At 40.1% G+C, this 59,086-nt stretch overlaps 1 protein-coding gene across 2 annotated transcripts; it reads right to left on the bottom strand.

Moving 5' to 3' along the window:
* Positions 1 to 19,262: 19,262 nt before the first annotated feature.
* Positions 19,263 to 58,820, bottom strand: LOC121321908 (hexokinase HKDC1-like). 2 transcript variants are annotated; one of them, XM_041261291.1, is made up of 18 exons: positions 58,551 to 58,820; positions 51,042 to 51,204; positions 46,999 to 47,147; positions 46,799 to 46,918; positions 45,990 to 46,085; positions 45,625 to 45,724; positions 42,894 to 43,077; positions 40,908 to 41,063; positions 37,920 to 38,153; positions 37,385 to 37,689; positions 36,461 to 36,609; positions 35,814 to 35,933; positions 32,804 to 32,899; positions 32,626 to 32,725; positions 29,979 to 30,162; positions 28,523 to 28,678; positions 21,185 to 21,418; positions 19,263 to 20,374 (listed from the first exon to the last, which is right to left on the bottom strand). In XM_041261291.1, the coding sequence occupies exons 1-18, from the start codon at positions 58,611 to 58,613 to the stop codon at positions 20,236 to 20,238; spliced, it is 2,748 nt and encodes a 915-aa protein (XP_041117225.1). In that variant the 5' UTR covers positions 58,614 to 58,820; the 3' UTR covers positions 19,263 to 20,235. The 2 variants fall into 2 exon arrangements, with proteins under 2 accessions (XP_041117225.1, XP_041117226.1); XM_041261292.1 differs by lacking the exons at positions 19,263 to 20,374; positions 21,185 to 21,418 and having other exon boundaries at positions 28,578 to 28,678; positions 29,989 to 30,162.
* Positions 58,821 to 59,086: the final 266 nt, after the last annotated feature.

Genomic DNA, 59,086 nt, shown 5'->3' with positions numbered 1-59,086 from the left:
ACACCAGTTTGCCGGTGGCACGTCTGGGCAGGACCGCCAACGATGGTCCTCCTTCCCACACCAGGAACACCAGGGGAAGAGGCTGGCCGGGTCCTCCAGCGGTGGCTGCAGCAGCTTACATTTCTTCAGCTGCTGCTTGTCCTGCCTTTTCCACTGTCTGCTCTTCTTTCCCATTTTTTTTTTCTCAAAAAAAAATAAAAAAATAAATACTGCTCTGAGCCTCTAGGTGGCGCTATCCCACTTCTGACACCAAATGTGGCAGGCTGGCGAGTGGATAGAGGCCCAGAGACAGACTGCAGTTCAAAAAAATAACTATTTTATTATAAATAAACAAAAATAAAGTGCACAAGGGCAAAATAACAGATACTCAAACACAAATAAAGCAAAAACAAAACTCACAAAAATAAAGTTTCCAGGCTGGGCAATGCCTTCACTGGATTTAGAAAATTCAAAAAACCACAAAACAAACACCAACCTGCTTCCTCAGCTCCCTTCTCCCAAATGAGAAGCTGAGGCCTCCTTTTATATCAGGTGGCTGGGCGCTGATTGATCGTTAATCAACCTAATCAACTAATCAACCCCAGCCACCTGAACATAATAAACCCAGGCAGGCAGGGGAAGTTAACCCCATCCCTGCCAATTTAAAAGGGCAGAGCTTTGCTCTGCCACATTCCCTTTTAAATTATGTATTTGTTGCTAATATATATTACAGCGATATTCTCATTCCCTTAACTAGCGTCACTGTTGAATATATCCAATCTACTTATTAATATAAATTGTATAACAAAATTAAATTATTTATTTTTTGTTAGGCTAATATATCTGATCTACAGCGATATTCACATTCTCTTATCTAGCGTCATATTGTCAAAGACATCCGATCTACTCATTTATATAAACTATACTTACAAAATTTATTTTTAATTATTTATTGTTTGTTAATATGTCAGATCAACTTATTTCTTCGGCTCAATCCACTTATTTCCCAGCCTAAACTCATAGACATTAGAAACAATGGCACCTCCCCTTTAAATTCTAGAGCTTGATCAACTTATTTCCCGATCAACTTATTTCTTAGGACACCAGCCTTAAGGCCATGATACACTGGCAACTTTTTAGGACAATCACTGCCACAACTGTTGCAAGCAACAGTTGCCTTGATTTTTTGTATTAAAAAGTGTCAGTTTGCTATTATCTGAACAAAATTGATAGCTGCGCCCCTTAGAGGGCAATTTATATGGCAACACCCAATCAGCGCACAGAAAGGTCATGTGATTTCACTGGTTACCAGCCAGAAAATAAAAATGGTGGTTGCATCATCGCAAGTTGTATGGATAAGTAATACAGAAAACCTTCTCATCGACTTGTTATATTATTAATTACTGTGTTTTATTTTTTTAACGTAAATTATATTATATAAAATATGAGTGGAACAACATTTCAATATTAATGTGTAATCCATCCGTTGTTGCTTTACTTACTTCATGTAAATGAATAATAGTATACATCGTGAGAAACAGCACAAATAAATGAAACATGTTTTCTTGTGGGTTTAATAACATTTTTTATTATTTATTTATGTGTACATTTGCATTTATTTATTTGTTTTTCTATGGGACCAGAGACATATGAATTATAGAAGAAGAGACAAACGGCTGAAAAAAATTGAGTGAGGTTTGTGATCAGCTCTCTGATGAGTAGCCCGGTGTTATATTTAACGTGCACCTATACAAAGTCCCGTGTTTACATAATTATGCATGACACATGTTCATAAAGTAAAAATAAACTACTATTATTTGTTATTATTATCTTTTGTTAAAAAAAACCTGTGCACAAGCTTCCAGCAAGAGTACAAAAAAGATATTGCTGGAAGGAAGTCTGGAGCTGGTTCAGAAGACAGTTATACGTCTAAATGGAGATATTACGAGAAGCGTTTATTCCTCCGTGATTCTGGAGAACCATGCTGCAGCACATATAACCTGGCATCAGACGTGGTTTTAAGTTATTTAAGGCAACCAGAAAAAACAAGTCAACACTATGGCTTTTTAAAATATATAGAAGAATGCCTACCAACAGAGAAAGTCCCAGCTGTTAAAAGAAAAATAATTGATATTTTACATGGCAGAAGAAGAATATTTTTTAGTACTAAAGGGCCCAAATATTTTATGTATTAAGTTAACATTAAACATTAGTGTTTTACTCATTTTAATATAAACAAGCTAAAATAAACAATGTAACATAAACAAACAGAAAATAAAATCTATGCACATGCTGCACATTATCTAAATTGAAATGGCACTATTTTGCCAGCTGACTGCTCCACTGGTCATGAAGTATGTTTTATATAAATTTCTGGTTTCTTTGGCCAAAGCAGAGGAATGTCGGCTGTGCATTGGTGAAAGACAAACCAGGCCTTCAGGCTCCTCCCTCCAAGATGCATTGGCCATTTCCCCTGTTCCTGTGTCTTCATGATCAAGTAGACCACCTTTCCTAGCTTTAGCAGCCTGTAATATAATTTTTTCTTAGAAGAAAAAATATTCATAAACAAACCTACTTAAAAAGAGGGTATTTTAGATGTGGATAGATGTAGTATAATTGTCATTATTATTTAATGAAGGGTTTATTATTTATAAACCCGTCTATATGAAGGCACAGTGGATAGACGGTCATCGGTTTGCACCCAGGCTCCGCCCTGTTACATAAGCAGAAATTAAACTTGATCTAAGTAAAAAGTAATTATATGGTTTAATTTAAGGTTAAACATGCTTTCTTCTTCATACAATGTACTTGTTATATAAACTGTACTCCATGACCACAGAGTGCTGTGTTTATTTCATTTAGAAACAGGTCCGGATTAACTCAGTCAAATTAGCCACGGATACGAAATTGCACGCAAACTTGAAGAACTTCATCACTCACTAATGTTTCAACCGAGGCAGTGTATCTCACTTTTGTCCACACAAAATCAAAGTGGCTAACCTGGAACTTACTGTTTCGCTCACTTTTGCGTGGTGACACGAGCACATTCCAGACAGGTCAGGCAGTTTGAATTTGCTTGAATTCAAGTGGCAAAGAGGGGTATTAGAAATATTTTTACAAATTGGCGCTGAAAGCCCCATACCACTGAAAACATTATCCCCGACTGGAGAAAGGGAATTGTCTTTAAAAACACCTCCGATCAACAGTAAAGCAAGGAGAGCTCATTGCCTTTGCTGTATTGACGATTGAGAAAGAAGTAAGCCACGTTAAACTGCATTTGAAGGTTGCCACTGTCCATTAAGGCCAGTCAGTAAAAAAAGTCACATTTTAACACTAAAATGTAAATAAATAAAACATGCAAAGGCAACCCCGGGTTCTGTTGTATTGAACATTTCAATAAATGGCACAGAGCAAGTCGACAATGGCACACGTTTTGACGTTGTTTGATTTTTATTTGATAATTACTGTTTACTGATCGTTATTGTTATTAGCAGCGTTTTTGTTTTAAATTGTTAAAAAAAAAAAGTTTTTATCTCTATATTGAACATGGGTATGTACTACACAGGAGTATAAAGGGTTAAGGAAATAAACAGTTTAGGTCATTTATTTGTGTATTATTCATCATATGTTAACATTTTTTAGCAATTATAGCAGGTTTGAAAACATTATTATTATTATTATTATTATTATTATTATTTATTATTATTATTATTATTATTATTATTATTATTATTAAAATCTGGTACCTGATAAGTGGTTTCATTTTTACATCTGGCATTGAAATGGTTAAGTAGAAGACTCAAACTGACAATGCGTGAGCTTGGATTCCTGCTTAGTAAGTATGATAAATGGATGATAATGATTTCAAATAAGAGTAGTTACAAAATATGTGAGTACGGTTATCTATAAGAGTAAAATAATATACAAGATACAGTAAGTAGTTAGGCGCTGTAGTTGAATGCAGCAAGGTATGGAGCAGTTCAGTGCAAGTATAAGCTGATGCAAGTATTGGTAGAATTGGGTGCCATATAGTTCAGTATGGTTGAGAGTTGCAATCTTTACAGATGCTGTCTGAACAGGTGAGGAGGCAGTGGAAGGTGGTCAGGGACTGAGCAGTCCTGCTATCTGTGGGTAGGTTGATCCACCATTGAGTGGCAAACGTGGAGAAGGAGTGGGTTCTGGAGGCGGGGAAACAGAGGGGGGTACTGCTAGTCTGTCAGAGGTGGAGGAGCAGAGGGGGCAAGAAGGGGTGTAGGGAGGGAGAAATGATAGTCTGGAGATAGGAGGGAGCAGAAAGGTCAAGACAGCGATAGGTGAATACAAAAGTTTTGAATTAGATGTGAGCAGCTATAGGGAGCCAGTGCAGACAGCAGAGCAATGGTGTAGTGTAGGAATACAAGGAAGGGAAAAGGAGAAGGAACGGAGGAGTGTAGAGGAGGTAAGCCAGTCTTCTAGTGCAGGCGGAGCGGAGAGGCTGAGTGGGGGTGTAGGGAGAGAAGAGGGTCGGGAGGTAGCTGGGTGTAGTCTGCTTAAGGCATTGATAGATACAAGAGTCTTGAACTGAGTGCTCGGGAGCAAGTGGAGTAGCGTGGGAGAAGCGAGGCAGAGAGAACACCAGGTGAGCAGTAGAGTTTTGGATGAGCTGTAGTGGATGGGTAGCAGAGGTAGGAAGGCCGGCCAGGACGTAGTTGCAGTAGTCAAGGTATGACATTACCAGGGCCTGAACTAGGAGCTATGTGGAGTAGTCGGTGAGGAAGAGGCAAATTCTGTATATGTTGCTGGGGAAGAAGCAACAGGAGCATGCCAGAGTGGAGATGTGCTTAGACTAGGAGAGAGAGGGATCAAGGGTGGCACCAATTTTCTTGGTGGATGGGGAGGGAGAGAGGGTGGCAGATTCAAGCGGAATAAAGATGGCGATCAGCAGTGGGGGAGGAAGAGGGGAGAGTAAAGGAGGTCTGATTTGGATAGGTTGAGTTTAAGATGATGCGAGTGCATCCAGGAGGAGATGGCAGAGAGACAGGTAGAGATAGTCGAACACCAACCAACACTTTGGGGAAAGTGTACAGGAGCCGTTGGGAGGGAATGTGTGCAGACAGCGTATGAGGGATGCCTCACTACCACCAACTAGTGTTGGTAGTCCACGTGTGCACCCTCAAGGACCCTTGTGCCTAATGAAGGGATAGAGGGATCTACCACATTGATGTGGTAGAACCTGGTTAATGTATGCAGAGTATCCCAGCAAGCCGCAGTACAAATATCAGTCAATGATGCACCTCGAAAGTGCATCCATGACGTTCCCACCTCTTTAGTAGAATGCGTTGCTACCCTCCCGTTGGGGGTAGGCCAGCTTCGTTATAAGCAGTCGATACTGCGTCGACAATCCAGTGGGCCAGTCATTTCGAGAGGGCTTGCCCTAGGGTCCTTTCACCATAGCAAATGAAGAGCTGGTCAGACTGACGCAGCGCCTTTGTCCTATCCATATACTCTTTCAATGCCCTTACCGGGCAGAGAGAATTCGATTTCCTATCCTCTGAATTAAAGGAAGGGGGATGGAAAGCCTTTAATTCCATTGACTAGTTAAAGTGGAAAGCAGTAATCACCTTGGGTAGGAACACAAGGTTCGTGTGTAATGATCGCCTGCAGCTCACTGACCCTCTTAGCAGAGGTGATGGCCAATAAAAAGGCTGACTTCATAGACAAATATTTCAGCTCTATGGAATGTACAGGCTCAAACGGGTCTTTAGTAAAAGCCTCCAGTACCACGTTTAAACTTCACCCGGGGAGGGCGTCCCTTCTAGAGGGACGCGATCGGGAGCTCCCTTTAGAAACTGGGTCTCCAGAATATAGGTTCCTGGGGTAATTGAGTCTATAGGGACGTGGCATGCAGATATAGATGGCAAGTACACTTTAAGGTAAACAGCCAGGAGGGACAATAAATGCTTCTGTGCCCAGATCAGCAGCTGAAAGGCTACGCAGTGTAACCCGCGTGGATCAGTTAATGCACCGGAGTTCCACCCCCTTTCTGGCTGGCCGACTTCCCTTGCATCCTGGGAAAGAATGGTCATCCAAGGTACTCTGTTCTCGCTACTTAACACCCTCACAGATCGAGAGGGAGATTTACCACCAAGAATCACTGTATTTCTGTCACATATCCCACTGCTCAGAATGGAGCCAAAGGAACACTCAGCTGAATCTACCTTTCCCATTACTCCCCACTCCCGGGAAAAGTAATCTGCATTTTGGTATTCTTTCCCCGCACGGTGTACCTTGTGTTACATGAAGGGCTGCAATGCCAGATACCACCGAATTATCCCAGCATTGCTGTTCTTCATTGTGCTTAACCACTTGAGTGGGGCGTAGTCTGTGACAAGATCAAATGAATGTCCCAGCAGTTAGTATCGTAAAGAGTGGGGGTAACACATTTAATTGCCAAACACTCCTTTTCGACCATGGGATAAAGTGGCGGTAATAACCGGCTAATCCCAGTAGCGACCTCACCTCAGTCTTGGTTTTGAGGATCGACCAAAGCCTGGATTTTGGAAACAGCCCTTCTGGTGTTGAAAATGCGGTTTTCTCTCTAGAACCTCAGGTCAAGGGGCTCTGCCAGTATCCCTTTGTCAGGTCCAATGCAGAGATAAACTTTGCCTTTCCCAGTCTATTTAGAAGTTCACCGACCCGAGGCATAGGGTACGCATCAAACTTGGCAATAGCGTTTACATTCAGTAGCTTAAATCATCTTCTACCTCGCCTGGGGCTATAAATAAGGCCTCCATTGCCTGCATGGGCTTTAATAAATTTACATGAAACAGCAATCGGGCTGTTTAATTTCATAATTCACCCTTCTATAGCCCGAAGCACTTAATGTGTGCCCTACCATTTAGCACATAATTTCGATTCTGAGGAGGGAAGCAGCAGCATTACCTTGTCTCCAGGTTGAAAGGTTCGAATTGGTGCATTTTTATTGTAGTGCTGCTGATGCCGGTGCTGAGCCGATTTGAGGTTGTCCTGGGCCAAACGACCGACCAAGTCCAGACAATCTCTTAATAGGAGCACATGCTTCACTACATTTTTGGACAATACTTTATGCTCCTCCCACCCCTCTCTCAATAAATCGAGGACGCCGAGAGGCTGTCGGCCGTACGAGAGTTCGAAGGGGGAGAACATTGTTGAGCTCTGCGGCACCTCTCTTACTGCAAAAATGAGGTAGGGAAGAAGCGATGCCCAATGTTTTTGCTCTTGAGTTGCAAAACATCTCAGCATCTGCTTTAAGGTCTGATTAAATTGCTCCACCAAACCATCCTTCTGTGGATGATTAACAGATGTCTCGATGGGACGTATTTTCAATATTTTATACGCTTGATGTAATGTTTTAGACAAAAAGTTGGTTCCATGATCAGTCAAAATCTTCTTGGGGATCCCTACTCTAGCCATAATCTGCACTAACTCTGTGGTTATTGCAGCAGCACTAGTGGACCTCAATAAAACTGCCTCTGGGTATCACGTTGCTTAATCTACAACCACTAATATATGCATATACCCGGAATTAGAAGGTAGCAAAGGGCCCACTATGTCCATTGCAATGCGTTCAAAGGGGGTGGAAATAATCAGCAGTGGAACCAAAGGGGCGGGGCGCACTCGACCTGGCACTACTCGCTGGCAGTCTGGGCATGTGGCTACATATTTTGACACATAAGTATGAAGTCCTACCCAACAGAATCGAGCCAATATCAGTTTCCTTGTTTTGTCAGTTCCGAGGTGCCTTGCAAAAGAGATATCATGCAGCAGTCTTGAGCTGATAAGACGGGGAAACCGATAATTGTTTTGCAGGCTGTCCTGTGCCTGAGGCTAGGTTTACCCTATGCAGTAATTGCCACAGTATGTCCGCACTTGAGTACCACATGTCCGGTATATTGAGAGGGGCAGGAGTAGCATCTGCACTAGAAGGCCCAGTAACCTTGCCCTCACACTGTGTTCCGACTCCCTTTGATTGGTGTTTGTTACCATCCGAGCATCGTCGCACCAAACCCCAGCCTTGTTTCAGTGATGCTCCCTCCCATTTTCCAGTCCTTCTCGCTTCATTTGTTTTTCTACAACAGAAGACAAGAGAAAACATTTCAGCTTGAAAAGGGAACACATCACCGATTTGTTCCTTTTTTCTGCCACTTTTATGTGTGTGGCTGAGACTGCCATTATTTGCATTAATTTTGTACATTTTGTCCAGTCTCGGCCCAGAATAACTGGGTGTGGTAACCTTTCCGCCACTCCTACTACCAGGTGACGTTTCCACTCGTTTACCTATTTCAAGTGCCAATGGCTCAGGGAGTGGGGCATCCAGTAGTATGCCATCCAAATAGGCAGTCAGGATACTCGCTGTATTCACCAAGCAAGTCACCTGTGCTTCAGCTGCATACACCCATATGAGCCCTCTTGCTTCTTGCCAGATAATCCCAGGAGAAGCGCACCTTCTCCATAAAATCTGGGAATGCTGGGAAGGGCTGAGGGCGAGGAGCCTCAGCCTGCGTCCTGAACACAGATCGTCGTGGATCAGCTGCTGTCACCCAAGGCACCTGCAAAAAGTTTGCAGCATGTTCCATCAGGGCTGGTATGAAAATGGAGGCACGTTAGCTTCCGAGGCAATTTCGGAGCTAGGCTCTGCCTCAGTAGAGAGAGCGGGTTCCTCTCTTTCCTCCATTTCAGTGGTGAAGGAGTCCTCATTCCAAGAGTCCGCTATAGAGAGCACATCCTCTTCCTCTGCCATCCGTGCTTACAATTCCAGCTCATCCTGAAGTCCCTTAGGGGAGATAGGGGCGGGTATTGGGGTCAACACTGGTGGAGCCATGGTCGGAGCATCAGCAGTATGCTGCTGCACCAATAGCTCCAGGACCTGGGCCATCTGTGCCTTCAGGTCCATCTGTGCCTCGCCTGTTTCGATCGTTTGACCCTGCTAGAGGGTGGCGGCTGAGCCTGCGTGCAGAGGATACTCGGAGAGAGGCTCTGTGACAGTTGGAGGAGGGGGGTAACTGGGCCTCCTAGGGCCTCAGATGGCTCGGTCATAGGGATGAACATTCGATCCCCATGGCTTTGTTAAGTCTTCTGCGAAGCACCCAGGGCTGTAGAGCTATACAGATGTCACAGAATGTCTCATCCCCTAGGGCTGAAATGGCGTGCTGGACACCCAAGCACCTGGGGCATGTTCTCCTTGCAGGACGTACAAGCATGATACCAAGACATTCTAGCTGGAGTATATTATGAACATTAATATAATTCTGAATTTACATTTATATAGTTTATATACTTATTTATCTATCTTATTGAAATGTTTAAACCGAATAATTCAGGAAGCATTTTTTAAAATGTGAAAGGCAGGAAACAGTGGAGTTGCTCCAGAAACCTCAGCACTGGCTCCATGCTCCTGAGCACTCCAGTGACCCAGCACTCTTGGTCTTTGTTCCACCTCCACCCTAAATTGCATACTGAACCATATTAAACTTCTTCTAGGTCAGTTCATTATTTAACAAAACCTAGAGGACTTAAAATCTAAAATACCACATTCAGACATTATATACTTTATAAAATGCACTTTCAATATTTGACTTATATTTTTACCTCAGATTTATCCTTTTTGAGTGCATGTGATAGGGTGCCCTCCTCTTCTGCATATTTATATATTATTATCATCATTATTATTATTGTTATATTATTATTATTATATTATATTATTGTATTTGTGTGTGGGCGGATGAAAGCTGTCCGTCATTTTATTTATTATTTGAGACCGGCGATAAGCCTTATGGAGCCTTAATAAAGTAATTTATTAATAAATAATCAAGGCTGCAGCCACAAATATAAAAAGACCCACTCCGGGCTCATTAAGGGAGAGAGAGAGCTTAGAGGAGTAAGAGCATGAGCAAGAGCAAATGCTACCCAGAAGCAAAGGTATTCTTTGTAATAGAAAATCATTTGTTAGTGTTTATTTTTGTTTTGTGTGCTTTGTTCAACATTCCCGGCTTACAAGGCATGTCATATGCAGACAGGCTAAAAGAATTGAATCTGTTCAGTCTTGAACAAAGAGGACTACGTGGCGACCTAATTCAAGCATTCAAAATTCTAAAAGGTATTGACAGTGTCGACCCAAGGGACTTTTTCAGCCTGAAAAAAGAAACAAGGACCAGGGGTCACAAATGGAGATTAGACAAAGGAGCATTCAGAACAGAAAATAGGAGGCACTTTTTTACACAGAGAATTGTGAGGGTCTGGAATCAACTCCCCAGTAATGTTGTTGAAGCTGACACCCTGGGATCTTTCAAGAAGCTGCTTGATGAGATTTTGGGATCAATGAGCTACTAACAACCAAACGAGCAAGATGGGCCGAATGGCCTCCTCTCGTTTGTAAACGTTCTTATGTTCTTATGTTCTTATGTTTATTTTGTTGTTAATAAATATACTGCTAAGTCAGTTTAGCCCCGTACCTTTAGTTTTGCACTTCATCCTGGTCAGTGATGTCACCACCCACACGCACCAATCAAGCCCACCTGATCACAGTGCATAATCAGTTTGCATCAATTTTGCAAAAAAACATGTCAGTGGCTTTTTGTGTTGACTGCAGTTTCACAGTACAGATGGAAACGTAACATTGAATTCTCTAGCTGAACCAGGGCCTAGAGGTGAAGAGTGATTCTAGGATGTAAGAACATTATTCACTGTCCTCTATTTAAGCAAAAACTGCAGAAATGCCATCAGCGTCTCAGTGGTTTAAATTATTGGTAATGACAATTAATGACATTGTTGCTTTAGCTTGTGAGTTTACCCAGACCCTCAGCCCTTCAAAGAGACAGGCTTTCACACGGACTCACATGTTATAATTTTCCATCCCAAACTAGCAGAGCCACACCAGCAGTGAAACACACCCCCAAGAACACTTTACCAACAATGTTCTTATCTCTTATTAGCACTATAGGAATTTGGGATATACATGTTTTCAAACTGTTTCTTCCCTTTATCTTATCACTTTCTGTACGGTAGGTCACACTGCCCTAAAGTAAGATTACAAAGATTGTTGCATAAAATCTGTTACATTATGCGTTAGTATTTCATTTTGAGTCTATAACTTTTAAACACTCACTCAGGATTCTAAAAACTAAAAGAAAAATAAGCCAAGTATAGTACATATTTCAGCTATTTTTTTTTTTTTTTACTAGACAAATAACTAAAAAAGTGTGTTTACATATCAACACTTAGCAGAAATATTGCATTTCAACTATGGGCTAATTTGTGATTATATTAGCTATGTCAGTAAGAATCATACTCTGCCGTGGATGTACATTTTAATTCAGTCTGAGTAGCTGTCAGTATGAAGTTGATGACCATGATAGAAATCAAGTATGTGTATGAAATAGAAATGAAAACTGGATAAGTGTTATTTAAGACATAGACTAGATATTAGGTAAACAAATGTAAGGTGTATAGTTATATAAAAATATAAAAAATTGTCCTGTGGGTTTTTAAATCTACTGTTAGTGCTGCCCTGACCTTGTAGCTATGTAAATTTGCTGAGCCGAGGTGCCTGCATGTATAAGAGTCATGATAAGAAACAGCTTTTTTTTTTTTTCATGATTCCCACAGAGTAGTTGTGATGCAGATGTCCCTTGTTTATGCATGAGTTGTCACTTCTTAGAAAAGCTGATTTTGATCAATAGGTATGGACCACAGTCAACACAGCTAAAGTTGGTTCTAATACACAAACTTCTGCTAGGAGTGGCGCATTGTGCCTTTGGTGTCGCATCTCAGAACATCTGCTGGCATACCTCCAGTAAAGGGGGGGCAACTCTGTTCATTGGTGAAAGGAGTAGCTCCACACCCAGTAGGCAGTAATTTGCTGAGCATATTAATTCTTGGAAAAGTTTCTTTGTTGCTCAAGATTCTATCTATCGAGACTTGTAGGTTTTATCTGCAGCTTTGTTTGCTCAAGATTTCACCTGCTGAGAAATGTTTTTCTACGACAGAAGACAAACTCCGCCATGGACGGTCCCAAGCCGGCTGAGAAAGGAGGAGGGTTGGTCTCCCGCCAAGGGGCTGTAAAACCTGGCAAGAAACCAAATGGAAAACGGATCAAATTCATGTGCTCATGCTACCGCATCCGGGGAAACCGATGCGCCAGCATTGGGGACCCAGGGTGCTGGTGAGAAATGGACTAATGGCCGAAGTATCAAAGCGATCAAGCCGAAAACGGAAATTCAACTCGCTCCGTGGAATGTACTGACAGGACATCACGTTGGGCAGAAAGAGATCATTGCCCGGGAACTTACGAATTGCAAAATTTTGATTGTTGCATTATCTGAACTTCGACTCGCTGGCTCCGAGACTACGACCATCCGTGTGCCAGACAGCGACGAAATGATGACATTATACTATTCCGGTGACGATAAGAGACAAGGTGTTGTTGGGTTCATGGTCGACAGCAGGACGACACGAAGCGTGATAGCCTTCCAACTATTCTCAAACCGTCTGGCAACCCTGACCATCGACAGCACAGTCAGGACGCATATAGTCTCCATCTATGCGCCCACTGACGTCAGCCCTGATGACATGAAGGATGACTTCTACACCCAGCTACAAGAAGCGCTGGGTACGATCCCTGGACTTGATCTAGTTATCCTTGCAGGTGACTTCAATGCCCATGTTGGTACGGACAGGGCCGGATGGGAAGGGACGTTGGGCAGGTTTGGTGTGGGAACAAACAACGACAATGGTCTACGCCTACTGTCCTTTGCCGCATTCAACAATCTGATTATTGGAAACAGCCACTTCCAACATCCACGCAAACACCAGCTTACATGGTGCCATCCATCCTGCGAGGACACGGCTGTCTTGGATTATTTTCTGATCAGCTCCCACTTTCAATCATCGCTAAAGGACGTCCGTGCAATGAGGGGACCTGACTGCGGATCTGACCACTATCTTGTCCATGCCAAGCTGCAACTGTGACTCCAATGGGCGAAGCGCAAGGCACCACCACCAGCCAAGCCGAATTGGATGCGTCTTATGGACTCAGCAACCAAGCGAGAATTCCAAAGCGCCCTCTCCAACAAATTCGCAGCGCTAGCTCAGTTGGATGATCTGGATGACGAAGAACAGCAGATATCACAAGCGATCCTAAAAAGTGTAGCTCCTCTCTGCCCACCAAACTGCCTTCGGACGCAGCCGTGGATTTCGGACGAATGCCTGAACCTGATGGACAAGCGAAAGCGAGCCAAACACGTAGATCTTGAGCGATACCGGCACCTGAACCGAGAAGTTCAGCAGATGATGAAGACAGAACGAGAAGCCTACTGGAATAACGTAGCAGCTGATCTCGAAGAAGCTGCATCCAGGCACGAGTACCGGACTCTGTATCAAACGTTCAAGAGACTGAGTGGAAAGACCAAGTCGACCAATGACAACATCAAGAAAGCGGGTGGAAGCTTTCTGAGGTCTCCCAAAGAACTCCTGCAACGGTGGAAAGAATTTTTCCAAGAACTATACAATCACGATCCACCTCAAGGATCACCGGCAGAGCCATCGTCTATCGACCCACCAGCGAATCCATTCCTTGATGACGAACCTACAGTTGACAAAGTGAAAACCACCGTCAGATCACTGAAGAACGGAAAGGCACCCGGAGTCGATCAGGTCATTGCAGAGGCGATCAAGGCGGGAGGAGATGTCCTGTTGCACCGACTTCACGCACTCTTGTCACTCATCTGGCAATCCGAACGAATACCATCTGCTTGGAAAAAAGCCATGATAGTGCCAATACTGAAGAAAGGCGACAATCGGGAGTGCAAAAACTACCGTGGCATCAGCCTCCTGTCCATTACCGGCAAAGCTTTTATGAGCATCATCCAATCCAGGCTGCAAAAACATCGTGAACAGACCAGTCGAGAAGAACAGGCGGGATTTAGGCCAAACCGTGGATGCTGTGATCAAATCTTTGCCATTCGCCAACTGATGGAAGAAAGGATTAGATGTGGGAAGCGCACCATCATCGTCTTTATAGACTTCAAGTCTGCGTTCGACTGTGTCCGCTGGCCAGCCCTATGGAGGGCATTGGAGACCGAGCATGTCCCCGACAAAATCATTCAACTCCTGAAAATGTCATAAGACGGCTCAACCAGTTGCGTGTGGATACGGAATGAACTATCAGAGGAGTTTCCCATCCAAACCGGAGTCCGCCAAGGGGATGTCGCCTCTCCTCTGCTCTTCAACACTGTGATTGACGCTGTCATGAGAAAAGCATTCGAGGGAAGGCGTGGAGTTCAGTGCGACGAGAACTCCTACGTGACCGATCTGATGTTCGCCGACGACAGCGCGATCTTCACCGATACTGACGCCAAAGCTGCTGACATTCTTTATAGCATCGCCCGCATCGCCAAGCCGTATGACCGCAAAATCAACGCAGACAAGACCAAAGTTTTGACAACAGATGGGTCGCCGGCCAGTATCCACCTCGACGGAGCCCAGATCGAACAGGTTCAGGAATTCAAGTACCTGGGATCTGTGGTGCAGGAGAAGAAAGTGGAGTCCTTAACCAATGTCCACGGCAGAATCGGCCAAGCAACCGCGGCATTCGTTTCGCTCAAGTGGTGCCTATGGAAAAGGGCCAACATCTCCGTTAAGACCAGAATACGCCTTTTCCGGATGCTGATCCTGCCAATTCTCCTATACGGGTCAGAAACATGGACTCTACTGAAGCAAGACCTAAACAATCTCGAGACCTTCCAAATGCGATGTCTGCAGCAGATCCTTTGTATCTCCCTCTGCGACCGCATCCAAAATGAAACCATCCGAATAAGATGCGACCACCAGCCAACGGTCGTGGAAGCGGTCCAACTAAGAAGACTGGCATGGTTCGGGCACATCTGCAGAATGAGCATCACCAGGACACCGTACCAGCTTCTCTGGTGAAAACGTCCAACAGAGTGGAAAGTTCAAAGACCAGCGCCCAAGAAGACATGGTCAAAACAAATCGAAGATTTGAAAAACCGGCGATCCACCCTCTGTGATGCCAAGGCCATTGCCATGGATCGAAAAGCATGGAAAAGCATTCTGAGCGAAGTCCAAAATCCAGCAGCACCCACAGCAGTGTATGGGCTCCGGAGGAAACCCCATCCTATCGTTGGCTAGGGATCAAAGAAGAAGAAAGAAGACCTGCTGAGACCTGTAACTGTGCTTACAGTATTGCTTTGAATGCAACCTGTCCTGTCTTTTGATTTGCTTTGTTCCTGAATAAAACTATTCTGATTAAAGATTTCCTAAAGAAGACTGACTTATTATTTTGAAGAAGAAAACAAATCTATAATTACAGAGGTGTTAGTATAATAGTAAATTACAGTGCTCCCTCGCTATAACCCGTGTCTCGGGAGACACACAATATGAGCGTTGTAACCGAAGAGTGTTATAAACGGGGGAGGGGGTGGGGGGCTCTGTGGGACACATACCAACACACATCTGTCCAAAATACAAAATAAAATAACTCCCTCTCTATAATGCACATACAGTGAAGCAAAAATGTAACTTTCTGTGAATTAACCATGCATAAAGCATCATGTAATCAATGCTATATTTTTACAAAAAAAAAAAAAAAGGCAACATTCCCACTCGTGGATCATTTTAATGAGCAGTTTTTAAATTATAAATAGCCTGGCTAAACGGCCGGTCGGGACTTCAGTTCAAAGTGACAGAGTAAACCAAGTGCGAGAAGGAGAGCAAGTCAGGAGAGGGGAAGAGGGAATGGGCCCCAGGTTCGGTTCCTGGAAGCGAAGCAAAGCTGAAGCGTCTCATCTCCCGGAGAAAGCCGCAGCTCCTCTCGCAGCAAAAAATAAATATATTATGAAAGATAACCATGTAATAGGCCTAATATTTATTTAGTCATAAAACAAATGCTGAATAAGATGTCTGTGTTATAAAGTGCCCTTTTCTTCAGTTCAGATACTGTATCAAAAAAAGGGAGGGCAGGAAATGGAAGTTAGACTGGGAAGTTGTTTATAGCTTGAACAACACTGGTACTGTATTTGCTGTAGAAATATTGCATGAATCACTAGTATAGGGAATTGGGGGACATTCGCTATATCTGAGGCGCGTTATAAAGACTAATTTACACAAAATTACAAATCTTACAGATCCCACATATAAACTCATCATACAGGGATGATTAATTAAGGCTACTATGGGGGCTTTTTCTTTGATTACCTTGCAGGAACTGACAGAGCTAGTTCGACATATGAGCTACTACATGCTCTCTAGATCCTATTCCTACAAACTATTAAAAGATGTTCTTGGTGTTATTAATACCCACATTTTAAAAACTGTAAATGGTTCACTTTCCTCTGATATAGTTTCCTCAGCTCTTAAGGTAGCTGTGGTAAAGCCTATGCTTAAGAAACACAATTTGGACCCTAAAGTCCAAAATAACTATAGGCCAATCTCTAACATACCATTCTTAGATAAGGTTCTAGAGTTGTTGCAATTCAATTACAAAAATGTTTAACTCTTAACTCTATCCCACTGAATCGTCTTGAAAGCACAGCAGGACTGTCTGGTCTTGCCCTATCCTGGCTCAAATCTTATGTTTCTGATATGTTTCAGTTTGTGTCTATTGGGTGGGTAAAATGAACAATATCGGAAGTTGTCTGTGGTGTTCCACATGGCTCCATTCTAGGTCTTTTGCTGTTTTCGTTATATATGTTATCGTTAGGTGACATTATCCGCAGACATGGAGTGAACGTCCATTGCTATGCTGATGATACCCAGCTGTATCTTCTGCCTGGGTGTTATTAGCTAGTTGACTTATAGACATCAAGTATTGGATATCACAGAGTTTCTAATATTAAATTCAGATAAAACAGAGGTTATGCTAGTGGGAATCTTTGATCCTTATTTATCATTTGAGACTAATATTAGGGAAGTTAAAGTATCTTTTTACCATTTGAGAAATATAGACAAACTTATTTCCATATTTGATGTCAAGAGACTAATGCATGCCTTTGTTTAATCTAGAATTGATTATTGTATGCACTTTTTTCTGGTGTCCTAAAACGTGTGTATCCTGTGTGCAGCTTGTTCAGAATACCGCTGCTAGAATTCTGACTAAAACCAGGAAAAGTAAACATATTACCCATTTTGACCTCTTTATACCGGCTCCCTCTGCAGTATAAAATACAATTTTAAGATTTTGCTGTTAACTTACAAGGCCCTGAATGGATTAGCACCTAGTCGTTTGCAGGAGTTACTACCCCTGTATCTTCCAAACTACACTGAGATCACAGGATGTGGGGCTGCTGCTTATTCCTAGGGTCAAAAACAGCAACATGGTAGGTAAGGCTTTTTCGTGTAGAGCTCCTAAATTATGAAATGCTCTGCTTTTGCTTGTCACTGAAGCTGGTACTGTTACAGTTTTCAAGTCAAAATGCACTTTTATAAAATGGATTTCTTATTTTAGTGGGTTGTAATATAACTATAAAATTGCTGCCTTTGTATTACTTGTATATTGTTATATAAATTGTATATCTGGCAGTTGTATGTGTGACATGTTATACAAATGTATTGTGGTGTGTTCTTTTTTCTGCTATATGTACTGTGCTTTTGCAATATATATATATATATATATATATATATATATATATATATATATATATATATATATATATATATGTGTGTGTGTGTGTGTGTGTGTGTGTGTGTGTATATATATATATATATATATATATATATATATATATATATATATATATAAATTATATAATATATATCATATATATTATAGAAATAACACATAAAAGCAAAAAATTATTTATGTGCTGTAGAAATGTAACACATAAAAAGCAAAATAAATTAGGTAATTCCACTCAGCTAACATTGTGTAATTTATGTTTTTGTCAGTGTTTACAAAAACTACTTGCTCATGGAACATCTACAGCACAATTGACTTGGTCATAGGATCAGAGGCCACCCACTGACCTTCAGTTCTCCTGAGCTGTTATGGGGATTGCTGTGGTGAGAGAATGTCCAATTGTGGAGAAAAATGGTGTTAAAACAACTGGACATATTGGAACCACTGTATCAGTAGCTCTTAGCACGATTGTTGCCCTATACCTGAGCAACTATTACCCTTAGTAGAAACCATAGCATTGCCTTTGCAGATCTTTGGTAGGCATAGTCTAAAGCCGATCACTGCCTGTCCTTAGAAAAAATGCAGAAGCAGGAATTATGTATGAGAGCAGCAGATGTACATCTAAGAACCTTAACGAACCCTTTTCTGAAAAGCGCCACTGGGCTACTTTTCAATACATTCCACTGTAGGGGTTTTGCAGGGGAGAATTGGAAGAAAAGCTGGATTATCAACCATTAAGCAGGCTGAGCTGGAAATTGCTTTTTTACACTGCACAGGCAGTTCAAACAAATCAGAATCTTTGTTATAACTATTCAAAGCACAGGAACTGAATAAATAAAACATCACACAACACTGCCCGTTACAGATGAGTAACTACCCATTACGGGTTAATCAACAACAGCAAGGAAAATGAACCTGTACTAAACAAGGTACTGCACAAGAATTAAAACCGTGTCATTGAGTTTAGCCCTCTCTCCCCCACATTCACTTAATGTTTCGGCCATGTCTGGAGGGTGGCTGTTCAATTCGAAGGCAGAGGCAGGGCTACAGTCCAGTGGCAAATTGTATCAATCCATCATGTTGTAAAGCTCCTAACTACTGGTGAATCAATAATCAACATCATTTTGATGGTTGCCCTGACTCCTGATTGAGCTACTGTGGTGAAGCAGATAGATCCCTCAGTACCCCATGACTGGCTTGGCTTTCCACGTGATTGCTGATGGGATGATTATATCCAGGATATTCAGTGAGCAAGGGGTATGGGTGAGGCCAAAACTGGTAATTAAAAGCATCACCGTCTGTCCTGCTGCATTTCACCTGCCCAAGTTGTTAGGGGGCAGTATATTTATATGGAACATTTGTTTGTCTAGGTGAATGATTTTGTAGAAATTAATTGCAGTGGCAGCAGCTACCCTCACAGGGAAGTTCAATATTACCTGAAAGTAAAACATGCAAACATGCATGCAGCCTAGAATTCAACCAGATGCAATGTATTTAAAATTGGCACATGGAACACCTACATTGTGAATGGCAATGTATGACAGGTAAAATGCAGAATCCTTTAATCTAGAAGCTTACATCTTAATACAATAATTAGATTTGTACAAGCACTACATATTGGTAAAATTGTCTGCGGAAATAAAGATTTGTCTTAGTCTATACTGTCATTACTTTGTAATTATAAAACACTCAATGCTATTTAGTAAACATCTTTGACGAACCTTTCAACAAGTAATCTTTCCTGAAGTCTTCATTGTGAAACGTTTGTGAAAGAGGTGTTCCATTACAGGCATGTTTAAGAGATAACCATAACTGCTGTTTTGCCTCATTAGTTTGCTTATGGCTCAATCCCGAAACTGAAAATTAGCCCAATTTACTGTTTTAAGGAATGATTTGTTCAGGCCTGTTTTTTCAAGCCCATTTTTATTAATTAAATCAAGTTTGCAGTTACCAAAACTGTTTAGGAAAAGGGTTATACAGTACATGTGTTGTTATTTTTAAAAACATTGCTTGACCAAATTTTAAATACTCAGTTGGCAGTTTAATATTTTTCTATTAAAAAAGTTACAGTAAATTACAACATGATTAAACTGATGCTGCATGAACCAAACTTGTCTATGCATTTAAAAAGATGTACTGTACCATATACATTTCAGGACAATCTATTTACTTACATGTTTAACATTCTATATGTATGTTATGTAAAATAAAATCAGTTTCTGAGGGGACATTAACCATGGTTTGCAATGTTCTTAACCATACCTATGTGCCCTTCACAATGCTTACCTATGCTGTATTACCCTTTGCTATGATTTTATTTCTAACACTTTTATAAAGGCAGTTTCAGCTACACACCCATAGAGGTTACTACTTTCAAAACCACCTCACAAATTCAACATTTAACGAAGACCCAGGTACCATGTAATCACGGTAAATGGTGAAAAAAAACAAAATGACAGAAAACACACAAAACTGGGATACTAAATAGGTAAACAATGAAATACTTTGAAAATCTAGGTCATATAAAGTACCATCACTATTATCTCATTCTGACAGTGATTGTTAGCCTCATGAGGGCTGTATTAAACTAGTAGAAAGTGACGTTGACACTACGTTTGGCTGTGTAAGCTCTGAGCCACAGCTGTGATGAGGGCAGCCCCTTTCCCATTCCCGTCTTCAGAAAGCATGAAAGTGACGTCACACTGGGGGGCCAAGTCTTTCACTGTCTCCTTCAGTACCTTCGAGAAACTAGGAAAAGACAGGAGTCATAAGCCAGCTGTCTACGGTCATTTCTACTGAGCAATATTACACATTGCCTCATCAACTAATAGTCCAGGTTTTTATCAAAAGGTTACTTAAAGCTACACGATTGCCATTGCCTTGCTGATTCAAGTGGCAGTCCACCAAATAAATATCCACTTTTAAATCAAAATAATTAATTTGCCTCATTTTACTAAATTCACCTTTACCTGCTGATGTTAAAGGTAAAATAAATAGGGGGCGTAAAATGTTATAATTCTTGCACCTGCATATTTGGTTTCCAATTCTTGTTTTGTTTCCGTCATTACATCGTTGACATGTTTTGTTTGAGCTCAGAATGATTCATATAAATATTTTCTCTACTAAAGATCATTAAACATGACTTTAGTTAGTTCCCCATTAATTGGTTTTGCATTTGGCTTTTTTGAGAACAGCCTAGAACAGTCTAAATTTGTTGCATGATGTAACCCTAACTCTAAACCTAACCCTCACCCTTTTCAGTTGTGTACTTAAAGATATTGTGCAAAAAGATTTACATGTTAAGTACATTGTAACTGTGCATAAAACATTGTAATTGTGTGTAAATACACATGAATTTACTATCTACAATGTAAATACACAGTAATTGGAGACACTTCATCTAAAGTGTTACTGAAAATTCATTTCATGTCTGTCACCTCTAAAGGTCTGAATCTAGCTACAGTTTTGTTGTCCTCGGTAGATATTAACCACCTGAAGAGCCACAGGAGGTTGTACATGAAAGGAAGGGCAGACATGCAGGCCTCATCGCATACTCACTGTGGGTGCAGCTTGTAGAGAGTCCCGTCCACCCCGACGGTGATGTCCAGCTGCTCCAGTCCTCGGTTCTCCCGGATCTTGTCGACGACGGCAGCCATGCCGGCCCCGCAGATCTGAGCGGCTCTCCGCGAGATCACGCCGCACACCTCCTTCACAATGATACTGTCGTCACACGTGCTGTCCAGACCCAGCTGCTGCAGGATGCCTCGCACCTGGAGCAGGGCCAGACGATCACTTGGTTGAAAATGGGAAACAATTAGTGGCAATTCTTGAAATAAACACAGGTCCATGTATATGTAGTATTCTGTTTATATAACAAGTGCAACGTAAAGAAAAGAAAGTATGTTAAAACTAAATTAAACAGCTAAATTAAGATAATTTTTCTTTTAGATTAAACACTGTTGGCCCGATCTTCGATCTTCGCGCAATCCCCTCGCTAAATTTGTGCCTCGCAAAAAAATAGTGCTTTGGCACAAAATGAGAGATATTCCAAAACGGCACAAAGCAGTTGCGAGACTTTGGAATATAGCAGTTTTTTGAGCAATTCGCAAATCTGTTTGTGCCTCACGAAACCGTCCACACATTAACTACCAATATAGCAACTACACACAACAGCCAAGCGAGAATGCAGAATGATGGAAAGTCATCATTAGTAATGCGACAAGCTGCTATCACTGGTGTTGACACAGTATGTACCGATATGACAGCAGACGAGACCACACAATATATCGTGCACACATACATATGGACCATTCAAATACACAACTGGCTCCATAGCTAGGCGCCGAGTGTTCAAATTAACGTACTGATAACGGTACTGTTATATTGAATATGGACAGTATTATATCACAACAAAATACTATATAGGTTTCTTTAAAGGCCAGTTGATCCGACACAGCTGTATGTTTTTGAAGTTAAATAATAAAAAAGCTTTGGATACTTTCTTTTTTTCTGAAGAATGATTTTTTTTATTTTTTTATATATAAGTCGTGCCGTGACAAAGTCTACTGTGGTAGCACACTTTCTTATTTGTAAATGTAACAAGGTCATTCACCTGCAAAGTAAACATCAATCAAGCATTTTTATATACACAATACACAGAAATGCGTTATGTTATTCATTCTACTCACCCATTTGAACATCATGATTAAGCCCAGTTTGTAAGGTTTTGAGTGTCGCTGGAATGGATTTTTTTCGTTATGCCATTCTTTTTGGTAAGTGTAGCAGGGCAGGAGCCCTGCACATAAAAAGTGGATTTTGTGTGTATATATTGTAAATAAGTGTGTAAATTGTTGTAATTAATTTAATGAAGTACCTGATGCTCCTGGGATAGGTTGCCTGCTGTGTTCGATTGCCAGCTATGGATAATCAGCAGATAGGGGTGTTCCAGCACGGCGGCGGGTATAAAGAGGTCCTGTTTGTTCACCTCTGGGCTGCTGCAAGGCCTGCCGTTTTCACGGCACCTTTGATTTATAGTTTGTTGTACTGTGGTTTATTTTGCATTTTTTGTACAGCTTGATGTACTAGTCTTCTGTGCGTTACCATCACTGGTAACGTCACATGACCACCTTTATTTTACTTTCGTTTTCTGTTTGTTTGTGAATAAAACCTGCACGCCTGTGATGGTGTTTCAACTTCAACCCGTCTTGATCTCCTGCCTGTCACTCAGCAGCGAATGCACACACCCAGAAGCAAGACCATGTTACACATGGTGGCAGCTAGGGATTCGCTGCGTTTAGCCGAGGCAAGGCGGGACATCAGGAGGAGATTGTGATTCCAGGAGGGAGGACCCCTGGGGAAAGAGCTGATGCCCCAAACCCCTGAAATTTTTTTGGGGGGACAAGGGCAAGCCCGCAGGTGACGCTCAGCAGTCACTGGAGGCGTTGCTGAGGGAGCCACAGAGGGGAGCCAACCGAGACGTGGGTGAAAAGCCACAGAGGGAGGAACTAAAGCCCTGAAAGCCAGAAGGGGAGGAGCTACTGTCCTCCAAGGCAAAAGTAGGAAGAGCTACTGTCCTCAAAGGCCAGAATAGGAGTGGCTGCCTGCCTGTCTGAAGAGCCAGAGGAGGCGCTACAGTCCAAGAAGGAGTAGCTGCTGTCCCGAGGGCCAAGGAAGGAGGAGCTACCGTCCTGACAGCCAGAGGAGGAGGAGCTGCTGTCCAACAGCCTGAGGAGAAGGTGCTGCTGTCCCCAACAGTGAGGAAAGAGAGAAGCGATGGGTTTATATGGTGGAGGAGTCAAGGAGACCAGATCAACCACAGCCCCGACCTCCACCCCTGTGGTCCATTCCGGCACCTAAGGGTCAGCTCCCTCGGCCCATGCTCCCAGACACCCCACCGTCGTGTCTGGACCTCTCATCACTGGGCCTGGGTCCCAGGTCGCGGCACCACCAGGCATGGTCGTTCACCCAGACTCCTGTTTCGCACCCCCTGGTGAACCAGACGTCACTACACTGTTGCAGGGGCTCTCGCTTCTGCCTGCAGCTGCAGCCACCCGGTGACCAGCCTGTGCTCTGGTCGACTTACCCACGCCTCCTGGGTCCTCTGTCACCGGTCCTCGGTCCCTTTTTAAGGGGGCACCAGAATGGAAAGAGCAGCCCATAAAAGACCCACCGTACCCTCCTGCCCAGCTGTAGCTCCCACCCACACAGAGGAGTCAGTCAGGGGGGGAGGTGGCAGGTGGTGGCCATCTGTGCTTTGCACAAGGGGGGAGGTATGTAGCAGGGCAGGAGCCCTGCACATGAAGAGTGGGTTTTGTGTGTATATATTGTAAATGAGTGTGTAAATTGTTGTAATGAATTTAATGAAGTACCTGATGCTCCTGGGATAGCCTGCCTGCTGTGTGTGATTGCCAGCTATGGATAATCAGCAGATGGGGGTGTTCCAGCACGGCGTCGGGTATAAAGAGGTCCTGTTTGTTCACCTTGGGGCTGCTGCAAGGCCTGCCGTTTTCAAGGCACCTTTGATTTATAGTTTGTTGTACTGTGGTTTATTTTGCACTTTTTGTACAGCTTGATGTACTAGTCTTCTGTGCGTTACCATCACTGGTAACGTCACATGACCACCTTTATTTTACTTTCGTTTTCTGTTTGTTTGTGAATAAAACCTGCACGCCTGTGATGGCGTTTCAACTTCAACCCGTCTTGATCTCCTGCCTGTCACTCAGCAGCGAATGCACACACCCAGAAGCAAGACCATGTTACACATGGTGGCAGCAAGGGATTCGCTGCGTTTCGCCGAGGCAAGGTGGGACATCAGGAGGAGATTGTGATTCCAGGAGGGAGGATCCCTGGGGAAAGAGCTGATGCCCCAAACCCCTGAAATTTTTTGGGGGGGACAAGGGCAAGCCCGCAGGTGATGCTCAGCAGCCACTGGAGGCGTTGCTGAGGGAGCCACAGAGGGGAGCCAACCGAGACGTGGGTGAAAAGCCACAGAGGGAGGAGCTAGAGCCCTGAAAGCCAGAAGGGGAGGAGCTACTGTCCTCCAAGGCAAAAGTAGGAGGAGCTACTGTCCTCAAAGGCCAGAATAGGAGTGGCTGCCTGCCTGTCTGAAGAGCCAGAGGAGGCGCTACAGTCCAAGAAGGAGTAGCTGCTGTCCCGAGGGCCAAGGAAGGAGGAGCTACCGTCCTGACAGCCAGAGAAGGAGGAGCTGCTGTCCAACAGCCTGAGGAGGAGGTGCTGCTGTCCAACAGCCTGAGGAGGAGGTGCTGCTGTCCCCGACAGTGAGGAAAGAGAGAAGCGATGGGTTTATATGGTGGAGGAGTCAAGGAGACCAGATCAACCACAGCCCCGACCTCCACCCCTGTGGTCCATTCCGGCACCTAAGGGTCAGCTCCCTCGGCCCGTGCTCCCAGACACCCCACCGTCGTGTCTGGACCTCTCATCACTGGGCCTGGGCCCAGGTTGCGGCACCACCAGGCATGGTCGTTCACCCAGACTCCTGTTTCGCACCCCCTGGTGAACCAGACGTCACTACACTGTCGCAGGGGCTCTCGCCTCTGCCTGCAGCTGCAGCCACCCGGTGACCAGCCTGTGCTCTGGTCGCCCTACCCACGCCTCCTGGGTCCCCTGTCACCAGTCCTCAGTCCCTTTTTAAGGGGGCACCAGAATGGAAAGAGCAGCCCATAAAAGACCCACCGTACCCTCCTGCCCAGCTGTAACTTCCACAGTCAGTCAGGGGGGGAGGTGGCAGGTGGTGGCCATCTGTGCTTTGCACAAGGGGGGAGGTATGTAGCAGGGCAGGAGCCCTGCACATGAAGAGTGGGTTTTGTGTGTATATATTGTAAATAAGTGTGTAAATTGTTGTAATGAATTTAATGAAGTACCTGATGCTCCTGGGATAGCCTGCCTGCTGTGTGTGATTGCCAGCTGTGGATAATCAACAGATAGGGGTGTTCCAGCACGGCGTCGGGTATAAAGAGGTCCTGTTTGTTCACCTTGGGGCTGCTGCAAGGCCTGCCGTTTTCAAGGCACCTTTGATTTATAGTTTGTTGTACTGTGGTTTATTTTGCACTTTTTGTACAGCTTGATGTACTACTCCTCTGTGCATTACCATCGCTGGTAACGTCACATGACCACCTTTATTTTACTTTCGTTTTCTGTTTGTTTGTGAATAAAACCTGCGCGCCTGTGCCGGCATTTCAACAACACCACGTCTGTCTCTCTGTATGCTTGAACAGTGGCTACCCACACGCGTGACATGAGTAAGACCCTGTCACAGTAAGAATAATAATTCATTCTAAATACGCCCCTAAAATGTCAATTGTAGCCTACTATGATTTCTCAATAAATGAACAGTCTCTGTACAATTAGCAACATCGACGTTCAGCAGACTGGACAGCTGCATAAAAACGGCCAGAAATTACAGAACAGAACTGTTTGTCCCACCTCAGCTAACTTATGATTGGACTGCTGCAGAGAAAATACAGGTCTTTGATTGGTTGATCGTATCACCGGTCTGACTTTAGGAAAACATTATCATGCCTTTCACAGCAAGAGTCAGTGTTTGGCTCTCCAAACTGCAGCTGCCCACCCCTCACCGGTAATGCACAGCAACCTATGGAATAGCCAAATAAAGCAATGGGTCACAAGATGGGTGTGTGACGTATTTATACAATTAATTTACAGATGTGTGGCAACTCACAGCAAAGATAACAGGTAGGACCCCCCTCCCCTCTCATCCTTCTCTCAATCTACATTTCCATACTTTGATGGTACACGTTGGATGCCGATATGCCTGTGGAGCAGTGAAGAACACATATAACTCTATATGTAAAAACTCTACCGCTGTCCATCATATCAATACAGTGATAAAACACATAACTGATCTGCCCATTTGGTGTGTGCGGATTGCAGGGGAGGGGTTCTGTACTATTGTACGTTTGTACTATTGTACCCAACTCCAGAGTGGACTGTTACTCCGACACTATTTGAGCCAGGGTGCGCAGTTATTGGATCTAGCGCATTGCAATTATCGCGCAGATATTGGTATATTCAGACAAATTAGGGCTTTCGCCCAATTCAAATTTGATTGCGCTATGTGCACATTAAATGTCCACCTATAATAGATTTGTATCTCATGTTTCTATTTACCAATGCATTACCATATGTTAATAGGACCGTATTAAAGGAACAGAAGGAAGGCAGTGTCCTAGACAGAGGTGAGTGCATGTTTCCACACTCGTCTGTTGGACATGGGAATACGCTATAAACATCACTATGATATGCACATGTTATATATGTTACGGAAACAAAAAAAAGAGACTTATTGCTTGTATGTTTTTGCAGCAAATTGACTATGGTGATGCAGTACACAGGTTTGCATCACCATCAACTTTAGGTAAACTGGACTCGCTGTATCGTGCAGCATTGAGGTACAATACAAATACAAGATTTAATACTCATCATTGTATATTATATGATTTGGTAGGCTGGACTTCTTTGGCTTTACGCAGGTTGAAGCACTGGTATATTCTGGTATATAAGGCTATTCAATGTAAATTATATGAATATACTTATTTAAATGAATACCTTATAGCTTCCCGTAGTAATCGTGGGCTCAGATATCATTCTTTTTTGCATTTTAAAATCCCAAATGTGTGTACTGAGGCTGTTAAAGGATCCTTTGCTTATTATGCCCCATGGTCCTGGAATGAGTTCCAGTCCAAACTAAAGCTGCAGACCCAGATATCTTTATTGCAATTTAAGAGTAAACTGCATGATTTCGTGACTGAGTGTTGTAATTGTTTTAAATAGTTGACTACTTTTGTGTATTTTGATTATTGTTTTAAATGTGATTTGCCTGTGTCTTAATTTTACTTTACTGTGTACTTGTTCTTGTTGTCCGATTGACTTGCTGCTACCTGCTTGGCTAGGTCTCACTCGTGAAAGAGGTTTTAATCTCAATGTGATTACAAGGATAATAAAATAAATTATATAGCCAATGCTACAAATTAGTAGGCTGTAGCATGCATCGGGTAGGGGTCAGGACTGTTAAGTGACAAAACACAACAATATTGATACATTCGTAGGGTTGTGGCTCTATTGTATAGCGGAACGGTGGTGTAGCCGCTGTGCTGGAGGTACCGAGTTCAATCTCTGCCTATGCAATACATTTTCATTTTTTTTTTTTTTTTTTTTTTTTTTTTTTTTATATGTTTTATATATATACACACACACACACACACACACACACACACACACACATATCCTGGTATTGACTGTTGATCTACTAAAAAACTTAGGAAGACAAAAACCCTGTGCGGTGCACAAACCTTTTGAATATCTGGCCTTGTGTCTCGCACATGCATTCTGTGGTTGTATTTGAATGAATGCAAGATAGATTCCATACCGAAAAAAATAAAATAAAACTAAAATCAGGAGCGAAAACAAAACAAAATGTTAACGCTCAAACTCTCTACCCTTGTTTAAATATAGAGGGTGTTCCATAGCATCTGCATAGGTGTTACAATTGGTTGTCTCTTTAGTTCTTTCAGGTGTCAAAAGCTTTAACCAAAGAGAAACAAACTCAGATCACTTTGATTTGTGGTCCAGATTGTCAACTGAGTGTGGCTGCCTGATTTAATAGAGAACATCCTAATCAGCATTATATATGAGATGTCCTATAATGTCTCATTTATGGAACACTTACTGTATATATAAAATGAGAAAGATTGAATTCTTACAGTAATTTTCCTGTGGTGTGATCTACATGGGTAGTAGGTTACATGCCTTCTTGTAACTCATTTCCATGAAGACTTTGATCAAGTCCAGTAATCCAAACAATAACAATAAGGCAGATTGTGAGAAGCTAGCCTGGAATGCCACACACCACAAATTTACCTCTCAATCTGGGACAGGAACTTGGTTTTGAATATTCCCGTGGTCCGGAGTCTCTCTGAGATCTGCCCTCTGAACAGCAGCCCACGTTTGGTGAGGTCAATGAGGATTTGACGGACTATCTCCCCCAAGTACATGCCACTGGTCATCTTCTCGTACCTGGTTACACAGAAGAGAGGGGATCTAATAGCTGAATGTCAGGATCGAGGCACTTTCACTTGAAGGGTATTGAAATTTCTCAGGGAGCATGACTGCACTGTGCCTAACTAATTATTGATTTCATAATCAAACATTTTTAAAAAAATAATTGCATGTACTATTCAGTTTATATAAGGGGATGACGAAAAATAGAATGTCCTGCAATGCGCAAGCTCATACTGTTTGCATAAATAGGGTGTCCCTCGTGACTGTCAACCTTTGAATCTGTAACGGGAGTGTATCACACAACACTGTCTGTTATAGTCTTCCCCCTTTAACACCGGCAATCAGCTGCAGCAGCCTCTGCCTTCTTACAGTTTGACTTGACACAACAAGGACACTAAACCATCAAGAGAGGCATCAACTAACAGCACAAAGGGTCTGTCAAAATCAGGGTGGGCCAAGATGACAAAATCCAGCTTCTCCAGTCTTCTGGGGTTAATCGTTTGTACAGTATGTTACATTTTTTGTTCTTGGGTCCAGAAAGTAATGGATACATTGTTTTAGCCTTGAGAGCAAATCCATCAATAAATTGGCTTTAATAACTAAATAGCCCAAACACAAACCAGATTTTTTTTTCAGTCTTGCTGTCTTCAGACAGTCCTGATGTTGCAGACAGTGTGTCCTTCTACCCCACTGATGACCTGTTCGATGAAGAAAGTGCCTCTTTTTGGGCACTTTGTGACCTATTATGTGCTGTAGAGAGCCTGTTTCAAAACTACACCTTCTTACTGCATAGCCAGATGGAATGTAAAATCCTAGCTCAGGTTTACAGCAGCTATATTAATTTAGGAGTGTAGTAAACAAATCGCTTGAATTTAAAAAAAAAAAAAAAATTATTGAACCTGCATAACCAACTCCCTAACTAGAATGACTGAACTGTCCTGCCCATGGGATATTGCGCCCTCTAGTGACACATCTTTTGTTAGCACCTATTGTTACACAAGGACTCCCATTCAAATAACAATCCCTACTTATAGTCAATTCTAAAACTGGATGATAGTATAAAATATCTTAATCCCTCAGATAATTTCCCACAAGTATGCCGAATTTCATAAAGATCTGTCCTCACTATATCGTTTGCCTCAGTAACAAAGAGAACAAAATTCTAAGCACTTTTTTATCCACATGTACCATTTTGTTTAATGTAACTTTGCTATAGTGACTACTGTGACTCCCAATCAATATACATTATGCTAGCTAGGTATTAATATGTTACATATCATTAAAGTGAATGACAGAAAAACAAGTTCTTCTTTACCTTTGTTTACCTTGGTTTAGGGACCCTTCATCAACTTCTCTGTCAAACTTGGTTCTAATGAATTCAATGCAGTCATTGTCCCCGAATCCCCCCCACTCGGTGTTCACACACATTCTCCCTTCCTCTCCCTCCACTGTCTCTATGTTCCGCATCTCCTCCATGTAGCACACGTTACTCCCAGTCCCTGCAGCAGGGAAACACATGGATCACCTTGTTAAAACTTCACACAACCCTGGGGAAAAACTTAATTTAGAGAAGCATCAATAAGCAAAAGCAGAGTTATTAAAGTGCACTAGTTAATAAACAGTTAAGAGACACACAATAGGGAATTGTAACCAGACACAGTACTAGTATTATTCTAAAACCTAATAACCTGTTTTACATGTTTTAAATATTTTTTGCAGAAGGAAACTTCCAGTATATGTCTTAATAAACATTTTCAACATGCATATGGAATAAGAGCATTGTAATAGCAGTTTAATTGGTATATTAAAAAAAAAAAAAAAAGATTGTGTTGTTGGCCAAACTGTGTGTGTGTGGGGAGGGCAGTAGAACCTTTAAGACCTCTGAAGCTATACTGCAATCTGCAACATGACGCAAGTCATCTGTATTTATCAAGTTTTTGTGTAATTGCTGTTTGTAAATTAATTCACCAACTTCCCATGCTTCCCTAGTGACTTTATTTTATGCAGATTTAAAACCACCAATTATGTTTCTCGTATTGGACACTCGTTAGGTGACTTCCATCATCACCACAAATTGGTGATCGATTTGTACCGGCCCACAATCCTAACTGGGACTGACAGAGTCCCCATTGAAATCATGGAAATGTATGATTCTGATTTGAAATCACTATCAAGGCTGTCTCAGTGGCAAATAGAAGTGTGGCATAAGACCAACGAACCCATTTCCCTAAGGCCCTTCAGAGATGAAAGGCAGGAAAGGCTAGCTGTTAACGTTCTACTTATTAATTCCACTGATGTCGCAATTCTGTTGCCCCCTTTCATTACTAAATACTGTACACTAAAAAATACAGTGGTGGTATATAGTGGCTTTAAGGGTAATAAAGTATTTCATATGTACTCTTTTTTTATCTTAGTAGAATTAGCAAAAATAATTCTAACAATTCTAACAGCTTAGAACTTAATGTTAGGCTAAGAAAAAAAAAAAAAAAAAAAAGTACAGGCCCTAATATTAAAATTGCCAGGGCCAGATTAACGCAAACTAGGTACCTGCCTAGGGTCCAAAGTCATGAGGGGGGGGCCCAAAACAATTTTTTTTTTTAAGCAGATATGGAATTGCGCGCAAACTGGAAGAACTTCACTTACTGACATTTCGCCAAGGCCACATATCAGTGTATTCACATGAAATTAAACTGGCTGACCCAGAACTTACTGTTTTGCTCACTTTTGCGCAAAACAAGTAAATTCCAGGTCAGTCAGTTTGAGTTTGCAGCATGGGCAGCAATTATAAATACAAGAAACAAGAAGAAGAAGAATGCAAGCGGCAAAGGGGGGGCATTAGAAACATTTTTACAAATCAGTGCTGGAAGCCTCGAACCGCTGAAAACCCTGAACTGCTGAAAACCCCGACCCTGCAGAAAGAGCATTCTCTTTAGTGAAGCATGTGAACAAACCCCTCCGATCAACAGTAAATTAAGGACAGCTCACTGCTGTTGCTGTACTGGAGATGGAGAAAGAAGTAAGGCACGTTAAACTGCATTTGAAGGTTGCCACTGTCCATTAAGGCCAGTCAGTAAAAAAAAAAAAAAGTCACATTTTAACACTAAAACGTAAGTAAATACAAAATGTCTGTAATTTTGAATCAAAATAAATATGGTATATTTTGTATTGTATATAATAAATAAATAAATAAATAAACAAAAAGCATTGTAGGATGACGTTTAAATAATACTGTAATTCTAGCAAGAAGAAGAAGAAGAAGAAGAAGAAGAAGAAGAAGAAGAAGAAGAAGAAGAAGAAGAAGAAGAAGAAGAACCACCTTCTGGCAGCACTGACTGGGGAGTAGCATATACAAGTTGTATGTGAGATGCATGCGTTACCTATTAAATGTTACCTCAAGCTCAATGAACAACTACAACGTGAATTTGCATCATTTTTGTTTAAAAAAATCTATATTTTACTGGCGTTCCGGTATTTAAGATGTAGGACTACTGGTGAGTATATATTTATATTAAACATTTTCCTTCATATAAAGCTAAAGATTTTATTTTTATTTTTTTTTTCAAAAAAGACAGTGTTAATCACGGGTATGTCAAACTGTATAACTGAGCAAGTGTAGTAATAAAATATGTCTTCAAAAAAATAGTCTGCCGAGGCTATCGTTAGATTAGACTGTAGAAAGCGTTAAATAACTCCTAGTTATCGACAGTGTTTTGCTGTCGTTCACTCTTATAAATAGCAGGTTGACGCCCAGGACCAATAAAAACTTTATGTTAATGAGGTCATCGTTAACCTTTCTCTCAGTTCGTTATAAACATGCCCTCATAGACGACGCATCTGAATTATCTCTTATGTAAAGCAACTGCCGGTAAATAGATGGCTATGGAAGAAATCCGATCATGTGCTCCTGTTTTCTCATTTCGACAGGCGTTAACCCTTTAAGAATAGACCCCAGAGTGTCTTACCCACGATCAGTCCGATTTCACAGTTGGGGTCCTCATAAGCGCAGGTCATCATCGTTCCGACTGTGTCGTTCACCACGGCAACAATATCTAGATCAAAATCCTGAGGGGAGACATGGCTCAGTTACTCAGGCACAATGAGGAGAAACATGATCGTAATGCCAAATGAATGAGCACTTACATTTCTCCTTTTCATGGCTTCCCTAAGCATGTCAACTACATCCTGCCCCTCGCAGTTTGTGGCTTTGAAACCTTTGGTCCAGCTAACGAGAGAGCCCTAAAGCAAGATAAAAAAAAAATCAACAGCTTGTATTTGTGTTAATGTTAACGAGAACTGCATTTTTTTGCAATTACAGTATTCTTATTTCAATTACTAAAATGCTCTTCAGTTCTTGTTGCCTCCAAGGACGCATGTAATTTATACAGTGCCCACCAGAGAATGGGAGCATTGCTTGATTCCCGCTCCGCTCCCCCTCTCCAGACAAAATAGGCACCCTCCACTCCGCTCACATGGCATTAACCTTGTTACGGATTGCAGATGAAAAGATGTAATGTACATTCACAAAGGAATACTATTTAATCTCCCTTATTATAATCGCATAGCTTGACCTAAGTAAAAAAAAAAAAAAATCCCTATGATCAGCAAAGAAAAAAAGCCTACATAAACGCTTTCTCATTGTTATTGAAAATGAAAATAAAGTAGAACATAGGAAATATCATCTTACAATTAACAGGTTTTTAACAGGTTCCTACGATATAGTGTACGGTGTCACCTATTTAAAATTTTGCATTTGATTCTGTGACACGATGACTCATTTGGTGGCACAAACAGGACTGGTGAATGAATGCGCTGTTGCAGGGTTTAATAATAATAAATAAAAAGGTTGTACAAAACAATGAACAAACAAAATGGCACGTTGACCAAAATAAATAGACAAACAAAAAGTGGACGAACCTCAAACAAGTATCATGCGGCAAACAAGTATCGAGTAGCAATTGCTTTATTTCTATTATTATCTCTCTCTCTCTCTACTGCGAACACTCTGAGTGAGTGATTCGTGCCTATGTATATACAGTATATTAATTGCTAATTAATCATTCACTTGAACCCTGGCATGTGAACTAATTAAACACATTTTATATATACTAATTTGTGGACACGGGTGTATGACATAACATAGACGTGCACTGCACGTGAACATTGTACAATCCCTGTGCCTAAATACACACTATACACACACATATATATATATATATATATATATATATATATATATATATATATATATATATATATATATATATTATAAATCACTTGTGATACATAGCCCACATTATACCCCGTGCACCAATACATGCACACCAACAATAACACAAAATAACACAAAAAATACGCACCGGGGCGGGACACCCCACCACAGATATGTATCAAATTAGCTTTATACTGAGCTTGTTTCTATCTGAATATCTCATAGGGAGCATAAAGCATCCCACAAACACATGAGTGATTCTCAATGGGAATAACAGACCACCCTGTAGGAATGAACTATCCATAAAAGTGCAGAAAATATAAACCATGTTCACAGTGCTGTGTTGGGGCATAAGAACAATACAAGCTATGTGTGACAGAGCGCGAATGAATCCGAATCAACAATCTCCTTCTTGACCTGTGAGGGCACAGTACAACAGGAACTGCATGCCCCGTACTGAATGGTTGGGCAGTTCATTCCAGGGGCAGTCGGAAGCCGGCCATTCATGAACGGTACCAGGAGTCCTTGCCCTAGTACGGTTAGTGAAGTTTCAGTCATGAATTGGAGGAGACGTGATTGAACTAGCTATCGGAGGGGGCGGGGCAGAGGGTACTTTAGGGGGACGTGACGCTGTGATCAGTTCTTTTTGTTGTGGTTGATGGGAGAAAATGAGGACTGTTCGGAACCTGAGTTAAGTGTTTGTTTTGTTTGCAAATGTGTGTGTTTTGTCTTTCCCAGACTGATTAAGCATAGATCTGGGAGCTGCAGCCTTGGGCCAGTGATTCACCCAGACTTCACCTCACCTGCACTTAACCAGCATCACTGTTCCAGCACCGCACCTACACTAACAGCACTGTCCGGAGACGTGTCTGTGTCTGTGTTGTGTCTGTGTTTGTGTATTTATTATTTCGGGACTGCAACCCCTCGTTTTGGCGCTGGTGATACCCATTGTTGGGTACAGCCAGCTTTATTATTTAAAACCAGTCAAGGAAAATTCAGGAAATTAAAAGAACTTGAACTGTGAACTCTGTGTCTGTCCTTGTCTGGAGCACCTGCATCACCCTTTCACTACTCACTGCAACCCACACGTTCACACTATGCAATACCCACAGACATATGGATACACTGATGACGTTTCTCACATTTTTATCAGGGAGAATGTATTTTTCCGTCCATAATGAATTATAAAGTGCAATGCCAATCACATTGAATATAAAAGAAAAAATAAGCACTTTTTTTTTTTTTTAAAAGCAATTCTTAACTCTGCAAAACCTAAATGTGCCTAATTTTGGTTTGAAACTGGAAAATTAATGTTTATGCTCAGGTATGATAAAATACTGTAAAGTGAGTGCATCTGTATTGATCACCTTTTTAAAAAAAAACTTTTGTGCAAATTCCAAGGCCAAACATGTATTTAAGAAAAATAAAACCGTGTTCCATTCTTCTCAGTGCTGTGAAAGAGTGGGCCAGAAATATCTGCTCCACGTTCTGCTCCATGCTCCACTCTCAGAAGACTGGGGGTCCCCACTCAGACCCCTAACTTACTAAATACCCGGGTATACCTGAATAGATAATCGTCTCTTTAAAAATATTCAAGAGATTTTAATGAGCAGTTTTTCCCTCAAGTGCAGTAGTATTCCAAATATGATTCACTTACTATCATGCAGATTAGCTGGGTTTGACATTTTCTCTTCATTTTACCGTGGGCTCCCAAGGACAACACTACATGGAATGTCGTACCAAAATGATTGAAGGCATTGATAGGAAAAATGGTTAATAAATCCCCACCCTAGTCTTGCTGTAAATCATTTGTTGTTTCCACAATAATGAGAAAGCCCTCCCACAACTTTAGCAGCATCTGAAATATTAATGATTTACTAACAATGCATTAGTCACCACTACAGAAACACACCATTGATGAGTAGAATGAGACACACATACCTTATCAATTCCAGCCTGCCTGCACGGGAAGGAGAAGATGAATCCGAGGGGCAGGCGGGTGTTCTTCATACCCATGTAATCCAGGAAGTCAGAGATGCAGTGAACGATGTGATCGAAAAGCTGGTGAAGACAAAGGCATTGTGGGTCTAGTTTAGAACTGTACATCCGTCACTTTAGTTTACTTATACTAAAAGCTAGCCGTTCACTAAACTTTTAAATAAAACACATCCATAACTATTAAGCACTTTACAGTGCTGAATTAAAAAATGCTCAAATAAATAAATACATATATTCTTTATGAATGCATTAAGTTTATTTTGAAAACATGGCAAACCATGTTAAACTGGTAACTGCATTGGAAAATTGCAAAAGTACTGTGCAAATTTACTGTGGTAAACATGTTATAACGGAAAGCTTATACTAAAGGCTGGAATAACTATTTCATCAACAATGGTCTTTTACAAATTGCTAGACACACATAAATTAGAAACAAGCCACCACCACCTTCATCATTTTGTTTCTGCTAGATTATTCTGAAGAACATCGATTCCAATCATCTCAATTGGATGAGTGAATTTTAAGATGCTGCTAAACATGTAACATATGGGAAGTGGAGCGCTGTGAATACAGTCGGAGACAGGACTCACCTCTTCACCAGTTCCCTGCATGATTTCCAAAGGGATGGCGAAAATCTTGTCGTACATTCGGATGGATTTGCGCAGACCACTGTAGATTTTGACCAGAAGTACTCGGAAATTGGTACCCCCCAGGTCCAAAGCAAGAAACTTTCCTCTTTCTACAATAAATAATGCAAGTTTTGTTAGTGATACAGATATATAACCCAAAATATTCAAATGAACATTGTCATAAACTCTCACAAAGTGAGAGTTTTTGCCTTTTATTACATTTTAAAATCAATTTTTATCAGTCGGAATGTATTTTGTTTCTCTATTGACTTCTGTTATATATGTCTTGTGTCCCAGACAACTTTAAACAAAAAACTACCTGAGTTAAAAGACCACCTCACAATTAAGGCCACTTTGTAGTTTCTTACTGATGGCAAAATAAACCACCGTCAATATTAAGACCACTATCAGCAGTCCTAATACATATCAAGCCAATAAATCCTATGAAAACATAGATGTACGATGATGTAACTCATTTAAACATTTGATTTAGATTATAAAAACCATACATATTACAAACTAAAACAGTAAATTAATAATTTGAATGGAAGAAAACTAACATTTTAACATCTTACTGTAATTTTTCAGACATATATTTTGACTATGTGCCTTTAGTAGTAAGGCCAACCCCTTTTTAAGTCCACATTTTGTTGTTCCCTTGTCTGACTTGTGTAAAAGTATACAGTTCTAGAAGCTGGTACCCTAGCGATGGCTCATTGTATTGCAATTGAGAAATTGATGATTTTGTAAAAAATTATAAAGAAATTCTGGGGTCCGAAGCAGCGTTTCAACTGCGACCCCTCTGTCTCTATGTGTTCTACAAGCGAATCCTAAAGTATTCTTTTACAGTGCTGTATAATACAGTAGATACTATAGGAGCTCTACCTGTCCCATCTGGTGGCCCGCAGACGTACGATGGCAACATCTTGACGCTTGCGCTGTGATGCGTGTCCTTCTTCAGCCCACGCTCCAGTTCAACTCTCATCTTGTCCTTCACATCCTGCAGGTGCTGGGGGGACAGTCTGAATGGAGCAAGGGTCTCATCGATCTGCTTGCGCTGAGACACCAGCCGATACGCCACCGCCGTTACCATGGCAGCACCCTTCCCACTTCCACTCTCTGAGAGCAGGAACCGCACGTGGCAGTCCGGTACCAGACACTTCACCACCTTGTGTAAACGCTTAGCATACCTAAACACAAGCAGGAAAAACAGATTCAGTATAGTGGGCTATAGCTAATCTGAACCGTGGTAATACAAGCAGATCCAAACTATGTTATTATAATGCATATAACATAACGGAGGCTCAGAGTCAGTCTGCATCTGATGATTAAAGGCACACATAACAAAATATAATCTGTCAAGTCTAATTCATGGTTCGACTGAACATTTTATTTTTGGCTTAAATAACACTGAACCTACTGTGGATGAGTTCTGTAGACTGTTCCATCCATACCGACAGTAGTCCTGAGGCACTTGAGTTTTTTATTCTCTCGCAGACGATTAAGAATTGCGGCTAAAGCTGCAGCACACAGATTGGCTGAGCGGAATGAGACGACAGTGCAGACATGCTGGACGGCAATGCAGTCATCCTCTGAAGGGCTGAGTCCCAGATCAGTTAGGATTGCCTTAGCGTTACTCAGACCCTCCTTATATCTGAAAGAGCAGAGAATTGGATACCAGCTAGACTGAAAAAAAACAGCTTTCAGACTTGGATCTCTTATGTTTCAAATTTGACTCATGATAGAGTCAGTTTTGGAACATAAAATCTACAAACAAGAGGAGACCATTTGGTCTATCAATGCTCATCAAGTTCCTAGTAGCAGATTGATCTCAGAACTCAAGTTGGGCCTTAACGGATTCAGCATCAACAGCATGTAACCCATTCCATATCGTCACCACCCTCTGTGTAACAAAGTATCTACTGTCCTCTGTCTTCTGTCCTAAGTCCACTTCATTTCTAACTGTGTCCCCTGGTCCTGTTTTATGCAATGCATTCTTAGTATTGGTTGGGATTAGCATTGGCTGGGTTTACAGACAGGTGAAAATTGACTCTACAGTCGTGACTGTGTGACGTTGTCACGCAAATACATCGTGAAACAGCAAAAGAACGTCCTTTAGTCAGCGTGACTTTAAGGGCAAGGTCAATCGCTTTCTCACGATAGAAATAGCTGTAAAAACCCATGTAAACCAGAGCAGGAATCGTGCTTGTGTCTCACAAGATTTCAGCAGTCAAGATCCCATTTAACTGGTGGAATCTCATGTTATTCCTTAGCAAAGCTGTACCAGACCCCCCCCACACACACACACACACACACACACACACACACACACGAAAGAACGCAAAAACACTGCAAATGTAAACCGTAAGTCGTATAGCCTATTAATGTTTGTATAAATGCATGTTGTTAAGCACAACTAACTGAAGTTTAACCCCATATTATTATTATTATTATTATTATTATTATTATTATTATTATTATTATTATTATTATTATTATTATTTATTAGTAGTATTAGTATTATTAGTATTAGTAGTCGTAGTAGTCATAGTTGTAGTCATATTTTGTTTCTATAATTCATTTAACATGTTCCAGGAACAACAGAGCTCCACCTCTTCTTCCACTGCACAGAACTGGAATGAATTGTTAGCATCAATTAGCATATTGTGCAACAAGTAATATAGGATATAGTTAACAAAAAACATAAATGTACCGTATCACTTTAAATAAATACTTTATACTTAAATTGAATTTTTATAATATTACAAGACATCCACGTTTCATTGTAATGTGTGCGTGGGTGTGTGTTACGTGGATTCTGCGCCTGGCGCTTCTACTGCAGACCAGCAGTGACTGGCTTCTCGGGACAGTGACTGTACTTTTATGTGTGTGTGTGTGTGTGCGTGTGTTGGAAAGGCAACGAGACATAAACAAGTAATGTGTAATAATTCAAAATGTGTGCAACAATAAGTTAAGTATTTTCTCTTGTTAATTATTTTAAATCTTCATGGCAACACACGATGCTCTCCTCACAATATTCAGAGTCTTTCTTTTCCTAACTACTAGACAGACATAGATATTTAAATATCCCCTCCCCCAAATTACTATACATTGAATAATCTGCATTGGTACAGCCGACATTTTTTTCCTAAATCATAACAGCACAACAACGCATTTCCTGAAAAGTACAGCAAAAACATTGTGAGGAAAGCTGTCATAACTGTCTTGCCCTCTTTCTCGGCACTTTTTGCAAGAAACAAGTAAGTGCTATATTTACAAATTTCAGCACGCTTCCATGACTCCAGTAGCTAGCAGGATAAAAACAGTGTAAGAGATTTTTTTTTTTAAAAAAAGGCATTTCCTTTTATATAAATTGATTTAACAGTACATTACCAAATATCCTTTTTTTCATCAATAATTTTTATTGACAAGCATAGTGAACAGCATTTCATAATGTTACTAAATTCATTTATTAGCTTTTTGGGACAGCTTAAATTTACAGTATAATTGTAAATCTCGAAAAACTACTCACTTCTAAATCTTTTGTAGTCATTTTTGTATTACTTTAGCATAAATACATGTTCATTTGGATTCATATGTTGTTTTTTTCTGACTTTATGTGAACAAAAAGACACAAAAGCTCCAGTTTTCTCATTGGAAATAGTGATATTTCAAAATATCACTGTCCTGGTCACAAAAGCAAAGTTTGTGGGGAATAATAGCCATTTTCTATACTTTTGAGGCATAAGCAATTAGGAAATAACACTTACTACCCAGGAACAAAAATTGTCTTACATAGTGTAATCAGGGGTTCACCTGTTCTCTCTTGCCTTTCATGCTCTGATATCTGCTATTAGTCAGAGCCATATGCACCCTCTCTACCCATATGAAAAATGCATTGCTGTAAAAAATGTACTGACGGTACGCATTTGCGTCTTAAAAACAATATTGAAGTCCGCTTTTTATTTTATTTTTTTTGTATTGGTGCCCATGCCTACCTGCATACCAGTTATGTGAATCCCTGTAAATAATGATCTCAGGATACACAACAAAGAATGACAGAGAACACAGCTTTTTAGGACATTACACAGGAATAACAAAATGTAGATAAAAGGGCCTTTTTTCAGTTTTTACAGAAAAAGTCCTGGGTTTTACAAAAGCCAATATTATTTTTTTAACATCTTACATTAGGTAGAAACGTTTAAGTTTGGAAATTGGCCAGTGTGGCAGTGTGCCCCGTCCATGTGTGTGTTATGTGTTATATGTTGCGTGTGGTGTGCACAAGCAGCGCATTCATCATTTCACTCGCAGTACTGTGTGTTCTTCCAGGTCTGACGTCACCACTTCAAACCATCCATGACAGCCAGTTAATAATAAAACAAAATGCTTGAAGTTGGAATGCTCTTACTTTTCTATTTCAGCCACGTATTGGGTCTGGAACTTGCCCTTGATGCACAGTGCGTCTGACATCCTGCCCTGAAACAGCAGACCTTTCCTGGCCATCTTCACCAGAATGATTCTTACCAGCTCCCCCATGTACATTCCACTAATCAGCTTCTCAAACCTGTTCAAAGTCAAGAACAATTACTGTATAAAAGTGTATCTACAATGTATGCCTCTTGTGTTTCTCGAGAGCTTACAAATGTGCTTAAAATAATATCTAACAAAAGAGAAGAATAACCACATTATAAAACTCTGACTATCACTAAAATTGTTTAAACATTATGGGCCATATTTTCAAAGTGTTTACTCCAGTCTTCAATTCACTTGTTAGTTTTTGACAGACATAAATTTTACAAAACTAGAACCAGAGATCCAAGTTATATCTTCCAATTTATATATTTCAGGTTATATATTTCAAGTTCTTTTTAGCACACTCAAGGTGTTTTGTTTATCATTTTGTAACATTAACATTTATTTTACACATAAAAAGAGATAATTAAAAAATAGGGGTGCACATATATAAAGGAAAAAAACATTTTGCAGCATTTTGAAGCTGGACTTGATTACTGTGCCACATTGTTTAGTAGTATATTCAAGTTTGACTGAATTTTGTGACTGGACATTTTCATGACATCATTTTGTTTTTGATTAAGTGAACAATTTAAGTTGGGCTGCATTTTTAAGCAGAGCATTCTTAAAATAAGAATTTAATAAACGTTGTTGTAGTTGACATTGTGTAGGCATTTTTTTTTTTTTTTTTACTGACAATGTACAGTATAGGTCAAAGTTATAATATGCAATGTTTGACAGCCAGTGGCTATAAAAAATATCACATTATATGTTTTTTTCTCTACAGAAGTGTTTTTATTAGTACAAATAAAGTGTTTTTTGTGTGAATATTTTCTAAAACAAATGTATAAATTGCTGACAAGCACATAATATAATACTATGTTATTCTTTGTATTCATTTTCTGAAGTAAATGAAACAAGTAAACATTACCTGTTCATTTTTGTCATAAATACAACAAGTAAACGATATCTGTTAATTGTTTAACATTTATAGTTATAAAACAGTTTAAATATAGGCCCTATGTCTCGTTCTAGTAGTTTACCTGCATTGTCTATTTATTATCGATATCCGATCGGTATTGGCCGATATGGGTAGATAACCATCGGCTGTCTGTATCGACCAAGAAAATCTTATCGGTGCACCCCTATTAAAGAATTGAGGAAAGCCTTTAAAAACATGACCCTATATATTTGGATTACTCTAAAAAAAAAAAAAGCTATGGATTTTACCACTGGGATGTCTCAGCACTTTTGAGGGTCCTGTCAATAAACATTTTTATCCAAATCCCACCATCACTAAGAACCCATTGCAGTTGCTAGTTAACAGTAAAGTATAACGGCTTTCTACAAAACGAAGTAAATACATTCATTTACACACATAGCATACTTAACTAGGTTAGCTGATTCCAGGCTATTAAGTCTTGTTTTCGCTGCCTGGCTCTACATGCTTTGGCTGCCCATGGCTAGCCGCTGAAATAATTTCAGTGCTTTTTCCAAACCTGGTAAACCTCATAAAATCTTGTCATGCGTCAAAGGTCACTGAGGTATTGTGGGATCGTATGAAAATGGAAGGGAATCTGGTTAAGACGGAGAGTACAGCCAAACTAACAGTTTTGTTGTGTTTATCATGAATAAACAACAAAATTCTTTGCTTTTGGTGAATAAAATAAAGCTTAATGAAAAACAATAAAGAAAATGTCATATGTGTGCTTTACCTATATGAAAGGAAATCAGCGTCGATTTGCCTGACCAGATAGCCATGCTCAGAAGACCAGTGGAAACACCCTGTTTGGTTGCCGTTCGCAACCTTAGCCGGGCGCACCAGACAGTGGAAATGGAGCATTAGAGGTGATATTTTTCTAATTCCTAGTTGCGTACGTACAGTTGTTTCCCAGGGTTGATGGATCCCAAGTCAATATCTCTGTCGAACTCGGTGCGGATGTCTTCCAGCGAGCCATCGTCCCCGAATGATCCCCACTCAGTGTTGATGCACATCCTCCCCTCGTCCCCTTCCACCAGATCAATGTGTCTCATCTCCTCCATGTAACACGCATTGGTACCCGTACCTGAGGAGAATGTAGTCACAATCTGAGAGAATTTACCAGCAAAACTACTGGGTAACGCTTTATTTTGCATGTTTTTTGTTCAAGTTAAATGTTAATTACAAACAATATCAATGATTTGGTCTAGTTTCTTGTCGTTCTACAATGTATCAGAAAATGGTTAGGGTTAGAGTTAGGCTTAGGGATAGGGTTAGGATTAGGGTTAAACAATGCAAAAATGTACACATTAAGTACATTGTATCTGTGCATAATAACATTGTAATTATGTGTAAGTACACATTTATTTACTATGTGCTAATAAATACACAGTAATTAAAGACACTTAATGTAAAATATAAAATATAATCTTTTTTTGTGTAAAAAATGCTTGATGTTATTGTAAATTTGCTATATGAAATATATATGGTTTAGTTTAGTGCACAGTGGGAGCGTTTTATATGACATTAGAATGCCTTCCGTTATATTTTTATACTAGTGTAACAGGGAGTGATCTGTGATGCTCAGACTGATTCTGACCTATCGGTAAGATGAGTTTAAACGCTCGAAAACCTAGAATGCAGACAACAAGCCTGGCACTTTTACACTGTGCTTAAGACGCTTGCAGCCTTTGCTGTTACACTAGCAGAGTGATACCAGAATTCACATTCAATAGGCATGAATTATCTGCACTAAAAAGTTTGCTACAGATATATATATATATATATATATATATATATATATATATATATATATATATATATATATATATATATATATATACACACACACACACACACACACACACACACACACACACACAGTGGTTTGCAGAAGTATTCACCCCCCCTGCAAAGTTTTTACATTTCACTGGCACCTGAGCGTACTCCACAACGCTTTCAAATTAGACTTTACATGTAGAATCTACACAAACTACTCCACATTGATAAAGTTAAAAAATGCATATAGAATATAAATAAGTAAGATTTAGCAAAAAAAATGAATAATCTCAGTATCATAAGTATTCAACTTATGTTACAACCTAAATCAGCTCAGGTAGAAATGATTTGTCTGAAAGGTCACACAATTAGTGAAATGGTTTCAGCCTGTGTGTACTCAAAGTGGTTTAACTTGTAGATTATTTCGGTATATAAAGACTTTCAAGATGCAACTCGCACAGTGATCCAACAAAGTAACCATGAAGACCAAGGAGCTTTCAAAACAAGTCAGGGATAAAGTGGTAGAGAGGCACAGAGCAGGAGAAGGGTACAAGAAATTTTCAAAAGGCTCTGATTATCCCTCTTAGCACTGTGAAGTCCATCATTAAGAAGTGGAAGATGCATCATACCACCCAGACACTACCCAGATCAAGTCACCCTCCCAAACTGAGCAGCCGGGCAAGCAGGAAACTGGTTTGGGATGTCACTCTGAAGCCAACAGTAACCTTGACAGAACTGCAAAGTTCTGTGTCTGAGATGGAGTCAGTGCACATACCAACAGTAAGAGGGTCCCCATACAAAGCTGGCCTGTCTGGATAGTTGGAAAGAAAGAAGCTATTACTCAAAAACCTCATCTTAACGCATGTATGGAGTTTGTGAAAAGCTTATAGATGATACTGAAGACATGTGGAAAAAGGTTTGTGGTTAGACGAGACAAAAATTGAACTTTTCGGTCTAAATTCCAACGTTACGTCTGACGCAAGCCCAACACTGCACATCACCCAGTCAACACCATCCCAACTGTCAAGCATGGTGGTGGCAGCATCATGTTATGGGGATGCTTCTCTTCATCAGGGACTGAGGAGCTTGTCAGGATAGAGGGGAGAATGGATGGTGCAAAGTACAGGCAAATCCTTGAGGAAAACCTGTTTGAGTCAGACAAGACTCTGAAACTGGGGAGGAAATTCACATTTTAGCAGGACAATGACCCGAAGCATAAAGCCAAAGCCCCACTGGAGTGGTTGAACAAGAAGATAATTCATGTTCTTAAGTGGCCCAGTCAAAGTCCTGACTTGAATCAAATTGAAAATTTATGGCGAGACTTGAAGATTGCAGTCCATCGACGAAAAGGTGCTTCTACCAAGTACTGATTTAAGGGACTGAATACTTATGCGACCAGTAAATTTCATTTAGTTTTGCTAACATTTAACCTCCTCCTCATATAACATTATTTAGTTTAACCACTACAGCTTTGAATAAAACATCTGTTTGAAAAACTGTGCATAGATTATTTGTAATTCAACAAAATGTGGCATTATTGGTAGAGGGTGAATACTTCTGCAAACCACTGTATATGTGTGAAATTTAAAGAAACAAGGTTTTAAATAACATACTAGTAGGCTAATAAATAGAAATTGAGCAGATCAATAGATACATTTGCCATGTAAAGATAAGTAGATACTATTCATAGATTATTGTAATGTTTTACAGAGTGGCTCTACAAACCAACATGTTTGCTTAAGTGAACCCCAGAACTGAACATAAAAAATCCCAATGTATTTCTTTATATACTCCTTGCTAATGTTGGGAGTTCTGCTACTAGTACAGAAAGATTAGAAATGTAGCCTGTATTTACCTATAATGGCACCAACTTCACAGTACTGATCGTCATATCCACAGGCCATCATTGTCCCTACAGTGTCGTTTACCAAGGCCAAAACATCCACGTCCATGCCCTAGTTAAGCATAACAGCAATCATAGTCAAGCACACCAACCACACAGGAGAACAAGGGGGCATCAAACAGGAAGGATTACATCTACAATATAATGACTGTGACATATATTCATTTTAAACAACTGCAACAATATAACAATACTATTGTCTAGAAAGATGTTATATCATGAAACTTTAGCACTGATATATCTGTGTCATATTTAATTCATGCCTAAATGTGAATATAAACAAGAAAGAATGAAGGCAAAATTCAATGTAGCATTACCCCAGTTTTGTCGATAGCCTTCCGCAAGGAGTCCACCACATCTGTGCCTCGTACTCCTCTGGCTTTGAAATGTTTAGACCATGATAACAGCACACCCTGGAACAAATAAAAGAGGTGGCAGAACCAGTCATGACACATTGTTTAGTGTACTCTAATGAACATATGCATGGTTGTATCACACTTTATTATTTTAAGGGCGTCTTTTTCAGTTTATCAACTGTTAACACCTGGCTTACTAACACAGCACTGTTCATTTAAGGGATAATGGCATTGCTGTGGCGTATTATAAGGTAATACATGGACGAGTCATAAAGCTTGAGGCCAGAGGTTGAGAGCATTATTTGAACGAGGGAGTTCCATTCTTACCGAGGAGCAAGCTACAGCAATATCAATATCACTATTATAATACAACTTCTTAAAGTGATTTATTAATTTACCTCTGTGTTACTAAGACAAAAATTCAATAGTGCTTTCACTAGGTCATTGATGGAGGCAAGGCAGAGACCTTGTTTGACTTATTTATAAGTTTTATCTAGTTTATTATTTTAAAATCGATAATTGCTTGTTGAACCAGAAACAACTGATAATTCCAATCATCAGTGCAACACTAGTTAAGACCACAAGACTAATTTTATTTGAGTTGAATTCAAACACAGGCCTCCAGAGGTAAAAAGCCATGAGAAGTTGTGTTGCCAAGCCCACACTGAAGCTCTAGTTAAGCAACTGTCAACACATTTTGCCTAGAATGAGTCAAAAATGGACATGGATCACTGTGCGTCTTGGCTATTGATTCCTGCTCCTTCTCTTACCTTATCTAGTTTGGTTTGATTGCAGGGAAAGGAGAAGGTGAATCCTAGGAGGTGTCTCTTCGTGTTCATATGTTGCTTCTCCATAAAATGCTTCAGACATTCAGCTACGTGATCAAACAACTGCAAAAATATGAGCGACATGTGATAATATGAACACAATTCTGTATAATAGGACAAAAACAATAAAGAAAGCTGCTTACATCTGTCCCTTTGCCGCTCATGATCTCCTCTGGGGTTGGGTAAAGCTGACTTTCCATTTCAACTCTCTGCTTCCCATCATCTGATACCTTCACCCGAAGCACTTTGAACTTAGACCCGCCAAGATCCAGAGCGAGAAAGTCACCCTTCTCTGCAATTAATTAAATAATGAACAGTTGGCTTGTGACAAACACTGCATTACGGTTTGAAATTGCATACAGATCCCAACTGGATGAATGTTCATCAGCTAGTAGTAGTTAAAAATACCTGACTGAAGATCATATTGGAGTCTAAACCTTTGTGGGTGAGAGGAAGGCACCTAACTTTGTTTAATTGTTTGGGGGGAGGAGGGGCCCGGGGGACACGGGACGGGGGTCGGGGGACGGGGGGTGCAAAGGTACAGAAGAACTGCCAAGCGAAGTGAGGCAAATTATTTTTACTGTTCAATCTTTTTCAAGTTTCTGTTTTTGTAATAGTAAACCCACAACATTGGACAGCTGTTTTAACGTAAAATATAGAATATCTACTAACGGAGCATTTATTAAGTACGAACACAAGTAGCACGAAATGGCAGAGCCAGTTCCAGTGGCAGATCTGCACAATGTTGTACAGAACCTATCATTCCAACATGCAGCTTATTAAAGGGAAGTGCTAAACAAGCACAAACAATAACATGAACAACACGTTATAATATGGCTTGTTTATTGCTAGATATATTGACATATGTATGTCAACAGTGAAAATATTCCTTGCTAGGTTTTGTTTTAAACGTAGTCCTGGATGCTAGAGAATGTTTTTCACATTTTGTCATCAGACATTGCTTAGCTCAGTTATCACAGCGAAACACAAGACTTTCCGAACCGCCGATGTGATTAGAATCAGTTGATTCAATAGGACATTATCAAGCAAAATCAACCTATAGGAATGAGCCAGTAGGTACTTATTAGCCTCCTAACCCCTAAATCTACCCTCTTCCCCTAAACCTAATTTCTACCGCTAACTGTTTGCTATTAAACTATTTCACCACTTGTTTATCGCCCTCTAGCGGCTACTCCATCCAACGTCCATTAAAGCGCTTGATCCGGTGTGGTAGGGAAAAAGTAGAGCACGCAAGCGCAGTAAGGTAAAAGAAAGGCTCGGCGGCTATTTGATTAAAGGGGAAGTTAAGTGCACTGTCTGATCATTTTATTTGCCAGACCGTACGATAGTCCGCACACCTCTTTCTTGGTTTTATTTATTTATTTTCTGTATGTAAAATATGTGTGATGCAGTTTTCTGTTAAGAGTTTATACTCGGACTAAAGTGTTAAACGTTTGTCAATTTGTTCTGCCGGTGTGTATTTAAAAATGTCGTTGTTAGTCAAATGTAGGCTGTAGTTGATGTGTGATCGCAAAGATTTATTTACTGTATATTATTAAAAGGCTTTACACGTCAAAATGTTGTCAATATTTAATCAAAATTAAAATGTTTTATTAACATATTCTAATAACATACAATAATACAGTATTATTAGTATTGTTTATATTATTTTGTAATTAGGCCGAGCAATAACTATCACAGTTTACAAAGACTAACGTTATCCTTCTTCGTTTTAAAGAAAAATAAAAGACTAGAAGAACTCAACATGACAGCTAAATTAGAACAGTTGTCATGTATCTAGCTTAGGTTGGGAAATAAAATGTTTTATTTCCCAAATTAACATGTCATAGGTTTTGTAAACGTCTGATCTGCTTATTTATGTAAATTTATACTTACAAAATACTTTCAAAAACTTCGAGTTGCCATGTTTGTTAAACAGACATAAAAATTACACTTACAAACTTCATTTTAAATTATGTACATATTGTTAATGTATATTACAGCATTCTCTTATCTGTCGTCATACTGTCAAATACGTCCGATCTATTTATTTACGTAAATTTATACTTACAAAATCAATTTAAAAGTACTTATTTTTTAATATATGCGATCTTCTAATTCCCCCGACGTACACAACGGAACCTCCCCTTTAAATTCTAGACTGCGATCCTCTTTTTCCCCCGGACCCCTGACCTACTCTACTCTAATCCTTGATAACGTCCCATAAAATCGACTGATTCTATTCAGATCAGGTGTTCGCTATACAGAGCAATGTTTGGTGCTGATAGGTTGAAACAATAAGTATCCACCCTCACATTGTAATGCTTATTGATAACACTATGTAACACAATTTTTGTTCCTGGGTAGTAAGTGTTATTTCCTAATTGCTTATGCCTCAAAAGTATAGAAAATGGCTATTATTCCCCACAAACTTTGCTTTTGTGACCAGGACAGTGATATTTCAAAACGGGCAAATGTGTGTCTTTTCGTTCACATAAAGTCAGAAAAAAACAACATATGAATCCAAATTAACATGTATTTATTCTAAAGTAATACAAAAATGACTACAAAAGATTTAGAAGTGAGTAGTTTTTTGAGATTTACGATTAGTATAATCGTAAATCTCAAAAAATTACTCACTTCTAAATGCGTAAGACACAAATATAGCTCCGGTTTACTGCAAAGTTGGCTAAACGTTCTGTATTATTATATTTCTTAGCAGACACCCTTATCCAGGGCAACGTACAATTGTTACAAGATATCACATTATTTTTTACCTACAATTACCCATTTATACAGTATAAATAACTAAACAGCAGCTGCACAAGCTGGATGCTTGCGTTCCTTGTAATGAAAGAAAAGTTTCTGTATGTTTGCTGCCGACACGTTAAATTTCAATACTATACTATCGAAGATGCAAGATCTCATATCTCAGCCATCCAATCACCAATCTTTTTTTCATAACCATGACAACGGTACTGAGGTGGGTGGGACGGATATATTTTTTGAACCACGAGGATGAGCTAGACTCGCCGCAGCAGATTACATTCTGATATGTTTTTAATTGTCAATCGCTCCATAACTGGGTGGGCCTGTGAGCAAAATGTGTGGGCCCAGGCCCCTCAGGCCCCTCAGGCCCAAGCGTGGTTCCCCCCCTGAGCTGTGTTCAGCCCCACCAACTGCATTCCAAAATTCCCGCATCCTTAGGCAGCAAAATAAATAAATAAATAAAAGTTGATGTGCCAAGTATGTGAGATTTACCTTCCAAAGACTAATGGAGTCGATGATATACTGAAATCTAAGCATATCTTGAGCTACACTGGTAAATATTGAGTCAACCTTTTTATCAATCAACATTTATTTCAAATTTTCAGTCGTCAATCCTGACCCCCTGCCACAGTCACATTCACTTAAAGACATTTTTTTCTTACTGTTAGCTAACATTAGCCACAGTGCAGACCTTGATTCAAACCAATATGTTAGTGCAGGGAGCATTTATTGTGGTTGCTTGTAAATGCTCCCCATCCTCTGAATACTTTTCCATTTTTATATTTTATTTAAACATTTTTAAAGCAAATCAATACCAAACACAAAAAAAGTGAAGGAGAAAAATAGTTTGCCCCCCTCCCACCCCCCATCATGGGTGAGAGCCCCCTTTGGTGGTCCACTGCACAGAATAGGGGGTCTATGGGGCAAACATTACCCTTCTCAAAGATTAAGTCTTAAGATGCATGTAAAATACACATTGAAGTACTGTGGGAAACATTTCCAAAACTGTTATAATGCTTTCTCAGTAGATTTACTGACTTGTGTACAGTATGAACCTGCTTTTGTTTTGTATTTTAGATTTCCATTCTGTTGTTGTAAACCTGCTGTATAATTATCAGCTTTTCTGGTGTTCCAATAAAGAACCCCAGTCAAATACATAAAATGTGAAAAATATGCTTTTTATTTGAGTATTTTGTGAGCTCCTGAAAAATAAATGCTGAAATAGAGCAAGCCTACTCATATTTTCTTCACAAACCAGGAATAGCCCTTTGACTAAAATACAGAGACAGCTGGTTTTAAACATTAACCCAGATTTATGATACTAAAGTTTGGTTGTTGAACTGGAACTATGCACTTCATTAAGTCAAGTTACAGTATCAAGGCTAGCTGGAGTTCACTGTAGCACACTGCGTCTTACCTGATCCATCCGGGGTGGACCTGACATGCGTGGGCAGCATCTTAACTGTGGCTGTGGGGTTGGTGTCCCTTGACAGGCCCTTTTCCATCTCCACCCGGAAACGCATCATGATGTCTCGCAGCTGCTCGTCCGAGAGGCGCATGTGATACAGGAACTTGTCCACCTGTGAGACAGAATAAGGGATACTGTACTTTAAAAACAGTGTTGTGTGACGCACTACCTTTATGGATTGTGTCCCGTCAGAGAGATGACATGAGGTTAAAAGCTCTACTGGGTTGCACCCAGTCTCTGTCCTGTTACATATATTAAACTAATAAGTTTATGTGTAGAATTGAGTGTTTAAATACATGTAGAAATAACGGCAACATTTAAGTAGAATTGAAAACAATGCAAAACAACAAGATTGCACGAATTAGGAGTCAGTCACCCTATTGATACTGTTATGCCGGCTGTTTTGAGTAGAGCTGCTGTCTTTTGGAGGCTTACTCCTGTTACTGCCAGCCTACACTGCATTCTTAATGGTTACATTTTAACATTTTTTTATTTAAAGGACTGCATAGAAGAGTTTCAACATATTCTTTTCAATGAACAGCTGGCTTCACAAATCCCAATCATCATTAATCTCTGAGTACCTTACCTAAAGTAAAATTGGACAGTGTAAGATCAGTCTGTGGAACCAGCTGGAAGGGTTTCAATCCAATAAGTCATGCTTGCAGCAAGGCTTGATATGATATTAAGCTCCTGCCTCAGAGGAACAGACTGCTTCATCATTTTCTCATACCAATTTAAGGGATGTGTAATTCTGTTTTGAGCTGCACTTTGATTCTTATCTATCTTTTCAGAGCTATACAGACTTTAAAGAAATAGGCTATCTTATGTGTTTTGCATTTATGGATGAAAATTGGATTTAGAAGACCAAAAAGCTGTAAATTAAAACTGCTTTATTTAAGGGACCATGGCCCCAGTCTTTGAAAGCTTTGCACACCAGGCAGGTATGCACGTTGCAAATGGCCGTTGTGCCGAAATTGTGCCAAGTTGCCATATTCAAAAGTCCTTTTGCGCGTCACAATCCACTCTGCGCTGTGCAGAAATAAAATGTATGCATCGCGCAATATCGGGGGAGTGGCCAACAATATGCGTGACCCTGGTATATTCGAAGGTATGCGCCAAGCACAAAACCAGGTTTGTGACGTGCAAAATAACGATTGTACAAGGACTGCGTTAACTCTGCGAACAATACCATTCCAGCACTGACTACAAACAGAGAACAATGGGAAACGTGGGTAGCACACAGTGTGTCCGTCTACATGTGGATGTGAATGATGCAAGGCACATCCATCAACAGCAACCCCGACATAGGCGAAGATATGCTGAAAGGGTGCACTGGCCTCGGCACACATATGAGGAGCTCAGCAATGAGCAAGTCGTGTCCAGGTATCGTCTCGACTCATCTATGCCACATGCTGCATGATGACCTGGCCAGAACAAACTTGCACAGTCATGCCTTGTCTGAGCAATTAATAGTGTCTGTCTGTATGTGCATCCTGGCTAGTGGGACCTTCCAGAAGGTAGCAGGTGATATAGTGGGGATCACCCAGTCAGCAGTGTCCCGCCATCTCGACCCGTTCATAACCGCATTGCTGCGACATGCTGAGGAACATATTAAATTCCACAGTACCAGAGCAGACAGTGAGGAGATAATGCAGGGTTTTTATGAGGTTGCGCACCTGTCGCGCGTGGTAGGTGCATTTGACTGCACCCATATTGCTATCCAGGCAACTGTTCCAGTTGTCCTGTTCAATCCAGTTGTATTCAGAATAGTTCCGGTCAATACCAGTATATATATATATATATATATATATATATATATATATATATATATATATATATATATATATATGTTATATGTTTGTGTGTGTGTGTGTATATATATATATATATATATACATATACATACATTTATATATAATCAATTATTGTAAGGTGACATTGGTTTTATGTTGGGAAATATTTTTAAGAAAAATAAAAAACTGAAATATCTTGCTTGCATAAGTATTCAACCCCCACACATTAATATTTGGTAGAGCAACATTTTGCTGCAATAGCAGCTTTAAGTCTTTTGGGGTACGTATGTACCAGCTTTGCACACAGTGTCAGAGTGATTTTGGCCCATTCTTCTTGGCAGATTTGATCCAGGTTGTTCAGGATGGATGGACAGCGCTTGTGGACTGCAATTTTCAAATAGTGCCACAGATTCTCAATGGGATTGAGATCAGGACTTTGACTGGGCCATTGTAGGACATTCAACTCTGTTTTTGAGCCACTCCAATGTTGCTTTGGCCTTGTGCTTGGGATCATTGTCCTCCTAAAAGGAAACATTTCCTCCCAAGCTTCAGTTTTTTAGCGGACTAAGCAGATTCTCTTGCATTATTTTCCTGTATTTTGCTCCACCCATTCTTCCTTCAATGGTAACAAGATGCCCAGTCCCTGCTGATGAGAAGCATCCCCACAGCATGATGCTGCCACCACCAAGCTTCACTGTAATGATGGTGTGTCTTGAGACACTGTCAGTGTTAGGTTTGCGCCACACATAGCGCTTTGAGTTTTGGCCAAAAAGCTCTATCTTGGTCTCATCTGACCACAAAATATTTTCCCACATCACAGCTGGATCACTCACATGCTTTCTGGCAAACTCCAGACGTGCTTTCAGATGGCACTTTTTGAGTAACTGCTTCTTTCTTGCCACCCTCCCATACAGGCCAGTGTTATGCAGAGCTCTTGATATGGTTGACTGGTGCACCATTACTCCACTCCCAGCCATTGAACTCTGTAGCTCCTTCAAAGTGATTGTTGGCCTCTCTGTGGCTTTTCTCACAAGTCTTCTTCTTGTTTAGCGCTGAGTTTTGAGGGACGGCCTTTTCTTGACAGTGCCTGGGTGGTCTGATGTGCTCACTGGGATATCCAAACACTTGGATATTATTTTGTACCCTTTCACTAATCTATGCATTTGTATTACTTTATCTCTAACTTCTCTAGAATGCTTTTTGGTCTTCATTTTCCTTCAGATTCACAGCATTACCAATGATGCTTCAACAGTGGGGGTTTTATCCATAAAATGTGACAGCAACTTTAATGGTTCACAGGTGGAGGCCAATGGTAAGGTAATTGTGTCCTTGTTAGGGCAATTTCTTTCATAGGTGCAAACTGGGAGCTTCCACAGCACAGGGGTTGAATACTTATGCAAGCAAGATATTTCAGTTTTTTATTTTTCTTAAAAGTATTTCCCAACATAAAACCAATGTCACCTGACAATAATTTGTTCTGAGTTTCAGTGTTTAAAAATAAAATATCAAACAGAATGAAATTTCAATGTACCATTTGTAATTCGGTAATATGAGAGAATTGGTCAGGGGTCTGAATACTTTTGCAAGCCACTGTATATATATAAAACATATTTAAAAAAAAAAGAAGAAAAAACATGAAAATGCATTGCATAGGCAGAGATTGAACCCGGCACATCCCGCACAGTGATTACAGTGCCGATCCACTATACAAGAGAGCTGCGACCTTGTCAAGTGTTTCAATATTGTTATGTTGCATCACCTACCAGTCATGACCCCTTCCCTATGCATGCTACAGCCTACTAATATGTAGCATTGGTTATTAATTAATTTTATTATCCTTGTAGTCACATTGAGATTAAAACGAGTGAGACCTAGCCAAGCAGGTAGCAACAAGTCAATCGGACAACAAGAACAATTACACAATAAAGTACAATTAAGACACAGGCAAATCACATTTAAAACAATAATCGAAATACACAAAAGTAGTCAACTATTTAAAACAATTACAACACTCAGTCATGAAATCATGCAGTTTACTCTTAAATTGCAATAAAGATATCTGGGTCTGCAGCTTTAGTTTGGACTGGAACTCATTCCAGGACCATGGGGAATAATAAGCAAAGGATCCTTTACCAACCTCAGTACGCACATTTGGAATTTTAAAATGCAAAAACGAATGAGATCTGAGGCTATGGTTATGATGGGAATCTATAAGGTATTCATTTAAATAAGTATATTCATATAATTTACATTGAATCGCCTTATATACCAGAATATACCAGTGCTTCAACCTAGGTAAAGCCAAAGAAGTCCAGCCTACCAGATTGTATAATATACAATGAGTATTAAATCTTGTATTTGTATTGTATCTCAATGCTGCATGATATAGCGAGTCCAGTTTACCCTACGTTGATGGTGATGCAAACCTATAAACTGCATCATCATAGTCAATTTCCAGCAAAAACATACAAGCAATAAGACTCTTTTCTTGTTTCCATAACATATATAACATGTTCATATCATAGTAACGTTTATAGCATATTCCCATGCCCGGAATCATGCACTCACCTCTGGCCAGCACACTGCCTTCCTTCTGTTCCTTTAATATGGTTATTAGCATATGGTAATACATCGGTAAATAAAAACATGAGATGCAAATGTATTCTAGGTGGACATTCAATATGCACATAACGCAGTCAAATTTGAATTGGGCGAAAACCCTAATTTGTCTGAATATACCAATACCTGCGCGATAATTGCGATGCACTATTTCCAATAACTGCGCACCGCTGGCTCAAATAGTGTCGGAGTAACAGTCCACTCTGGAGTTGGGTACAATAGTACAAAAGTACAATAATACAGAACCCCAACCCCCAACCACCACCACCATCCGCACACGTCAGATGAGCTGATCAGTTAAGTGTTTTATCACTGTATTGATATGATGGACAGTGGTAGAGTTTTTACATATACAGTTATATGTGTTCTTCACTGCTCCACAGGCATATCGGCATCCAACGTGTACCATCAAAGTATGGAAATGTAGATTGAGAGAAGGATGAAGAGGGGACGGGGGTCTGCCTGTTATCTTTGATGTATGTTGCCACACATCTGTAAATTAATTGTATAAATACGTCATACACCCATCTTGTGGCCCATTGCTTTATTTGGCTATTCCATAGGTTGCTGTGCATTACGGGTGAGGGGTGGGCAGCTGCAGTTAACGTTTTCCTAAAGTCAGACTAGTGATACGATCAACCAATCAAAGACCTGTATTTTCTCTGCAGCAGTCCAATCATAAGTTAGCTGAGAAGGGACAAACAGTTCTGTTAACTGTAATTTCTGGCCGTTTTTATGCAGCTATCCAGTTTGCTGAATGTTGGTGTTGTTAACTGTACAGAGACTGTTCATTTATTGAGAAATCATAGTAGGCTACAATTAACATTTTAGGGGCGTATTTAGAATTCATTTTGATTCTTACAAACAAATGGCATAACAAAAAAAATCCATTCCGGCGACACTCAAAACCTTACAAACTGGGTTTAATCATGATGTTCAAATGGGTGAGGAGAATGAATAACATAACGCATTTCTGTGTATTATGTATATAAAAATGCTTGATTGATGTTTACTTTGCAGGTGAATGAACTCGTTACATTTACAAATCAGAGAGTGTGCTACCATAGTAGACTTTGTCACGGCACGACTTATATATAAAAAAAGACAATATCCAAAGTTTTTTTTTTTTTTTTTTTTTACTTCAAAAACATACAGCTATGTCGGATCAGCTGGCCTTTAAAGAAACCTATATAGTATTTCCTCGTGACACAATACTGTCCTTATTCAATAAAACAGTGGCGTTATCAATACATTATTTTGAAAACTTGGCGCCTAGCTATGAAGCCAATTGTGTATTTGAATGGTCCGTACGTATGTGTGCACGATATATTGTGTGGTCTCGTCTGCTGTCATATCGGTACATACTGTGGCGACACCAATGATAGCAGCTTGTCGGGGTAATGCCATTACTAATGGTGACTGTCCATCATTCTGCATTCTTGCTTAGCTGTTATGTGCAGTTGCTATATTGGTAGTGAATGCGCAGACAGTTTTGCGAGGCACAAACAGATTTGCGAATTGCTCAAAAAACTGTTATATTCCAATGTCTCGCAACTGCTTTGTGCTGTTTTGGAATATCTCTCATTTTTTTTGAGAGGCACAAATTTAGCAAGGGGATTGCGCGAAGATTGAAGGTCGGGCCCCATGACATTTCTGTGGTATGTTCCGGAGTAATAAAGGACTCCCAAGTCGGCATTAGAGGGAGTTTCATTATTACAGTGGCACAAGCCACGGCAATGCCATCATCACAATTATACTACAACTTCTTAAAGGGATTTATTTATTTAGATTTGTGTTTAGTTTTCCATCAAAAATCAAAAAAACAAAAACTTTGGCCTAATGATTATTATCCTTTGTGATTACACATCAGAAACCATTATTTCCCACCAGCAGAGGGATCTGTCCTCCTTGCTAGTAAATTCCAGTGTCAGGAATTATGTCCAGTGAAATGCATGGAGATATTCAAACATTGTCAATTACTGACAAATTTTACAACCTAGAGAAAAGGTTAACATAACTATTCATAACTATAAAACACACAATTGTCAGATATGAAAAATGTATAACAAAGTAGACAAACAAATTATTTGGAGGAATGTATCCAATATTCAATTGTATTCCAAGTTTACATTCTTTAAAAATTATTTCAAACTTTGTATTCAAACTGGATTAAAATGGATGGCAATTTTGATGCTCAAAATACATGCAAGGAAGCAAAACATCGAGGTAAATGAATTTGTATAAATGCATTTATATTATAAAAATGATTCCACAACTTAGTACACTGAAATCAGAATGCAAAAAGAATCATTACATTAAAACCATTTTCTCAGTGTTCTTTTTATAAACGTAAAGAATATAAAAAGAATGCATTATCAATGCAAAAACATGATCCATATTTGTTGCTAGAAGTAAATTTGTTGCTCTCTTTTTCACTGCTCAAGGCCTAAAGAAATCTGTGCAGTTAAATTATTTCTCAGATTTCTAAGTAAATATCAGAGGTAATATTGGCTTTTTACTGCACTAAAACGCTATAATTTACTATTATTATTTAAATCGTGGTATATGTTCATGGTTTATATCAGTATTTTGACATGCATGATTGGGACACATTTAGAATGAAATCTTTAAAAATGAATTCTGGTAAAGATCTGGACATTTACAATAAAAATGTCAACACAAATCTAAATAAAGGGCGTTGTCTTTGTTCAAGCAGGGTTTTTACTGTTCTACAGTGTAACTAGAAAAATCATAAAACAGGAAAGTGTTTAGAAAAAAAGTATTAGTTTTTCATGGTATTTTATGACGTTTGTCAAATGGCATTGTTTCCGATACTACTTTAAATCTATGATTGAGTCTGTTTGAATCTGGATGACACCTCTGACAGTACTATCAATGGGAAAGTGGCATTGCTAAATCCAAATAAATACTAATAGTTATTACAAGGTAACCAGGACAAAGCATTGACAATTACACCCATACAATATTGTGACTACAAATCTGATTTAAACAAACACTCACAACTAGATACATCTGCACAGCTTACCTTTTGAATCTGGTCTTCTTTCAGTTTTGAAAAATAAAAGGATAGCAAATGCACAGCAAACATCTTGAACCCAAAATTATCCCCCAAAGCAGATTTCTTGAAAAGCTACTGAATGAATCTCATCCAGTTCTTAAAGTTTCAGTAAATCTCAAGTTTCGGTAGAAACCTGGCTCCCTTATTTCCCAAGTAAAGGTTTGCATTCTCTGTGTCCTCTGTTACTGCAGGGGAAAGACAAGCCCACCCCTCAGCCAGTTCAATAATTAATGCCCAGCCTCTCACCCTCTGAATCCTCAACACATTGTTTACTCCACGCTCTCTTGCTGGCTACTCATCAAACCCAAGGGAGAGAGTGTTTGCTTGATAGGCTCTTTAGCACATTTATTTCACAATCCATTCTAACTGCACTTTCATCTCTTTAATACAACAGATAAGAAGCAATGTATGTGGCAACCCACTACAGGCAAGCTATAAAACAGGTAATTGCTGGAAAAAAAGCACACTTACTAATACCCCTTTGGTTACAATTTTACATTTTT

Source organism: Polyodon spathula, chromosome 10 (assembly GCF_017654505.1).
Source record: "Polyodon spathula isolate WHYD16114869_AA chromosome 10, ASM1765450v1, whole genome shotgun sequence".
NCBI classification, from domain to species: Eukaryota; Metazoa; Chordata; class Actinopteri; order Acipenseriformes; family Polyodontidae; genus Polyodon; species Polyodon spathula.
The sequence above is the reverse complement of the archived record's forward strand: the minus strand, read 5'-3'. Positions and strand labels throughout refer to the sequence as shown.

Excerpts from the sequence above, each read along its gene's own strand:
- LOC121321908 (XM_041261291.1), bottom strand. The coding sequence starts at position 58,613 with ATGTTTGCTGTGCATTTGCTATCCTTTTATTTTTCAAAACTGAAAGAA. Across the intron at positions 35,934-36,460 it reads TGCAGGGAACTGGTGAAGAG|CTTTTCGATCACATCGTTCA; the intron begins GTGAGTCCTGTC and ends TGTCTTCACCAG. Across the intron at positions 32,726-32,803 it reads AAGCCATGAAAAGGAGAAAT|GATTTTGATCTAGATATTGT; the intron begins GTAAGTGCTCAT and ends GTCTCCCCTCAG.